Raw genomic sequence first — 60,862 nt, 5'->3', positions numbered from 1 at the left:
GGCGCCGCTTCGCCCCGCCGCGCCGCCTACCTGCGAGCAGCCGCTCCTTGAGGCGGTTGAGCACGCCGGCCGAGGTGGGCCCCTTGGGCTTGTACACGACGAACAGCCCGCTCAGCGAGAACAGCCTGGYGGCCGCTTCGCCCAGCACGCCGCCGCCGCCCCCTTCGCGCCCGGCCATGCTGCTACCGCCGCCGAAGCGCGGCCTGGCCCGGCCCGGCGCTTCCGGCCGCCGCCGCGCCGGGCGGCGCTGGGAAACGTAGTCTGGAGCAAGGGCCTTGCCCGGGGCCGGGCGCGGTTCGCCCGGGGCGGGCGGAAGGGGCGGGAGCGCCCCGTGCGGCTCGGCTCATGCGGGCCGCTGAACGCCGACGTGGCTTTCGCGGGGTGTCTTCTGCGCGGGAAGGCCTCGGGCCGCGGCTGGGTGTCCTTCCAAAACGTGCGGGGGCTCGCCCGGGTCAGGGCTGGCTGCAGGGACTGCTGAGAGATGGTCGTAAGCAGTGTGACAACACGCTGCGGGGCGGTCAGAAAGCAGAGCTTTCYGCCTCTATAATCTGTGCTTATAGCTAAGCGTATGCATTAGCACTTGTAGGATTATGGTCTAAATTTTAGATAAAAGGTATTAGACCTCTATCACAGCTGGAGGTAATCAATTAGAAAGTAGAAATAGGCTGTTCCAATGAATATGCTGAGACCCCTGCCGTGCTGTCTTTAGCACTGAAAAGAAAATCTTACAGAGTATCAAACAGGCCCAAGAGCTGTATTTGAGATATGAGTCGTCTTACAGAATGCTGGCAGCTTGGTTTCTTGAATATCGCATTTCTGGGTGATACTTAGAGCACACAAGTTACATTTCCTGGTTGTGTGCAGTTCATGCTGTCCTGCAGCCTCAGCAGAAAGATGCATGGCTTTCTAATAAATTGGTTTGGGAAGCTGCTGTCCCTCCCCCTCACCCATCACTACATTGGTCATTGCACCTTCACTGCAGAACTTAAAAGAATTATATTCTGCTGACTAGTTTCTCAGTGCATTAGTCTTCCTGCCTTGGCATGTATTGTGTAAGTATTCCTAAGGTGGACTTCTTCCAGATCACCCCATTCTCGAGGTCACACACACARATCACAACAGAAGTACAGCATGGGGGTTTTCTTCTTCAGGCCTGATACGCATACACTTACTTCTCTAACATCACTCCCAAGGCATCTGAGCAAGGTAATACTTGAGAAAGGTAGCAACAGCTGGGATGTTTTCTTCATTTCATTTACTCATTGGTAAGAGCTTGCGGATGAAACTATGAAAAGACAGTTACTTAAAAAAAATACGTGGTTCACTAAGGGCTCAGTATGTTCCCAGYCCTTCCCAGAACTTGAGAGAAGAAAATCTTCCTGCAGAAGTCAATAGCTGTCTCTGCTCAGAGCAGGATCAAGACCTGTGCATTTAAGTACTTTTTCAGCCTGTGGCAGAGTCAGCAACTTGTTTAGTGCACACTCACCCCTCCCACAGTGCTGCAAACTGCAAACCTGCTTCCAGCAGATGGGTACCTACTTGCTGATGATGATGATGCCGAACAATGTCCCCTAAACTCTTCTTGCTCTCATTATTAAAGAGCAGCACCAGCTCCTCTCTACAGGCCAAATGTATGCAGCCAGGTTCATTAAAACCGTTCACTAACTGTTCAATAACAGTGGACATTCCCCCTCACCCTAAACCTTTCCTTAGTGAAAGTAGGGTGACTTTCCTTAGTGAAAGTAGGGTGACTACATTGCTTAGAAAATACCATGCAGTGCCTTCCAGACAAGCTTAGGAAAAATAACGCTCTGGAATTGCTATGCAGGATTTTAATTATATATCTTCTTTGCTTAGTTCTCATTTACACAACCATAACCTGGCTGCAGAAATAATTGCCGCTACTTTAAGTTGGGAGGGTGAATTTCTCCGGTGATTGGTATATGTGGCCATCATTGCAGGACATGGAAGCGAGGTGTCAGCATCCTGCTCTAAGAAACAAAAGGGCAAAGCCAAACTTGGGTAAAACATCAGTGAGAAAGTCACTGCTGACTTCCGTGGAATTAAAATTTAAGTATGGAACACACATTGTAAACTGTCATGGAGTTTCTGTTGCAGGTCTGGTTTGGTTGGGCTAAGCTAACCATTTGAAAACTATTCTCACAAATTCTCTGCAAAAAAGGACTTAAACACAGCTGCCTTGTCAGAGAGCTCAGGCAAAACTGTTTAAACATTACTATTAAGAAATAGTCTACTAAGCTTCCTACAAAGGAGATTCCAGTCGAAGGACTGAAATGATGACCTGTCACACAGTCTTGCCCAGCACTATCTTTAGGTCATCAGACTGTTCTGAAAACATGACGAAGGCTCAGAAAGAGATTACACAAAAATGAGTGCACCACCATCAACATAAAGAAGTCACTAATGCAAAGAACACCTCAGCTTTTTCAGTCATACGGCAGGAGACAGACCCTATGAAAAACTTCCCTACATCGCCTTTTAAGGAGTGACCAAAGCAGAGATTTGTCTAAAATGATTTGTCTGCAGTAAYTAACCTGACACAGACATAGCATATGAGATGAAAGTCAGTGTGTGACTGCCACTATTGTTTCCACAAATTGCAAAAAGTTTATTTGTTTGGGTTTAAGCACAGTGTTTTCAACTGAGTAAAGAAACTACTCCCTGCTCTCATTTTTAGTAGCCAGCAGCAAATTCTTGCAGGTCTCCCAAGCTTCTGTATCAACACCTAAAAAGCAACACTTCATTATTGCAGCAGATGGACTCTATGAAGACTTAGAAAGAAAAAAGGTTGGTTTGACTTCAGTGGGCATTGGATAAAGGCCAAAAACAAGAGATGTGAAAAGCTATCAATGACCATCATTAGATAGAAATATGTATGTATATAAATCATACAGTCTCTCTTTATAGGGCAATGCTTTTCAGCATTCAAAATGATGGGAATGATATACCAAACGGTTCATCTCGAGGGCGTTATTTGAGATTTGTCTTGTGTTGCTAGTGATTAAAAGTCATTACCATCTGCTGAGTGGCCTATTTGAAATGAGATGTTTATCTCAAACGATTCTTAGCCAGCCAGGATCCACAAAAACCAAAAGAACGATTACACTTACTGATTTTATTTGCAACTTTGGTAAAGGGGCTTAGTACATGTTTGAGAGGGTGTTATTGCCTTATGCATGAAGCTTGGTAGGTCTAGTAAACACAGACCAAATCCTCCACTGAGATCCCTGGAATTGTATGAATTAGTGCTTCAAGGATCTGGTGCAATTAGAGCTTTATACAGAAGACTTAATGAGTGGTATCTTCTGTGTATGCAAGCAGCAAATGTGTACTGTTATACAAGAGGAGAAATTCATTACATGCTTATGTGGAATAGAGACGCAATATTTCCTTCTTCAGGAAGGTGGTAGGCTTTCAGACTGGCTTTTTCTGAAGTAACTCTTACAGACCACAAAGCAGAAGAAAATGGTGCTGTATTTCAACTTTTAAAGTACCTTCAATAACAGAAGGCCATTTCTGTGTTTCTGTTCAGCAAATCATTTTATAATTTCAGCTTTATTGGCTCTGTCCAAGTCACAGCGAATAATTGTAAGGAGGTCAGTCACAGCTCATATTCTTCCTGTAAGAAAAGAAGTACAGCTGTTTGAAAGTTTAAGTCCTAGTCATGTAAACTATTCCCTTGTCAGCTAATGGGACTGGCCCTTAATCAGGAGCTGTCAAAACCTGAAAAACAGAGAATTATTTTCCCTCCAACTATTCCATCTGGTTGGATAGTAAGAAGTAAATAACTCTTCAGCTTGTTAGTTCAGTTAGTCCAGTTCAGATGGGCACTAAGTGTGTGCTTGATTGTACCTGTCTTTTGAACACAAGTAGGTACTGCAGTATTTTGTAGAACTGCAGGAATTAAGAAAAATTTCAATTACCTGCAAGGGAAACTACCTGTGACATACACTAATAGCAGGCTTGACAATTTTTGTTAATCACTCTCCACATTAAAAAAAAATCTAAATTGCAATTATTTATTAAACAGATTTTTTTGATTTGTTGAGAAGAAAATGGATGGCTAAGGCTTACACCAATGTGGATTTAACATCTAGGTTTTTGTTTATTTTTAGAAATACCCCTGGCCGCCTCATTCTCATTCCTCTGATGCTAGAGGAATTATTTTTACTTGAGAATAGTTTAGGCAAGAACAAGTTTTGGTCATGATTTCAGCTGATTTAATTCAGATTTATGATAGTGTCAGTTAGAGTTGAACTGGACAAAGTATAATTGGATGCAAATGTTTTTAGTTACCTCTTCCTAATGTGAAATCCAGTTCAGGCAGTTAGCTAAAGAAGAGAATAGTCATGTATCCTCACCATTGCTAAATCACAAATGATGTACAGCTATGGACACACACGATACACACACAGTTTAAAATTTTTCTTGAAGAGCTTTTCTAAACATACTGTCAGTAAGTGAGGACAGATCTATTAACAATACTGACCAGGAAATTACTTTTAAGCTCTAATATGTGCCCACTTGTGTCTGTAATGATAGAAAACTAGGCAAGTACTCTGGAATCAGAAGATTCAGTGATGCTGAGGGGAAGAAAAGTAAAACACAGTTTGCAAATCTTTTATTTCACCTAGGGAAAAATAGCCCTAGGCACCACTACAAGCTGAGGGCTGATCTTCTGGAGAGCAGCTCTGCAGAGAAGGACCTGGGAGTGCTGGTGGATGACAAGTTGACCATGAGCCAGCAATGTGTGCTTGTGGCCATGGAGGCCARTGGTCTCCTGGGTGCATTAGGAAGAGTGTTGCCAGCAGGTCGAGGGAGGTGATCCTGCCCCTCTACTCAGCCCTGGGGAGGCCTCATCTCGAGTAGTGTGTCCAGTTCAGGGCTCCCCAGTAYGAGAGAGACATGGAGCTACTGGAGAGAGTCCAGCATGGGGCTACAAAGATGMTCAGAGGGCTGGAGCAYCTSCCCTAYGAGGAACGGCTGCGAGAGCTGGGCCTSTTCAGCCTRGGGAAGAGAAGMCTGAGGGGGGATCTSATCAMTGTGTAYAAGTACCTGAAGGGAGGGTGTCAAGGGGATGGGGCCAAACTCTTTTCAGTTGTCCCATGTGACAGGACAAGAGGCAATGGGCAGAAATTGAAGCACAGGAAGTTCTGCCTGAACATGAGGGGGAATTTCTTCCCTGTGAGAGTCACGGAGCCCTGGCACAGGTTGCCCAGAGAGGTTGTGGAGTCTCCTTCTGTGGAGATCTTCAAGGCCTGCCTGGATGCAACCCTGTCTAACAAGCTCTAGGTGACCTGCTGAGCAGGGAGGTTGGACTAGATGATCTCCAGAGGTCCCTTCCAACCTTACTGATTCTATGATTCTATTTTKTTCCTAATAAAAGTCTCAATGGAATTCTCTGTTCTATTTTTTAATTTGCATGGTTTCTTGTTACAATTGCTGTCAAAGAAGTAATTTTCCAAGAATCTACATCCTAATTAGGAACAATGAAGGACTCACCAGATGTGCACATGAAGGAATGCAATACATGGAAGATTGTTTATTTGGGCACTTCAAGTGCAGACTGCCCCTCTGTAAATTCAGAACACAAGGCTAAAAGAGCCTAGATGCTATTAAATCTGAGAAGCTGCTACATGCCACTGCTACATTAAATTCAGCMATATGAGTTGAACTAAAGTATGTTTTCTAGAAAAACATTCCATCTTGATTTGACAAGACAGGAAAAAAAATCTTTAGCTTCATCAGTCTCTTAAATGTATACCTGTTTTCTCATATGGCTTTGTATAATTGCAACGCTCAAAAAAAAACATATTAATAATGAGGCCTTTAGCAACTCATTCTCATCTTGTGAGCACACATACAGACTGTGATTGTTTGTGACTGATGTGTAGCAAAGAGAATACCCTGAGATCTGACACCTCCAAWCACTTCATTTCTTCACCCATCTATTTGAATGAAGGCACAGATGGTACCTGCAGAATAAAACCATCTTTAACATCTATCATTAAACTCAGGCCTAGCGTTAAACTCAAGTTAACGCTTGAAAGTGCAACTTTCTTGAGGCAAGAAAACTAAAGCCTAAGAAGCATCACCAGAGAGAAGAGTTCTCTTCCAAAGCACTCCTTCTGCTAGATGCAATGCTGGTTGGTTGCTAGTAGCAATGGTCTGTTGCGGTGGTGACACAGCCATCTTTTACACAAACAGCTGGATCGGTTCAGGTCTCCAGCTCAGTAATGAGAGTCCGTGGCAGATGCTTAGGGAAAGCACAAGAATGAGGACTGCAAGGAGTTTCCTTTGTCTTGGAGTTACAACCCAATATGTAATAATTTCTTAAAGGCTCTCTGATCTGCACTACCCTCCTAAAAAGAAAATGTCCCCTTACACTGAAGAAGAAAGGTTGTCTGGAAACCCTACAAAGGGAAATGCCAAGAAGAGTAGAAATATAAGTAATGACCTCCCCCAAGACATCACCTTAATCAACAAATCTCTCCTCTAACTAGAGACATCCTTACAACAGTCATCCCCTGGGCAGAAACTAGCCTTTCTCTAAACCTACCCCTAACCTATCAGCTTTCTCCAAGCCTTCATCTTTCTTTCATTCCCTAAGACGATTCAGTCCTTTGGCTCTAACCTTTTCAAGGATATCCCTTCCTGCGTTGATTTCTTCACCCCTTGCAACTGTTCCTGAACACCTTTTTGGCATGAGAGGTGTGTAAACCTCATCAGCCAGAGCAAATACCTATGGCAAGAAGGTCAAACTGTCACTTTGCTATTTGTCAGTCTAAGATGCAGGTGGTGCTGAGGTCCCTGCAGGATAGTACAGTGGACATTCTGGTAGGTTTTGCCTGGCATGAGAATAACCATAGTGCACCTCCTCCATCCTCTTTTGCTAGAAATGTACCCTAAAGAACTGCAGGTAACCATGGATTTACTTCCAGTTAATTCAGAAGTGCAAACAAGTAAAAAGTAGCCATTGCACACAGGCTAGGGCTCCCAATGGCATCACTGATGAGAACTGCAGAATCAATAATCAAGCAGCTGCAGGCAGTGAAATATATTTCTAATGCACATTATAATACTGTTGACAGAAAATGTTCCCTTTACCATAAATTATTCAACTTTTGATTGTTTAGGGTTTAGAGTCTGTAAAGATGCTAATTACCTACCACCTATAGGAACAAATTGATAGTGTCTGCTTTTTATTTGTACAAAGTCAGACTTAAAATGACAGAGAGAAGAAAGACTGATTTTACAGATACCCTGTTAAAAATAAAGTGATCATAAATATAGTGAGCATTCCACTTCTTTCTGCTGGGGTGTGATCATTAAAATGATGTTCCATACTTACTGTGTTCATGAACAAAGCAATAAATGTTTGGACTAACTCACATACCTGGATCTGTATTTCACTCTGTTGGATTATCCCACCTCATTCTTTTATTGACACTGATCCATGAGAAACCCTACAATGAAATTATGTTTTTTTTCTGTCATACCTGTAGTCCTTTGCTTTCTTCTTTGAAATGCAAAAGGATAAAATGGAGTTCCGTATTTACTTTTTTTTTTTGACATTTCATCCAGATTCTTATATATTTTTACATATTTTTTATTGGCTGTATCATCTTGCAGGATGTTTAAAAATATAATCTAGGCAGATAGAGAAATAGAAAGTTTGCCTTTTCTGGTAATCATTACGGGGAAAATAATTAGAAGTTTAATTAGAAGTATTTTTGCTTAGAAAAAAGCATTTTCCCCATTTGCTAGAATAATAAATCCGATATCACCTAAAAGTCAGTCTGTGTTTTTTTCACTTCAAATAGATTTCCTTTACTTTGAGCCTCTATTTAAGTTGTTTGGTGGAGGGAGGAATGTGCAATTCATGGTATGCAAATTCACATGCTCCATCAGCTTAAAGGGTGCTTCCGAACTTAAATGTAAGAAATAAGATATAATTAATAATAATAATGATAATAAAAGTTTTCCTCTGTTAGCTGTTGAAAACATGCTTCCTGAAAAGCTGAAAAAGACCAAAGGTTTTTTTTTCTTTTAGCTCAGAAGTTCACTTTGAAGGAGTATTCGCTTACACAGCTGAAGAGCTTGATCCCAGGAGAGCTGTCTGTTGAAGTCAATGAGAGGTAAAGGATGCTCAAAATCATGCCCTAATTGCTAACTGGGCTTGAAGGTGCATTCTGTGTCCTATTAAGAAGCCATCCCTACACAGTTTACAGCAATCATTCTATGCTGTAATTAGATCATGATAAGCTGYGGTGCCCAGGACTGCCAGGGTATAGTACTGTGGCGTCTATATGGGACACTGAACGGACTGTACTGTTGCACKGATATTTTGGCCAATGAGAACCCACAAGAGGTTACCAGATGCAAAAGGCGATCTGCTTGAGTTACTGAGTTCAGCCTATGACTTTTGAAATATTCTTTGGCCTTGTGTTCATAGCAGGGTCATTAAGTTACTTTGTTACTGAAGTACATTTATCACTTTGAAATCCAGTGCAGTCATTTAGTCTTTCTTGATGCTTCTTTGTAAAACATTAATGAGAAGCTCATGCACACAGTCATAGAATTTGTCTGATTACTACATTCATATTTAATAAGCTTGCTGATTACACTTCAGAGTAACAACAGAAATTAGATAATGCAATACTTCAGTGCTGAAGTGCCCCTAAATTTGACTCTGAATTATTCATTATACTGACTGAGGGCAAGAGAGTTGTCATAACCCTAAATTTATCTAAATCCTATGTTGCCTGAGTTATGCCTCTTTTTTGTTATTCCCCCTGAAAAAATAGCTAATTTTTATTGAAACTGAGAACATTCATTTTTAATCTGTTGCAGATTTATCATCATTCTCTGCAGAAGTACTGCAGTCAGCTAAAAACAAAGATAATTTAGCTGGACTTCAGCTGTATATACAGAATATGAGCCTTACAATCAAGTAATACTGAGATCTGTTTTGCTGAAGTAGTGATTGTCTTTCCTAGCTAAGACAATATTCTTTAAAACTGGCAGTTAAACAAGGATACATACATTAACCAGCTGTACTCCCACATTCTTAGATTTTTATGGTTTCATTCTATAAGCTAAATATCTCTTTTGCATGGATTTCGTACAGAAACATACTATCAATGGAGTATTTTTTTCGAATGTTTAAAGTAGATAATGCCTGAAAGGTCAAAAGTCTAATGCAAGCCTAGGCAGCCTCTCAAGGAGAATCTAAAATCATATGTTAAATGCTGGCAGGCTTGTAATCTATGTACCAAAACAGAAGAATGTGCCATACCTTTAGATTCCTCACTGGGAATGTCCCCTTCTGAAAGTCATATCTTAGAACAGAAAACAGGACCACGAAATAAAGCTTGATGCAGATGTAGACAAGTTTCATGAAAGCAGAAATTTCATTTAAGGAGATTCTGTCATCTGATCAGATCTTCCAGTAAAATTTCTTGTTCTCAAGTAAATGATTCATAAGCTGCCTCTGAGTTTAAACCTCTAACCCAGTACATATATATGCCTCACATCAAATACAAGCAGGTACCCAAAACACTGGCTCTGGGGCCACATTAAGTGTCTGGCACCTCTTTGTACTCATTGCCTTTCAGGTGACATGTGTGGTAATGCATTGTTATTGCTATTTGTTATTAAGAAATAAAGTAACACAACTGTGAGTCGGAGGCATGTTATCCTATCTGAAGTGCTGGCTCACTGGAACACTCACAGAGACAGATTGGATATTTTGACAGCAGTCCAATGGAGAAAAAAAAAACTTTGGGAAGGCAATACAGTCCAAATTTCTTACAGCTGAGCCAATGAACAGATGGCATGAACTAAACGGCCTTAAAAAAATCTTTCATGGCCATGGCTATCCTGGCATCAGCTGATTCTCTGCCAAACTGAGAGCCTCAATGAATGAACTACAAGATACTTATAGTCATTTCTGTCCAAAGGAGCTGTGGAAGAAGTTTAATGAGGAAAGCATAGGAGAAATGAACTACCCCGAACACTGACAACTCAGAAAGTTGATATGGGAACCTGCACATTCAATATAGACGATGAGAGAGAGAGGGACTCTGAAAGAAATCAGTGATTTGATAGTTAAATTTATGTTATTTTCCAGCAATAATGACATTGCTATTTTGACTGTTCCATGGCAGGCAGATTAAATTGCTTGAAATTTACTTGTGCAGAAAACACGGACAGGGCTTTTCGCTGCTTACATCCTCAAAATTAGATTTAAGCAAGACCTAGTGGAGCCAAATTTGTGGGTTAGCAGCCCCTGCCCTCTTCCTCCAACAGTGTTGTCTGTTCCCCACACAGTGGGGGGAGGTAGGAGCAGTGCTGCTCCCCCAACCCCCTGCACTCTGCACCATAGCACAGGTTTAAAGCTTCTCCTTTCAGACTAATCCTATTAAATAACACCTTAGCTTTCCCCTGAATTTGGAGAGCAGGAGATACCAAGTAGGCGAGAAATGAAAATGAAAATTAGAATATCAGCTTCTATTAAACAAGACTCATGAGATGTTTTTCTTCAGTGTTTTTCTTCAGCTTAATGGTTCAAACAACTAAAATACAACTTGCTTTCTGTGCATTTAATTCTTCAAGGTTTAGCTTCAAAGTACACCCGTTTCAACACTGAAAACTGCGGTTTTCAGAAGAATTGTCGTTCTGTGTGAATTCTTCACTAAAGTGACATTGAGAGCAGCACAGTAGATTAGCTTTTCTCTAGAAAGCTTTGCCTTGTTCAACCAGCATAAAACTATGGAGGCAGAATAATGCTCACAGGAAGACACTTGCATGTCATAGAACCATTATCATGTTTCCAAAATCAGCTGTGCTTTGTGCCTGGAGTCACCAGCTGAAGAAACCACCTTGTGCCATGCTGGCAGTCAAGGGTTCGGTTCACAGGCACAGGTCCTTAAAGGTTCTTGGGAGAGTCAAGTTCCTAAACATTTTTGAGAATCCTGTGATTCCATCTCAGAAGTTTTATGGGATAAGAAACAGATAGAAAGGGCTGCTTCCCTCAGGAGCTCTTCCTTCACTAGGTAGAGAGTTGGCAGGATCTCCCACGCCTAATTAGTATTTCCATCTGTCTTCCCACTGCAGGATGAGAGTGAAAATATGCTTGCAGAAAGGCTAGCCACAGAGCTATTGCTGTTTTTTCCGGCATCATTGCTGTCCAAAGTGAAGCAGACATTTCCTGATCAGTTACAGGCAGGCAGACAGGGCTGCAAACACTTATAAAATGTTGAGCTGATTAACCTGGCTTTGATCATCACTGTAGTTCTGCATGAAAGATGCTGTGGCAAATCACTGTATTGCATAAGTCAGTGCACTGGAGTCATTCCTGGGTGAATGCCTTTCTCCTCAAAGACTGCAAGGAGATTCTTTATTCCATGGTAAAAAATGAGAGATTGAAGCAAACTATTAAAGGAGTGAGCATGCTTCAGGGTCTTTTCATTTCTGCTGGTGTCTGCCTTATATAGCCAGTCTAGGCTCAGGGGGCAAGAGGACACTTAAAGCCGCTTTTCTACTTTCCTTTCTTGATTGCTATGTGCTTCTTGCCTGAGGATCTGGGCCTGGCTCTGTTCTATTTACCCTTCCCAGAAGTGCACTTAGCAATAAATGGAAGATTCTAATTCAGACATTGGCTCTCGGGAAAGAGCAGGTTACAATAAATAATGGTCACAGGTTAGGTCATCCAAGTATTGTGTGTGCTCTTAATGGATAGCGGAGAAAAATTATGCCATCATGCTTGCAAATAACATTTTTTCCCACAATGTCCGTTTTAAATTATATCTCACTGGAGATTACAACTACTTTCTTTTCTTTCAAACACAGCTTCCCGTTCTGTCTCTGACTGTGAAGTAGAGAGCTGAATTCGAGCTGCAGAGAAATCTGTTAGAAGATGCCTGGAGGTATATGCAGCACAAAGACATTGGAACTTTATCTTCTTTTCTGGCTGCTCTGAACTGATTGTGGGGATTAATGATTTATCTCTCTTTAAAGAACTCCTTGGAGCTACATCATCTCAAATCAGATAAAGTACATAACATTCCCTGACCAGGCACCTGACAATTTAGGTTTATCCTTTAATCTGGGCACATCTAGTTTTACAAAGATTTGATTCAAATAAAAGTTTCTTGAGAGATATCATCAGTGTTCATCACTTTTCCAAAACCTATGTGATATTTCTTCCGAGATCCCTCCTTGCTAGCCTGTGATTTTTTTTAGAAAGAGAGAGAGCACAGAAATTTACCTTTCTGCTGAGAACAATCAGATACCGCACCTCTATCCCAGAAAAAGCCCTTGAACAGCATGTAAGGCTTGAGCTGGCTTCTGAAACAAGGACAAAGTTTGCCTTGCAGAATATTACAGACGTGTATCAAGGTAGGTTACCAGCAGGCACAAAGAAAGCAGGTAGCTCCTTCATTGAAATGATATCTGTCAAAGTTTGTCGAGAACTTTCGTATCCATCCAAGGAGAAGGTAAGAGATGAATCAGAAACAGAAAGACACAAGACTAGTCTGTAGTCAAATCTTTAAGATGTCAATATAGATGTTTCTGGAAATGCGCCAAAGAAAATGTGGTTCGGTGACATTAAATCTGACTACTGACTCCCTAGCAACAAAGTCAGTGGGACTTATCTTGGTGAAAGCATGTTTGAACTAGATACTTGTCTGATTTATGTCCTTATTCATGTGAAACCAAAGTGGGATATGTTCTTTGGGGTAAAGAACACCAAACAATTCATTTACATATAGCATAAAAAGGAATTCATACATAGTTAGAAAATGTCTGCCAAATACAAGGCAGCTTCAGAGAAAAATGTCATTAAAAAACACTTCATAGTTTAAAAGAAAATAAGCTGGGAGTTCGACAAGGTAAGAACCATCTGCTTGGCTTCAGTGGGAATTTTCCCTGAGTAATCACTGCAGGGGTGGATAGATCATGAAATAGAGGGATTTTTTTCCTCTAGTAATTAAATTTACTGGGTTTATGCAGAACAGTTTCTGGCACAGAGTAGGATATATATATGTAATACCTTATCATTGTAAGGCTACATAATTATACTCATAAACAAGCCTATTTAGTTCAGCAGAGTTTGAAATTTTGTGGGATTGACAGCCATTCATTTGCTACAGATCATAAGTCCATTTTATGTAGTTATTTCAAATTTCCCATTCAGGTACTGGTACATGCACCAAAATGCCTTTTCCTTCCTTCAGCGTCCAAGATAAATATCCATTTGATGTAGTACCAGATTTCTATAAGAAACTAAAATTTGAAGGGAGAACCATATTTGCATCATACTTCTTCATGACATCCAGACTAAACTGTAGGCCTTTACAAGATCTTCTGAAAAGCTGGGAGCAGGGAACATGAATCAACAAGGTAGAGGTCTGTATGACCTTGTAATAAGTTGATATTGTCCTTTGACATTTGGTATTTTTGGGCCTGCATCATGAATTCTAGATCAGGATTTAAACTCAGATCCACTCCTAGTTTGTTTGCCTCTGCTGTGGTATCTGGAATTAATATTGCAGGTAATGACTCAGTTCTAATGCAGTTGTAGATAAGTATTACTGCCTATCTAAGAGCATTTAATTAAGCAATATTTACAGAGCAAGTGGATGTGTAGCGACCTGGAATTCTTCAAGGCTTCTTTTGGTTTTGTTTTTGGTTTTCTTCAAGACTTTCTTTTGTACTAGTAATTTAATACTGTGACACATCTTAACAACGGACCTTTGGAGGATGGGAACCAAGACAAATATGTTGATTCTGTGCTTATTTCCTTAAAGCTTCGAATAATGTATGTTCAATTTACTTTTTGATTTTCTGTGTGATGAAATCAACCTTCAGAGTTACATAATGCAATCCCTAAAGATACATTGAATCTTGGTTGAATTCACTAAGTTTGATTTTTCCAATTCCTATGCTAAGTAGAAAAGGCCAAAAGAAGAAACAATGCTTGTGCAGTATTGTCTGTACTAATAATTAAATATTCATAATTTATATTTGAAAACAAAGATGAATAATTCTTCTCCAAGCAAAGGGTCTGACAAATCCACATTGTGGATATCTTTTCTCCAAATACACCAAGTAAAGAATGTGACTCGCACAAAGAAGTTTAAAAGTATATTGCTTATATATCTTGAATATACCCAGGTGGGGGAGGGAGAGAGAAGGAGAAAGAGGGAGATGAAGGGGGAAGGGAGAGGGAGACAGAGAGGGAGGAAGGAGGAAAAACACCTTTTTGGATGGACTTTTACTCTATCTTTTGCACAGCTTGATTTACTTTATCACGTCCTCTTTGGCAGTATCATTCTATATAACCAGAATTAGAAGACAAAATTATCAATGAGCGAGGTAATCTAATAAACGTTTCCCTCCGTACAGTGGTTACACAAACCTGCTGAGACAGAACATTAGTGTTCAATATCAGATTCAGCTTGGAGACACTGGTCAATCAATGAAAGCAAGACCTTTAAGAGAAGGGCAGTAGCTTGTTTAGTCGATTGTGTCTGGACTAGAATTTTTGTCATCCTGCCTGCTGGACAGCTGGATGCTTCCTAATCTCTAAGGTCATGCACTAACTCTACTACCAAGTTTCTCCAAAAAGCTCCGCACTCAGCAGCAAATCTTCTGAATCATGATTCTAACAACATTTTCCCCTGTAGGAACACAGTGAGTTTTTTTTGTCTAATGGATATGGGACTGTGAGGCACAGAGAGTGCCTGAGTTCTCAAGGTCATGCAAAGAACCTGTAAACCCTCAGAGGAACCCAAAACTCTATTTTGACATTTCCAGACTTCTTTTATTTCGCTCCATTTTCTTTCCTCTAGGCAAACTGGTAGGTGCATATTTTGAAAATCTAAATGAAGTTAACTAGGACCATGAATAACCTTCTGCTTTACAGGGCAGTCCAACTGCATGAATCTGGCAGCAGAAAGGGTTCCTAAACTAGCATGTACCCTAGCATGCGCACTTCTTGAGTAGCATAAAAATACCTCCGTGTAAATAACATTTGGTCAATGTGACTTTCAGGGAATGCATAGCTGCGTGATAAAGCTCTTAATCTTCAGTAAATTTGCAAGTTCTTTATCAATCTATGAAGATGATATTTTGAAGAAAAAGGTTGCTTAAGAGGACTTAAATTTCAGGTCCCATTAAAATTAACCGGAACAAAGGGGTTCTCATCTTCTCAAAAAAACGTTGACAACTCAGGCTATCTGCCCTGCAGTGCAACGCTGTTGTGCAGTAGGTCTCCAGAACGTGCCAGGTGAAATATGTAAGGAGGTGGCTGGCCTAGGAGCTGGGATAGGTGAGAAGCTGATGCATCACCCCCTTTGGCTGCCACTGCTCTGGGTGGGGGACAGCAATCTCTTGAACCAGCACAGTAGAAACCCCCAGAGTACACCAGGAGCACACTCAATCTGACGTAGAGTGTTACAGCACTGCTGTATAAGTGCCGGCTGCAGTGAAGCCTCTTCTGTGGGGTAGTCTGTTAGAAGAGGGCCAAGCAGCTGCTCTACCAGATACCGTTACAAAACACTGCTGGCTAACGTGCACACGGATGCTAACACGGCTCACCGAAACCAGTTCAATTACGATAAAACAGAGGTGTACACAGGGCCTGATTTAAGAGCTGCAAAACTGCCTGGCAAGGAGGAGTTTTTTCAGGCTTTGACTGATGACGGACTGGCTGTGTGAGCTTTAATTAGCCAGTGACAAGGCAGAATTATAAAAACTGTTTTACTAGTGCAATGGAAATACTTGTTCTCTTCCTTCCCCTATAGGTATAGGGAGAGTAAATTATTATTTACTTGGATCTGTCCACATCTGACAGCCAAGGAGGCAGACACTGGGGAGTGAGTAAGAGGGTCTTACAACCTGGCCCCTCTGGATGAATAGCTGCAGCTAAGCCTTTCATACTGGCACATTTTTCTAAAATATTTATGCCTGATCRTCCACTGTTTTTTTCCTCATGGTCTCCCCTCCTTGATCAACCTATGCTGCCTTACCAGGCAGCTTCCATTATTCAGGAAATACAGAAAAAGTTAGGAGTCAGAAATGAGTGAAAAACGTTTTTGCTATGCATTGAAGTGTCTGCAAATGGAGGTGTGGAGAATTAATTGCACAGCAGAAAGGGCTGGAAGTGGAGACCAGCAGGTGCCCCCRCAGTGTCGTATAACATAGAAAAGGCAGGATTCCCCTCTCCTTGGCAGGTCTGGCCGCTGTCAGTTTGAGTGGGAAGTGCTTTTCAGGACCAGTTATTAACCTCTGAACGGTCTGGTAGGTAGTTTCACACAATCCATGCTGGATGCTTTTCACCTTGCTTGCAGAAAGGGCAGTCGCAGCTTCGTTAGCAACTGCAGCAGCAGAACAAAGGGAGAAGCCTCAGAGCAGGCGGCAGAAACTAAGTTAGAGCTGAAAGGTGCAAGTGGAAGCAGTGCTCTGTGTTACAGACTTTCTTATGGACTTCTCTATGTTCGCCATTTTAATTGATCATAACCATATAATTACTCCTTTGCATCATTTTCACAGTGAGAAGGGAATTCTCTCCCTTCATCCTCTCCACTCTAACCTACCTGGTTATTGTAGAAAAAGGGGACAAACCCAAAGAAAGTCAATATGGAAAAGACCTACTGGATCCTGAGATCCATTAAACTGCTAGCAGAAGGATATAACTTTTGTGGGGTCATAGATTTAGTTAAGAGAATTTCTCCTCTTAAACAATTTTGCAAGAACAGATGCTTTTGTTATGGGATATTTTGTTTTGTTTTAGTTACTTATTTTGATTTTTCACGATATCTAGATTCAGATTGCCCAAAGTTAACCAGAGTTTTACTACTGATTTTAAAGTAATAAGAATATGATCTTGAAATATTGTGAATACAAAGTCTGTATAAACTATATTTTGTACATGTCTGCTCTAAATCCAGACAGCTCAAATGTGAAGCTGCAACAGATACGCTAAAGAAAGAGTCTGAAATAGATCTTGATTTAAAGGAGAATCACCATCACTGATGGCTGTGTCAGATATGAAATGGAAAGAGAACTGTGATCAAACATGTTTTATTGACTCCCTTCCTTAACTAACAGACAAACTTCTGAATATGTGCCCAGTCAACATTTTATGAGATATGAAAGCAAGCACTAAATTACAATCCTCAAACCACCAATTCAAAGCCCTTAGAAATACTTTTTTTCTCTTCTTCCACTATAATTTCCAGCTGGAGCTCTAGCCATTAATAGCAGCTACATCATTACACTGCCGTGACACTTCAGCAGCACCCTCATCCATTTCAGTCATTGATCCACTAAYGTGTGCTGGATGAAAAAGGAAAAGGTCCAGCTCATTCATCCGCCCCCTCCCTTCTTCTCTCTCACCAGGTGGCAAACACTCACCCTTTGCTTTAAATCCCTATTGGGTTTCAGATGCTCAGTGCTAATTGCTTCAGCACAAGGACTGACCCCAGATAGTGAAACTAAAATTAAACTAACAGGGTCATAGAGTAGGTGAAATGCTACAGAACTGAACRGACCTGCAGCTCCTTCGCTTGGCCCACAGCCTTCTCGCAGAAGTGGAAACGAGAGGTCAGAGCTGGTGCTATAAAGCACATTTGATGGTGTTGGATTCTTCCTGGACTATGAAGCTGGACCAGGAAAAGAGTGGGAGAAAGGTTAAAGGAATTAGGTAGTATGAAGATCGAAGATACACAACATGCTACCGCAAGAATGGCCAGGAGCTGTGTATGGAGCAAAAATCATCTTTCCTGTGGAGGACTACAGTTAATCCATATTGCAGCCCTGTGTTTAAGTAATTTTCCAAGTTACAAAGATACTGAGCCAAAAGATGCATTGCTTATGTTTGCAACTTCTTAGGGGGCTTTAATCCATCAACTTGATTTTTTTCAAATCTATCCAGCTAACCTGTGGGCACATTCTTGCTCTCCCTTTTCACTCTTTACTTGATACATCTGCTCTTTTGTTCTGTTTTTCTTTATCTTTATGTTGCTCATTTGGGGGATCAAAGGATAAAGGCAATAAAAATCCTGTTACTTTTCAAAGGTCCGCACAGCAGTAGGTAATTGGTTTCCAATCAAGCTCAGACTGTCTTTGATGTCTAAAGTCTTTGCAAAGAACGTTTTGCTAGGACACAAGCATGTGTKTTCAGTAATACCACTACCAGGAGAYCTAATTTTGAAAGTCTACAATTACCTGTGCAGCAGCGCTTATAAAGATGAGAGGGGCTCATCTTTATAAAGATAATGTTTAAAAACAATGCTGTGTTCTTATACCAATTTCCATTAAGCTTGCATTAATGAGATAAAACTACATCTTTCTGAAAAAGATATTTTCAGCGATTTTATTCTCATTCTCGAGTACAGGCCATACACAACCTGAGGCTATGGGTTGCATAGCATGTTAACAGCAGAGTCAGAGATGGAAACGACTTAACCACAAGACCATCCCTCCTTTCCAGAGCTTGTTCTCTATTCCAGTTCTTCTCAGGGAGGCCAAACAGAAAGCCCCAGCCCATTCCTCTCCACTCTGGTGCCCATTGCAAAGAACTATAATGCTACAATGTGAAACTATACCCTTGTACCCTTGTTCATCTTTGCAAGCAGTTAATCTGTTCTTTTTTTAACCCTAATGCCTTCACTTCACTTTCTGTATCCACTCTGGGTCCTTCTTTCCCTATCATGCTTAAATCCCCCAAAACATATTAAAAGGCAAAGTTGCATACTGTAGAAAAACATGAGATACTCAGGATGAAATGACTTATTTTACAGGAATCTCTCTAATTTTTTTCTCTTTTTACTTATTCCTCATGCCAGTGCTGGCCATAAACAAAAGATATTTTTCATTTATTAAGGTAGGATTAGTTTGTGCAATCTAGAGAGGGAAAGCACAAGACACAGATATATCAATATACATGCATACCAAAATCTGCACCTGATTCTGTTTCTTTAAATAAACTATTACATTTGTTTAGCTTAATAAAGGACTCCTGTCAAGCTTCTACCCTAGAGCAACTACCAACTGCACTGTCAAAATTGCTCTCTGTGGTTCTGAACAGGCTTCTTAATGAAAGAGCAACATTAGCTCTTTAGAACACTTTGTCCCTGAAGGATGCAGCAGCTACAGCCACTAAATGATTTCTGGCTCAGACATGCTTATTGTGGGTAAAAACCATAATGTTTTAAAGCATGAGCATCAGTTCCCCTGAAATGCTTTGAAACAGTGATTCAGGAAACCAAGAGAAAAATGAATGGTTAAGAATGATACCCACTGATGAATGCTTTGTTTCCTGCATGCACACTACCCCCTTAAGAATAATTATTGTGTGGATAGGTTGTCACTGAAACAATAAAATTATTGGGGAATGTAATTATTTGGGACTCAATCCAGAGAAAAATACATTCTGCTAAAATGAAATTTTAATGTCCACTGGTTGCTGGACTAAGTAATGCTAAGCATCAGAATGAAATTGTGTGTGTCTATTTTTGGAATCTGTTCATACCCAATGTCATAGTGGTCATTTTTTATTCTGGTTAAGCCTGGAGGCAGTTGCAGAGTAGAATTTGACTTGAGTAGCAATGTCTGGAATCAAACTAAAAAGTAAGTGCTTTTCCTATAAAATGCATGATTGGAGGCAGGACTCAGATGTTCTCTTGTTTCTTTAATGGGGATGGTGTGGCTGAACTAGGTTGAAGTCTCCAAGTAGGGGCTTCAGCATCATTTAAATGTTGCATAATGATATTCGCCAATAGCCTTACATATATTTCTGGTCTCAGTTCAGACTGATTTCAGATCAAATGCCACTTCTCTTACTTTGAGAAAAACAAAACAAAACAACAACAACAAAAAACCCTTAAAGCAGCTTTTCAACAGTCTGGAGGGTATCAGGATGAAGAACAACAATTAAATAGATAACACAGTATCTATCCTTGCTTTGTCAGAGTCTTCTTCCTGGCAGCAGGAGGATGAACTTCTCCTGCAGTGCTTGACCCAAGTACTTCCTTTTTTTCCTAGTTCTAAAATACATGTTATTCTTATGCCCAAAATTTTGTTGGGGCAAAGAAACACATCCTGTATATAAAGCCCAAAATATATTTCTAGCATAACTGAAACTTTTAAGTCTAATCCAAGAACCATTATCAGTCCAGATCAAATTATTACAGAAAAAAGAATGCATATACACAAAAAGTTTCAGTGGTAATAATGGACCAGTTTAAACTGTTGTACACAAACTTCTTAGTTTATATCTCATTTCTTGATATTATGCACAACTTTCCCCTACTCCTCTGCACCTGTGCTTGGTGGTCTCGTTCTAGAGTTCAGGGGGCAAGGAGTTACAGCAAGTCATCAACATCTGGAGTCCCTCACCAGGAGGTATACGATAGTCATCTTTATAGTTTCTTCTGCTTGAGGTCATTTTTATATGTTTGCTAACATGCTTTTACCCATCTTTGCTCTTTCTTCACTGGTCTGCAGCTCCACATTACATCTGAATTTATTATATAAGGTGCATTCACAAATGCTAGATACTATTTGCCAGATACTATGTTCTCTCTCTTACCCCTAGACCCAGTTTTGCCCCGTTTCAGGTCTGCATTTCTTTAACTATGGGTGAGTTGTTTATAACYGTGAGGGCCAAGCGTGTGCCCCTTCTCTTACCATCCTAAGCCCATACTCCTCTACATTACATTTTGTATCCCCACTTCTCAAGGCCTCTGCTATCATACCAGCCCTACATTTCCCTATACTTCGTTATGTTAGAGTATAAAATTATGGTAGTACCTTTGTGATGATAAACAAAGTAAAATAAATCAGCTATAGCCACCTGATCAAAAGAATTGCTGTTACAGCTAAATCAAATTAAGACAAAGCTGCAGGAAAGTCAATAAAAATTCAGACAGAATGAAGCCTCAGTCCTGACACCTTGCAAACGCAGCCCAGAGCCTGTGGCCTGGTACTAGCACTGACAGTACTGTATTACAGGCCTATATAACCRTATAGGTTACTATGCTATTTTTCTAGTTTGCATTTGCTTCCTATCCAACTCTGACATTGCTAAAATCCATCTTCACAGCCCAAGGAAGGTAGCTGTAGGCCCCGGGTTCAAACCAACATCAGAACAGTTTCCTGTTCAGCTGGATTAATGAAAAAGACTTCATTAAAATYTTGCATTTGAGATTGCTGACCTCTCAGTTATGTTTATGAATTTTTAGGGAGCCTTTGAAATAAATGTGCTGATTAAAGATGAAGCTAAAATTAGGTTAATCAAGTGGAGTCTTTAGCTGCTGTAACAGTTGAGTTAAAAAAATAGCCCGGCCTTGGGACATCACGGTGCATGAGTTTTCCATATCAAATTTCAGTTTCAACCTAGAGAATATTTTTACCAGGCATCTGCATCAGCTTGCTTTTTAGGTCCAGACCTTTCCACTGAAATAACAAAGCCTGGGGCCAGTGTTGCAGCACTTTCTGAGGGGTTCCTCATAATTGTTCATGTAGATGATAAACATAAAAAGCTTCAATAGAAAGCTGAAGCAGATACAGGAGGACCTAAAAGATGAGTTGCACCTATACAACCTGTATCTAAAAAAGTTAAATGAAGTCATAATGCACATGCCTGAAATGTGTAATTCCTCGGGGACAGCTTGTCATTTTACAACCATAAATGTGAGAAGTCACCACAAAATGTCACTAAGTCACTTGTTCCAGACATTACTAAGTCATCCAGGTCTCATAGGAAGAAGCAAACAGCTCTGTCACTGAAAGCAGCAAAGCAAACGAAACGTCTCAGACATTCAACATCCCCGAAGCCTGTGGATAGTAAAGTGATTAAGAAGAAATGCAGGATTAGCAGAACAAGGCACACTGATGTAGGTCCAAAAAATACTATGCACAGTAAGAAAGTTTCCTTTCAATGCCACCTACTGCATACGCTGACTATAACTAGCCTTGCATTATTTATAGTTTCTACACCCTTTGTTCATTTCTGAAATAAATAAGCAAATAGTGGTTTACTGAATAAATCAGCACTGTACTGTAGGTGTTTGGAGGCTGGTGAATCAACGTCAGCTATACCATAATCCAGAACTATCCATTGTAATTTACTTTCACTTTCCACCGCGGGAATAAATGATACAGACTTTCTTGTTACAGTTTTCCCTTCTTAGACACAACCAGCCAGAACTCTCTGTGTCAGAATTTCACTTGAGAAACTTGGTAACTTTCAAAGAATAGTTTTGAAGCTGTGTACTGTCTCACGGGTTGAACAGATCAGTTTTAATTATACAAAGGCATGTTTTCTTTAAAATATTTAGAATATATTATTCTGTATGGTTGATATTTACAAACAAAGAGGCAACTCTTCTCAGAAATTTGCCAGTTAGAAGCATATTATTAGATAAAAATTGGTGTTTGGAATTAATTCTAAAAAGGAAAGAAAATGAGTTTGTGCTATCTTGATCTTTCAGAATGTAAAAATAAGATCTGATAAATCCTATTTTCCTGCTCATTTCCCATCTTAGAATCAAGTCTTATTGTGATTTATTGGTTGATATTAAACCAACTCCTTATTTAATGATCTCAGCTGAGATCAAGATTCCAGTAAAGCAGATATTTTATGCATAGCAAGAAACTGCATGTTAAAGATCATACAATCTTATATGATCTGTGTGTCTTACCCGTTATTACTCTTCCTCCTCCTAAATTTAATTGAAAAGCCAGAATACTGGACCTGCAGGATTCTTAGCCCTTCACGTAAGGTCTTATTTACCAGCTACACAGACAGTTGTTTGTATTCTGGCATATGTCCATGGGAGCGTGATACTTAATTATCATCAATGGCTATCCTACACAATATCGATAATTTTTTTGCCTATGTAAAGAAGGCCAAGCAATTTGCGTGAATGAATTTTGATCCCAAATTCTTCAGGCTTCTATTCCTTATGAATTTGTGTTAGATAAGCATTAATTAATCAAAAAAGCTCAAAACAAAATTTTGAGTAATCAGAATAAAATGTGCTTCTCTTCTACCTTGTTTATGTTGCAGTGCTGGAGCAATGCTGATGTCAAACTATGTCTGCCATCCAGCTACGTAATGTTCCAAGAATATTCCAAGTTAGCCAAGACCTTGATTCTTGATGAAAAAAACAAGCAGATGGAAATAGTAGTACCTCCCTCTGTACTGGACATTCACCAGTCTGTAAGTATTAGATCCCAATTTCCCTTGGTCCAAGCTGACAGTTGTCCCACATCTGCCTGGAACATTTTTGGGGTACAGGTTCCTCATCTGTACACTGATATATTAACAATTAAAGCTGTTAACAATTTCAGAACAGTTTCCAGTTCACGATTTGTACAGGCATGTTTTTCAAATCAACGGAAGAAACGGGCTTAAATATCCCTCTTCAAAATACCCACCAAACTATTCAGTTTTCTTCTGCCACCAKAAGAAACTCACGAACACATTTTTTGTTTCCAATAATTTTCATTCTTATTTTCCAAAGAAATGAGTTTGCTAAGCAGAGAGTGAAGACCTTGCATCATTTCTATTTAAGGTGAAATTCCTATCAATTCCAATGTGTTCAGTACTTCATTCTGATCAACCCAGCCACATTGGCTATGTAGATACAATTTTCCTTACAGATTCTGCAGGTAACTGCGTGGACAGAAGTAGCTCTGCTTTCGTCTATATTGTCCTTTACGTTCTCTGCCTACTGAGATGAATAAACTGTTGACTGCAGAATTCTCAAGGTGAAGGACAAGAATAAGAATATTCCAGGGGATTTGAAAGGATGGAATTAGTAAGGCAGGATAAACTATAGGGAGATTTCTTTCCTTTACAGGAAACTTAAGGAAATTTGGAATTCTGGAAATAAACACAGTATTGAGGAACATGCTGCTAAAGTAAAAAATTGGAGTCTCTGAAAACGTCAGGAAATTAAAATTCATGACTGAGAAAAAAAAACAAATTAACAAAAACAAACTTAACAGGTGCTTCCTGTGGATAYGGAGATGAGGGAAGTAGAAGTGGGTTTTTCAAGTAGAGGATAATGAAGTTTCAGGGAATTGGTAATTTGTTTCTTGTCTCCAAGGTAGCTCAGTATGGAGGGGGGATTGTGGGCCTAGCTAATCAAGCTGTACCACCTGCTACTTGTGTTGGGTGCAGCTTTTGCCAAGCGGTTATTATTTAAGTAAGTCTCATTTTGGAAAGCTGCAAATTACCTTCCTCAGATTGCTGCAACTTTCTTCATTTACAGGAGACTTTAGAGTGGATCAGTCCATTTCCCTACTTTCTAGCAAAACAAATACAAGTTATTCAGGATCCCCTATTTAGCTAGGAATCTCAACAGGTTAAAGAYGTTTAGTTCATCTCCCCATGGATACAAGCTAGTTTCCAACAAAACATTCAGTGCTTTGTCCAGTCTTGTTTTAAAATGTGTCCAGTAACAGTTTAGCAGCAGTTTAGCAGCATTCACTGTCAGGAAGTTTTCACCGACATCGAATATCAGTTTTCCCCCAAGTCAGCACTTCATTCTTGGTTGCAGTCCGATTAATTTAGATTCAGTAATTGCTTCAGTCTTGATGCTTAAGCCTTTCAAATATTTTTACTGTAAAGTAATGTTCTTCTTACCTTAAGCCATAATTGGACTATGATAAACATTGTTATCGCTGTTGTCCTTCTCTCTCAAATCAGCTGGTCCACTCATACTTCTCTTTCCTTTCATGTGTTTCAATATTTTTCAATATGTAAAACTTTCAACCAGAGTAGGGGAACCATACAAACCCCTATGGAATTACGATACAGTAGTGCAAAAAGGCAGAAGCCTTATCATTCAGATTTATCTATGTTATCAAAGTTACAAGTCACTTTGTGTCATAGTTTTCAGCTCCACRGTGCTATTCTAGCACAAGGGCAATTTATATACCCCTGCCACTTGGTGAGATGCYGAATTCCATGATGCATCTTTTTATCATTACAGATCTGACTCCAAAAGCAATACTGGCAACCTGTCCAAACTTGCAAAATTTAACTTTTCACACTTTCCTTTTTTTCTTATGCTCCCAAGAAGCTTATGACAACTGAAAACTTTAATCCACCATATGCTTCAGATGATCCCTAAACTATTCTTCAATTCTCTTGCTCATCCTTCAAATAGAACCTCAGCCAATAAAGGATGCATCAGAACATACAGATTTAGGCCAAAAGGACTCATACAAATTGTGACAGATTCACTTCTCTGAACATTAATCCACTTTAATCCAATTGGATCACATTTCAAAGTAATACTAAAATCCTTGAGCTTTTGACAGCACCAATACTGTTAATATTTAAAGGTTAACAAATTCAGCAGAACCTGTACTACTTATATCTACATTTAGAGCTGAGATTCTCTAAAATTAGTTAATGAATATGAAGTAGAGATCACACACTGATAGGACTCTGTTTTTCTTTCAATTAGATATACAGCTCTGAAGTCTTCCAACRGAATGCAAGTGCTGTAAGATTATCATGCTTCAATAATCCAGTGATTTCAAGGATATCAGCATAAGAGCAAAATACAAGAAAATTCAAAATGTGCAATTCTGATAAAACTTCCACACTTTTTGAACAAAATTATCCATAAATCTCTAAATGCCTCACACAGGCACCTCAAATAAAGATTTGAGGCGGGAGATGACAATCTCCAAGACCGAAGAGAACAGGGTAAAGATGCTGAGAGCAATAAAGAAACTATCAAGTGTATTATCTTGCTGTTGCTCTCTTTTAAAGATACAAGAGCACTTGCAGCTGTTAAATACTGAAAAGGAGAAAAGGCTTAACATCCAAGTGTAGCCCTCAAACAGGATCTCACAGAGCAATGAGATTTTTAAAAAGCTAATGAAAAATTGAAGGACACCAAAACCAGATTAGATTTTAAGAAAAGATACCCAACAAATACAATTTCATAATACATTAAAAAAAAAAAAAGTCTTCTTCAAAGGCCTGAAAAAAAGAGCTGGTGCTAATTCATATACATGACACTTGTCTCCATTAATGCTGTGACTGAGGCACCCAGCACTCAAATGCAATAGAAATCCAAGGTCTTGACCCTGCTGCTGTCTTGAAAGATAAGAAGGCTCTCAAGAAGAGCAGATATTAATCTGTGTTTCTAATGACTGTATCCTGTCTATTTCCCTCAGCTTTTAATTTTTTGTGCTAGAGTATGCTAATTTACTCTGAGCCATGCACAGTGTAATACTGTACAGGAAACTGGTTTATTCCAGAAGATGCTGCAGTGACAGAAATAAAAATAAAAAAACAAAGATTTGAAGATTAAAGACATGATGTAAAATGTGAGACTGCGAACATTTAAAATTTTCTGCTCTATCTCATCCATACAAAACCTAATTGGGATTCTATAATAATATAAGCAGCCGCTTCATTTATATTAATTTATTTTCAAAATATCCCTTTTAATCCTGCATCTATTTTTTAGCACAAAAATTGGACTTTATCACAACCTCCTTTGTAAAACTTAATTTTGTATGTTTGGTAATGTGGCTGTTTCAACAATTCCTCATCGGAAATCCCACAACTATGAAACCTTGGCCAACACTGTCAGTCAGTGACCTACACAAAGTTCAATAGAAAAAATTTACTGAATATCCTCTGTTTAATGTAAACAAGGCAGGAGGCAAAACAAGGAGTACATATTTTTATATAGTTACACGATTTTACAGGGCACGGAAAGTACTGGGGATCATGGAATGAAAACGCTGTATGATATGCAACACCAGATACAATTTTTCATATAACCCAAAGTGTATTACATAATCCATAGATTATACCTAGCACTTTGGTTTTAGCAAGACGAATAGTGATAATAAAATGGTATCTGTGAATTCACACTGCAAGTTATGGCAAGAAATTACCATGCATTTACAAAGCCAATCCATGACTACTTGTGCCCTGTAAAATCAAGTGCAACAAACTTTACACTACTCATAGTGTAAGCAAGCCTGGATTCTGGTCCTTGTACATATATACACAGGTGATGTACAACCAGACTCAAGCTGTGTATCAAATCACAGCTTTTATATTGCACAGACAAGTACATAATAAGAACATTACATAGACAGGATCTGAATACTAAGAATATGACAGTCGTAAGAGAAACTAATTATGGACAAACTTGTTCTACCAGAGCTAGCACATTGCTTATTACAAAATGTTCTCTATTAGACTCTAAATCAAATACATAMAATTAATGGAAAAAAAGTAAAAATGTGTCTATTTACACACACGTGCATCAGGGTTAAAATGCCATTTGGATCTGCTTTTTGAAACCCAAAATTATTCTAGTACTTCCTCTCAAGTATTTCAACCTAATACTAGTGGCCATACTTTCCAAAATGGTAAGCACTTGCATTTCCCACTCACATCTGGAGGATCTGCGCGTGCTGTGAACTTCAGGCCATATATTTCTCAGGTGTCCACCTGTGAGTAATAAATAACCACATACAAACACAAACACACAGAAACAATGTGGGCACCTCAATGACATGCATAGATTGGAAAGGTGAAAACATGGACCTGAACTAGCTTTTTACCTTTTTTCAAAAAAAGTGCACGAAAAAAAATCACAAGACAAAACTGAATGAGTTCCATCTCTTAAGGAACATTAAATCACCTTTACAAAAAACTCAAAGGTCCTTGTCATCATGTATAGTAATTAAGGGTTTGTAGGCAGCACTCACACTACATGTTTAGGCAAAAGAAAATTTAAGCATTGTTTCACCTGCTATCAGGATGGATTCATATCTTACGAATTTATCAACTGAGTAACATCCGGTTTGCAAGAAATCACCAATGTTTCTGAAAACTGAGCAATTATATTCTGAATTTAAGAGTACTTATGATTATATCTACTTATCTTTTCATGGGCAARCTTTAAGGGATTGTGCTTGCACCTTGGTAGACTGTTCTGCATTAAAATGCCACAGACATTGCAGCTGTCCTTCTAGAAACCAACTGGTATCATTCATTACAGTGTAATGAACTCAGCTATCAATGACAATGTCAGCATCAACAAAAAAAAAACCCCAGCTGACATTAATAAATTCATTTGAGATTGGTCACCTCTTGAATGGCTTTATCAATCGTTTTATTACTTGGAATGCTCTCATGTGAGTTTTGCTTAAGATTTCTCTCACTTTCATTTATAGCAGTATTATCATCTCAAGTTTCCACTAAAATTGGGACATTAGAAATATTCTAGAACATAGACATTTAAAAATAAATAAATAATGAAAATAAGAATTCTGAGGAAGAAGTAACTATGCTCAAGCAAAAACAAAGATGCAAATTCAGTAAAGCATCAGCATTTGTGCTCCATATCTTAGCCTCATCTAAGTGACTATGACTTTGGAAGCTTCTTGAAATTAAGCTTATGTTTAACTGCTTTGCTGAATTTGGACTTAAGTTATCACAAATATWTGTACTATACATAACTCTGCATAGACATTTACATGTTCTGAACTATGTGTCAGATACGTTATTAATGAAGCTTCTAATATGGACTGACTGCAGTACAAATGAGTTTAAAAATTATTTGTTACTTTCAAGGTATATTTCTAAAGAACAAAAATGAAAAGAGTGTCATTCTTTAAACTTTATCCTACTGTGTTACTTTGACTAGAAAACATTGTAGAGCTAAATTTAGGAAAAAATGGGGTGGGAAAATAAACAATGCTTCTGTTTGCCAGCTAAATCAGTGTAAATAGGAGTCTCTTAGTACAGGAAGCCAYTCAATACAGGTTTTACCTGCAAAACTATTTCCTCAATTCCAGAACTGCTCTCAGCTAGCCTTCCTTCCCAGCTTAAYCTGTACTGGAAGTTTTTACAGCAGGACTCTCTTAACTGTTGTGACAGGAATAAATTTAGCCCATTAACAGAGCCACTGTTCTATTTAATCTGCTAACTTAAGAGGCCTTGCAACATCCAGATTCTATAAAGGTAAGAAAAAGGTCTTAAAGTCATGGATTCAGATTCTAGGTACAATCATGTACATCCAGAGGAATTCTAGTGACTGAGTAAATTAGCCCATATATGTATATGAGTAATCACGTCTGAAATGGACACTAGTTGTGCAAATAGGACATTAGAAAAGACAAAAAAATACAATGTAAACACAAARAACTAAACTCTACTTTGCATGCCTATGTTATAATGTACATAAGGGAATAAAGAGGTACTGTGCAGATAGCAGGGCAGGTCTCTCATCAAAATCACTAAGTGTGATTTGAAGGTTAAAGCACAGCCTCCTGAACCTGCTAGTGCATATGTGGCAGTGAGCAGCAAGTACTATCTGAAGTGCAGGTTGCCATCATTCTAGAGAAGTAGAAGCAAAGCATCCTCAAGTCTGAATGGTACTCAGCTTGCAATGCCTCACCTGGCTGATAGTATCCATGTTGAAAAAGATTCACCGAGATACACTTCTGCATCACAGCACTATGTAAAAAGGTGTAAATTTTGGTCCTACACATGGTATCGATGCTTTAACGGAACTGGCATCAGTCAGTCTTTTGTTGGGCACTACTGCTAGGGTTACATAAACAATAAAAACATTTCTAAAAATGACAGAACATTTATGCTGAAAATTTTCAAGGCACAAAAGAATCTTAAGTCAATTTAGCTATTTAAAAGGAGTTAAAAATACTATTTCAGTAACAACTACTGATGACCTATAATTAACTTCCCTGTAAAGATGCTGTGAGTCAAGCAACTAGAATTCACATGCAAAAACCTAAACTGAATCTTGTTACACAGATGACCTGAAGGGAGATCATTTGAAAAGACAGAGATAAACATGCTAGATACAGGTATACTTCAGATATATTTTTTTATGGATGCAATGCTGAATCAGAGTTAATTCCATTATTATTGATTTTATACTATTTTATCTCCTGAAGTAATCCACTGAGGAATCAAACYCAGAAATGTCTTTACAATTCACCAAAATAAAGATGATCCCTCATGAATCTATCCCATGGTATATGGAATGGTGGATCTTCTCAACCTCTCTTCATTTTTAGTAATATTCGTTGCATCTGTGGTTGTGATTTCCTTTTATATTTCCAATTGAAAAGCAAAAGAGTTAAGACATTAAAATGTTACAAAATTAACTTGCCTTTTTATATGTAATAAGATCACAAAAAGCAAATTGCTGCAAGTGAACCCAAGAACATATGAACAACCTAACTCCTTAAACATTGTTATTACAACAAAATGATAACCAAGGTCTGATGTCTGTGGTTCTTCATATAGTTTTTGCAACTTTTCAAATAATGGCTAGAAATGCTATGTATTGTTTTCTCCTGAAATCCCTTCAGTTGTATTCTACATCCATTTGAATCTCTCTCTCTTGCAAGGTGGCAAACACCAACAACTGGCAGAAGTAACCTGTCTTCCAATTCTGCCAAATGTCAGTTGACACTTCACCAGGAGGTGCCACATCTTTTTATCTGGGTTTTGTCAATAGTCTTTCTGACTGAAACATGCTTGGTGATTTTACAGCTCTGCCACTCAAGGCTGCTTATGGTGTAGATGAGGCATGGTACTTCACAAATGCAATCGCCGCCAACTCTTTGCAGAATTCTTCCAGCACAATCACGCCCTCTAGCAACGTCATGTGGTCAATACTGAGAACAGGAAAATTCAGTAGAGAAATCAGAACCATCACACAAACAACAGTAGTATGTCTTGGAGAATATACAATGTATTTACTCACATGGGCCCTTCAGGCTCTAAGCCTAGCAGGCGTTTTCTGACCAGCAGAAGTTTGGGAGTGAAATCTGGGATGCGTTGGATTCTAACCATGAGGTCTCCAACAACCTGTAAAGCACAGTGCCATCAACACCTAAAGTAACATCTTTGCAGAGTAGCTAGCAGCATAGATTAAATGAGAGCCTTCAGTGCCTGAGCTACAGCCTCATTTCAGAATTCTCACAGACTTACAAAACAATATGCAGACTAGCCATTATGTGTCAAAGCAGAGTAAGAGGCCATAAACACTAAAAATATTAACAGGTGTCAAAAATGTGGATGTAGAAAGCAAAGATACAAAGGGACACGAACTCTTAAGCYTTACTTGCTGTTGCCATAAATAGGTATTACTCACTTCCTTTAATGATGCCAATGATTAATTTGTCTTAGTAAAGGTTAGCGAAGGCATATTGACCAGGAAACCCGTGGGCTTAGGAAAGTACAAAGAGAGAAAGTAAAGATTATAGTCCAAAATGGAGGAGGCTGCTGAGAAAAAGGGAGCTAGGCCCTCTGTCAGTATTGGGTAAGTTAGCACCAGTAATAGGCTCCTGACCAACTTAGTAGCAGCTGGTGCGTGGGGTAGGCAAGGGACCTCTGACTGAGAAGACTGCAGTGTGACAGGCAGCCAGCCAGCATTTGTAGSATAAAGGTCTGACAGGAAGAGATGATCAGAGAGTGAGAAGAAGGGGACTTCTGGTAAGTCCAGGATTTTATTACTGAGTAGAATCTRCAGGAGGCCATTTGAGAACAGCCTTCGTTAGAAAGAAAAGAGGCTGGGCAGAGGTATTTCATCCAAGCACAGTGTATTTAGAAGCATCATTTGCTTTTTTGGCAATCAAAATCCAACTCTTTCCCTCTCAGGTACAAACCTATACTTCACCTGTACTTATGGCATTATGTGACATTGCCTGCAAATGACAACAATGTGACCAAGTCAGACTCAAAGTAACATCATTGCCAGCAGGGATATTTTATATCTACACAATGAAACTAAGAAAACATGGTAAGGGAAATAATTCTGAAGACAGGCACAACGAAAACAAATGTTGGGAAAAATATTTTCCAAAATTTATGTTAGGAAAGTCATAGTTCTGATTTTCAAATCAAGAACATGAGTACCTCTTTTCGGCAACAAGTCTTTCGCCAACTTCATTACATTATAATATTCATTACAAAGTTACTGAATTTATCACTACTGTATAGCCATATGTAAATATTAACTGTGTGTTTACTCACCCTGACAATAACAGAGAAGAGAGACCTACAGCCGGAGGCTAGGTTTATATAAGGATCCAAAAGGTATTCATGTATATGAGGATGAGGAAACAAGGAGAGTTTGGACAACACTGATGTAACTTGTAAATTCACATCATAGGGCTGAAAAAAAAAGTAACACAGTCCAGCTATTTTCATGCTAGCCTCTTTTTATCTAGTATGTGTTTGATTACTAGAACCTTATATACTAGGTTATGATTAGATAAAGTTAAAAAATTAGATTAGAAGACAGGCCCAAAACCTGTGTTTTCCACAACAAGAATGAAGAGAATGACATGGCAGCTAGGTATTACATAACATTATCTGTATAATTGCTACGATCACATGAAGTCCCACAAGTTTCCAAGCAGGGCTATTGCATGAATGCATTTTAAGCAAAACCTTTGCAAACCTCTGGTTTGTTGAAGGATAARTCTTTTTGCTATAAAACGGTTATTCAGCTCAGTAGCTAAACAAATAGCATAGGATTAACCTAGATTAAACATCTGTTTGCCTCTCCTGGATAACTGCAAACTATATGAGCTCAGGAAATTGAGAGACACAAATCCGTGTTTGCAGCTAATATGGTATATGTCTTATTTTCAGTTTGCTTGGAAAGAATCATTGCAGAAGGCCTGGTCATCTTGTGGCAGCATACAGTAACTGCTATGGGAGATGAGACAATCTTGGGCTGTGAATGCAGCATGAAATATTCTGAGCTTCTTCTCTACCTCCTTTCTATAGGCCAACTAAATGAAAAAGGAAACACTGTCAGATGCTGAAAGAAGCTACATCAATAATAAGGGCTGTTGAGGAATGAACAGAAACAATACCTTGCTTAGCAGATTGCCCCTGCCCAGGGAGAAAATAATTTCCATAAAAGCAAAGTATTTTCATTATAGCTTCTTTGTTTTTCAAGYCCTTTTATTCAGCTGTGATCCTCTCATCAGGATCACCTCGGAAACAAACTGACATTTTGGTTCAGCTCAAAATCTCCAGGCTAGTAAAATTTCTTTCCACGTATTCAGTAGTGGAACAGACAGGGTTGACAAGACATGGACAGGCATTCCCTTGTTGTATGGCTATGCCAGTCACTTAGGTGATGTATTGGACTTGAACAGCCTTGAAACAAGTCACTTCATCTCTGTGCCTCATCTACCTTCTCTCAGAAATGAATTTTATGATACTGAATTCTCCTGTATTTTGATATTGACTGTTAAGAATGTCTAAATAATAACTGGCTATAGTATTATAACAAAGCAAAAAGGACATTGAATACAATCTGTAAATAGTACTGTTTCCTCAGCGAATGCTGTTCTACATTTTCCACTTTACATTAGCACACATTATGTCAAATTTGTTCTATGACAAGGAATGTATCAAAATTGGCATTGTGCTATAATGCCAGATGTGGTTTCTATTACAACCTAAGTATCTGGTATTTCTTGGGAGGCCATAATTTTCTTTATTTATGCATCATTGCTCAGACAAGGCTTTCATATGCATGAGGCTCATCTTTCCTAAAAKTTGATGATGCTCAGATTTCCTCATGACTCCAATCTATAACCATTTCAACTAGTGAAGTATGCAATATATATCTACTGTAACCAAAAGCCTCAGAATACATTAGACAGCAATGAAGGCATTTGACTTCTCTGACTTCTGAATTATATAAATTGGTATTCTCAAACATCCTTTTCCCCTAAGCACTCACAAAGCAGCCCTGGAGGCTACTGCTGGCTTCCTGCCATGCTTCCTGAGCGTTCATATGCTCTTTCTGTCCTCTTGTTGAGCTTATCACCAGGAAATCTGACACCATCACAGTTAAATGTTTACTCTGTAGATAGCGCCACATGTAAAACTGAATGAAATTGTACAAACTTCTCCAAAACTGCTGCTACTGCATCTACAGCAACTCCAGCTGGCATTACAGGGAGGGTAATCTAGACCTTCAAGCCATGTTTTTACTAGCAGAAAAAGCTTTCTTGACCTGAAGCAGCAATGCCGATTTCACAAACTTAAGGCCAAGTTTAGTGAAGGCAAAAAAATATGAAGTTTTCAACACAAGGTGATCTCCTTTTCACCTCYCTAAGCCTTCATTGCTCTTCTCCCCAGAAAGAAGAGGTCATGCAGAAAGCCTGAATACAGAAAGAGACACAGAACAGGAAAATTTACTTTCTTTAAATTCTTCTCTGCTAATCTGGATCTGATATGTCACATCTCCTTTGCAGAAAGGGGAACTAGTCAGATCATATCTCATTTTTTTGCCCTTCGCAGCTTTGTTTTCGTAATTAGAATATAATGAAACAGGAGGAAAAAAATCCCTTTGTTACGCTGCAGATGGAAAAGGATACCTTCTAGAAACTTTCCATGAATCACTCACACAATGGTAACAGTTTTTTCTAATGATGAAAAAATTGAGGGAAACGTTACAGTGACATAGTAAGTTGTTTTCAGCTTACAAAGTGATATAAAGTGCTTCCTGAACAAGATTTCACATGGAAGTTTACTTAACATAGTAGAAAGAAGCTGTAAAGTATTTTATATACTGAAAAATCTGCATGCTCTCTAAGTGTAAATGCTGGAAAATGAAAACAGAACCAGTGAAGCTAACACCCAAGGATTCCTAAAATACTATTTTAGCCTCATCTTTTACCCTAAGGATATTCCTATTGTTCACTTTTAGTAAGATAAGCATATTGATCACTATAACTTCCTGCAATCTACAAAGACATAAACCAAGGACATGGGATGTTACTCAATCATTCCCTGCTACAAGTTCCAAGAAACCTGATTGGTAGGCTTTATGGGACCTTAAGGAGACTAGCCATTTAGCAATACTTGAACCATCAGAAATGGAATTCATAATGTGCATTTTTTTTTTACCTGATCAAGAATCCTGCCCATTCTTTCAAACAGGACTTTCAAGAAGTGTCCTTCAAAAAACGATGCTTCTAAATTGCACTTTTCCAAAGATCTGGGAGATCCAGGCCACTCCCATCGTAAGCAGATGGCACAATAATCCCGGAACTAGAAAAAAGTAGGTAGGAAAACAGATTTAAACAATATATTGGGGGCAGAAAAAAAATATACCAACCTCCATGGAAATCACTTAATTTCCTTTTAATAGCCTCCAGTCCCTAAGACTATAAACTGTAGCTATCTGAGTACTCTGAGCTCAAAAAGAACAATCATTCTAAAATAAACATCATCAGTCTCTATGCAGGCACTTCATTTTCTCCTCAACATTCATGCTATTAAGGGGGTTTCAGACACACAGTAAGCGGACAACAGAGCTCTCCAAAAGCAAATGGGACCCAGGTGGTGGTGTTGTAAATAAGTTATCATATTTTTTTCACAGAATATGCAGCTTATCTATTCAACCCAATTTCTCCTGAATTCCCAGGACAGGGAAGGCAGGTGATACAAGTGTACTTCAAGGCTTCCTCTTCTCCCTCCATAAAACACTCAGTCTTTCTCAATAGGCTGTCAGCTTCTGCCTCTGATTTCCTGTGGGCTGCCTGATGTTTCACTTTCAAGCAACTATATCTTGAAAGTAGCACAGGTTATATGGGTGAAAATATGGAATGCAGAAATAAACTGTAGCAAAAGACAGGTGACACAGGCTCAGAAATTCTTTACTGCATGCAGCTTAACTACCTGTGCAGGCTTCCAGGATTAGGAAGATGTAAGCAGAATAGCTATTTGGATGTAGTAACAGCAATAGGCAGGTCTGTTCTTAAGTGGGAAATATTTTAAGAGTAGYCATATTGTCAGAAAGTGACAGAAACCAATTCTGTTCTCTAATAACTCACAGAATACTCTTTTCACTAAGGCATGAAATAAATACCAAGATGATATGTTTTTTCTGGCATCCAAGAATAGAACATAGGGGAATTTTACATGAACCTCTGTTTCCCGACTCTCTATTTTCTATTCTCTTTCTTTTTTGGGACAGACTACAGGTAAACAATATAACAAATGCAGAAATCCAAGCTTCCTATTTCAAACTACTCATATCATAATTCAGAGATTATGGAATTTTTCAAGTGCCCATTAAATATAGTGCTCTCTGTTATCCTACTAGTTCGCATGTTTTTTTCTATTATAGAAGATTCACAGGCCCTCTTTAGGAAAGCTACAAATAAACAGCGATTGTCTTCTGACCAAGCAGATTTTAGATTACATTTGTAAAAGCAAAACCTGCATTTATTTCAAAATAGTAAACCATAAAGCATTCCCACCAGAATTCTCAATTTCAAACCTGAATGCCTTAGGCTGCATATTCCCTGTGATGAGCCTTTATTTTTAAAGTCCCAGATTGCATAACTCCTATGCAGCATTTTAATTTCCCTTTAGTCCTTTCAAACAGCTTGGCAGGCAATTCTCCAAGAGAATGCAGATAAATGAAAAAGCAAATTAAAAACCTATTTGCAGTTCAGATTTTCTCTCAGTGTATTTGTTATGTGAATGTTAATGCATTTAATGTTATCTCTCATTCCTGCTAGAATAATAAAAGGTGGATTCATCCTCAAAATCATCCAAAGGTAAGTTTTTATAAGAAACTAAAAATCAAAWTTTCACATCTTCCACTACCAAAAGTTACATGTAGTAGAACTATTTATAGAACCATTTGTAAATTCTCGTAAACATTTCAAGTTGTCAAGGACTGATTAAAGAAGGTTTCAGTGACTTACTTGTCTGTGGGCATCTCTGAGGTAAGTATCATAACCTGTACCCTCCACGTGATATGATGACTTAGCCTCATCAGGTACAAGACAGAGAAAACTAAAAAGAGATAGAAGTACATTAATGTTTAACTATAAAACATGGAACAGCAGGTCAATACTTTTTCATCATCTGTAATAGTGGATACAGTACTGAATGAGATGCCCAATTAATCCAGGCATTTTAYTGTAACTTCATGTGAAGAACAGAGAATAAAAAAAATCTACTTACGTCAGTCTGTTCTAACTACTGTTTGTAATAACAACATATATACTTCAGAAATTGTATATCTGGCACTAGAGGTAAAAACGTCAGAGGAAGGCTAGCAGTTTCTGAAAATGAGCAGACAAATGGAGATGAAAAGAAATAGTCATGACCAGTACAGATATTTACTGAAGGTCAGACTCCATCTTATCAGACCAGATGGAAAGTTCACTGGGAAATAAATGAATCAAAAGAGAAGGAGAATTATAGTTAAAATTACTCCTAACCTATTGCACAGGCACTTTTATTTGCTGTGATAATAAATACACAGGGGCATACAGGAGTATTTGTCCTAGTCACAAATACCTTTATCAGGTATGTAGTGCAAATACTGTATGTCCTTATTACTTCACTGATATCTGGCCTAAGTAACACCTGGAAATTCTAAATTTTGTTAGAGATTAACTGTGTGTAAAAAATAAATTTAGAAAATCAAAATTTCTAGACAGGAAAAAACATTCAGCTTTTAGATCCTCTTTCCAAAATTCAGCTTTCTCCATACACCAGGAACTGCTGAGGCTCCTGAAAGATTTTACATAGAGGGTCAGAAAAATGCAGTAGTTGAGTTTTTTTTATGGAGTCCATATTATCTGAAAAAGTAAATTTGCAAAACACTGCAAATCCTGAAAACATTTCTATTCCCTGATGGAGATATGCGGTGAATTTTGGAGACTGTTCTTTTTGTCTTTGCTCCAAATCAAGTCCACCATAAGCAATACACAGCAGTACTGGAGGAAGAGGGCAAGAAATGACTCTTCAGTTCTATGCTGACAGTTCTCAGGCTGTTTGCTTCCTTTGGCGAACTCTGATTATTTCTGTTTAAATACGGTCATCAAAGAAATACCAGTGCTACTTTGCTAACACGTATTAACACAGAGAGTATCTGTCCTCAYATTAGTAGCTAAGAGAATTACCATCACAAAATTGCTCAGAGCAGAGACTGTCCTCTTTCTGGTATCCAATTTGCAGTAAGCTTAASATGCACAAATATATGTTGCAGGCGATGGAGATGCCCCTTGTGTTTCAGGGAACAGAAGRTTCTCTCTAGCTTGGCAGTTATTTCTTTTTAAATACATGTTTAAGGAACCCTTGGAAGCTAGTGTTTTTTTCCTCCATGAAACCATTAAGGCAATGCTTCCCAGACTTCTCCAGGAAGGTCAAACCCCACATAAGACAAGTTAAAACTTAGCAAATGTTTTGAGAAAAGAACGTTTTATACTCAATTAGGTTTTCATCCAGAAGTCTGAGTAATAGACTGGAATATAAGCCGTAAAGTTTTTCTATTTTTTTGGTTTATGATGAATTCTAGCTTTCTGGAAAAACGTCACAATTTTCTTCCATGGAGTTATTTTGCCAGCTGGCAGAGAACACACCTACACCCGTTACAGAGTTCATTTAGTTCACGCTATGTGTGCAGACACCCACACATTCAGAGATTTCTTTAAGTATTTGTTTCAACTCACCTATTTACAATTTTATGAACTTCAGTCTTTCCATCATTTTTTTGATGTTCTGGACTGACAGGTGGAGAAGCACTGAGCCACTCTTGAGCTGACAATGTGTTATCTGGAGACAGATCAGTAAATAATGGATCTTCCTCTAGGTCTCTGTGAGATTATAGTAGACACAAACATAAAAAAATCACAGAATGTCATGGAAGGCAGGAAACACTCTGGATAAAAAGACATGCTTGCTTGCTTTCTTTCTTTTTCTTTTTTGAAAAATTAGCATGCTTTTCAGAACACTCCAATATGTACATCTTTTTACCTAATTAATATGCAGAAATACAAATGCTTACAAACACCTGGCAAGCTTTGTTTTATTTTGGAAGAAAATTCATAGCCTGCTGATCTGAACAACACAGCCAGATACTTCTGATAGGTACGAAACCACTGTGTTAAATCACTTCTTTAGCCAAGTTTTCCATGTGAGAGATACTTCTACTCAGGGTGATCATTAGACTATTTTAGATTACTCAGAAATACCTAAATTCAGATTTTCTCTGCTGTATGCCTAAAATAGCTGATGTAACTAGTCCTTATACCTCCATTCAGTAAAAAAACCCCAACAGTTTGGTAGTAGGTAGGGTATTTCAAAGAATTGTATGTAAAGTGTCCCAGAAAGTTCTTTCATCCAAAAATATGATTCAAAAACATTAATGTAAGCAAAATACCAAAGTGATAGACTTCAAGAACAATCTCACTGAAATCAATATAAATATGCACAGACTCAAGCCAGACAGATGTGTAAGTAAATTACTAAATCAAAACCTTAGAGTGCCTATTGTTCAGATAAGAGCTTTTTGTTAATTTTAGCTCTTGTTACTGTTCCAACAATTTCCATAAGTTGCTGATGCAATAATTTGTGCATCACTTTATAGACGCTCATTCTGTTTAAGATTAACAAATAAAACACTGAATGATGTACTGTGCTCACTTTTCTTTCAATTAATGAAAGAAAAGATTGTTTTGTTCTAAAAATAAGAATCCAAGTTAGCGGTTATAAAATTTTTTCTTAAAAAAGAAACTTACACTGCTCCTGCGATCTGTCCATTCTCTACCACATCTTTATCTTCTTGACAGAGTGGCTTGTATTCCATATAGTTTCTTTCTTCTAAATTTCTCAGAACCAAATTATAAAGAATGTGTTCATTGGGTTTTTGCAAAAGGTGCTCAAACATTCGTAAGGTCATTATACTGATCTGCAACATAAAAAGTAAAAACTCAGCAAACTCGCACACAGTTGCCTTATGCTATTTGTCTTCTGTCTGTGTTTGTACAACCTAGAACATTGCTATAATTTACTTATATTATAGTAGCAATCAAAATTCCCAGGCAGAATTAGAAAATTATTATGCTGAGTGTGGTATATAAACATCACTCCAAATGCACTCRAGAAACAGTACAGGCACATACATCATACAGTACAACTCTGTAATAGAAAAACTTCTAAAGCCTGCCAAAATATCAAAGAACATCCAAAGAATTTACAACTCAGTCTTCCATATTACAATCAGATCGATGCTGGAAGATGGTTATCACTGTGAAAGCCAGACATACAGCAGGACTTAAAGGTTGTAATAAATATCCAAAATAATAATTAAAAAAAAATACTGGGATGTCATGGTTAGAACTAGAGGCTAATCTTTTTACATGGAGATACTATGCAGGCTTTTAAAAAGGGCCTGACCTTAAGCAATATAGAGGTCGTTTTTAGAGACAGCTTTAAAGTGCTCAGCTTTACAAAGATCAACTAATTTATACAGTTTTCTGATTCTGCAAGCCTAAGCAGGTAAGTAGACTAAAAGAAAGGGTATGTCAAGGCATATATCCGTATTTCAGGCAGGCTTGGGGATTCTTTGAGAAAGTAGASGGTAGAGGCTCTTCATGGAAAGAGTTGGTTGTTACACAATCATCTCCCTCAAAGGGATTTCACTGAAGTCAATTATTTTAACAAGGTTTATGGTGTATAAGTGCTTAAAATTACTACATTATCTTTTAACTGGAACTGTGTATATTCTATAGCTAAACCTACTTTGTGTAATAAGAAAAACAAAATTTTTAATTACCCTTAGGTGATAACACGACAAAACTGACACAAGGAAAAGTAACRCAACATATAGCACACTGCCAATTAAAATGCAATTACATAAACTGATTTTGCCATTAGGAAGTCCAAACAGATATGCATAGGGAGAGAGCAAATTCATCAAAGAATCTTTATTACTAGAAATATGTACTATAATTGGATAAAACAGTTCGGTTTTCACTTTCTTAGAGGAATTTGCAGGATTGGTGGCTAGAACTCTTTTCCCTGGTTGAAAGAAAAAATTAGCTAACATAAAAGTTAGATGACCTCACATCGGTGTTTTTATAGTCTTTACACAAGATGAAACTGCCCAGTAGACATTCTACCATTATCATTTCTCACCTCATCAGAAATATGATCACAGTGCTCAATTAACCTGTGTCGCAATGGATGTCTGTTGATGTCTGTCAAAGTTTCTGGTTCTCTGTGTTCTCCAAGTATAAAATAAACCATTTCCTGCAGCAGGACATCTGAAGTCACTTGACGAACAATGCGATGCAATAGTGCAGTTGATGTGAGGATTCCAATCTCTGACCTGAATAATAAATTTAACATTAGATATGTACTGGATTTTAGCTGAAAAATTCCAGTTGATTCAGATTCCGTTCTGCTGCTGTTTCTTGTAAAAAGATGCTACTCACGTTTGCATCAGCTGGGGTTCCATAACATCAACAAAAAATCGATCCCGCACAGCTTTTGCCATAGCAACAGCAGCAGTCTGAAACAAAAATACGAAGTGGTACATCTCACACTAAAAAGCTAAGAAACAACTTGAACTATTTATTTTCTGAATATGTTTATCATCTTTTTTATCATCTATAAACATTTCAAACCTTTTGTGCTTCTTTGATGAGTTGATCACAGTAGTCAAACCATGAAAGAAATGAAATCAGGGCTCTTTTCCCTGGAAARGCAGATGCATCTTCTTTGTGACTATAGGAATCCAAACTGAAGAACATARGGAAAAATATTATTTAGTCTGTTTAGGAATATTTGAAGAACATTGGATGCTCTTCTTATTAAACTTAATAGCATAATTAATGATCTACTCACAACGCAGTGAACATTAGAATAGTTTTTCTGCACACAATAGGTTTTCAATAGCATGTTAAAAGATACATAGCATGTCCAGCAAAATTCTGTGTGGAGATACTTACTTTAAACATTTCCTAACTCAGAAGGGAGTACTGATCATCTAGTCTGTTCCCTCAGGAAACACAGACCACAGAAACTGAGTCAATAAATCCTGTAGTCAGAGAACCATAAAATGAAGGGAATTGTTCTTCTCTACTCTGTCAGTGACCACAATCAAGACCACTGAAACCACACAGCATATACCTGAACTAGATTGTACCTTTCAGAAAAAAAATGCATCTTAATTTGAAAGCTCTAAGGAATGACAAACTCACCATGTTCTTTGCTAAACTAGACCAATAATTATTTATCACATTATTTATCACACTATTAAAGGTTGTATCTTTTTGTTTCTAACTTCCAATTTAAGCCAACAGAAATTAAAATACTCTTTCTGCAAATACCTGTTTTTTGTCTAAGTACTAATAAATCATGATCAATTCAATAAAATGAAAGAAGATGTGGAATAGTATTTAAATATATTTAGAATCTAAAATACGAGTAGTTACGAAGACAGGCACATCATGCTTTGCTTTGCCTTGATGAGCTATGCAATAATTCTTCCCTTCTTCACTGCAAAAATGTTGCAGCAACAGTCTGCTATCAAATACATCCTTCCTGCCCTTTTTGGTAGCTTAGAGTTCTGTGCTCATTGTGCACAGTGAAATGTTTATACACATATTTCCCATATTCTTGACATCCAAATAGAAGAACAATCTGTATCTGATACTACAGCTATATCAGCACAAATTGCTAACATAATTCAATGGAAAACGTTCTTCCTGAGGAATCTCTGCAGCAGACTGGCAGTCAAACCTGACTTGATGTCAAAAGTAATGAATACACTGGATGTCTAAAGTCTTACCATTCTGTTGCARTTAGTATCTAAACTCTGCTCTTGAAACTTTAGTATAGGAATGTAAATATATTCTACATCTTATCTAATTACAAAAAAATGAGTTTCAAGGAGAGGTGTAAAATTATCTCAGGTATTAAACAGAAAAGTAAAATTCTTACCCCCAGTTAATTGCCTCCACTGTTTCAATGTCTAAAGGATCCAGTGACTGAGGCAGGGCTTTGTAGAGGGTGGCCAGCCTGTCTGTCAGTAACTCACATAAACAAGTGCTTTGAGTCAGGCACTTGGCAGCTGCTGGCTCTGGCAAACTCACCAAGAGCATGAGGCCTTCACAAGCCTTCACTGCTATCCGGCCATCCTGGCAGAAGGGCATGGAAAAATTAATTAGAGGGTGAGCGAAGCTTACTTAAAATCAAGAAGCAAATATCTCCCAAATGAAAACTCTCTCCTCCCCTGCCCTCAAAGTGAATAAATATATTTTCTTTTGTTTCTTTTTCAATCATTAAAAGTAATTTCTCYTGAAACTGGATGGTACGAAATAAAGAACCTCATTTGAATCTATGTCAAATACTAAGAAAGTGATTGCAACCTTAAGGCTCACAGCCCTAGTGCTGTAGGTCAGGTTAAAACCAAGATATTAGACAACGTAAACTATCACTTCACACCTGCAAGGTACATAGATATATAAAGCTTTTATGCTCTCAACACTGCTGTCATAAGTACAGGCTTATACAACTCTCCTTTAAGTTTTTGGAAAGAACGTCTCTGAGTATGAATTTCAGGATGGAGTTGGGTAAGACATATAACAGTTGTTCTGAAAAGAAATCAAATTCCTAGATGTATTCCAGTACTTCTAAAAAGAAAAAGTGGGCTTGGTTAAGTCAATACTATAGCAAGTAGCTTTTAAAAACTATTTTGTGGTATATTTAACTTAAAGATTATCCTACGCAACTTGTTTGCGAAGCAGGCAGAACCCCACAGAAATTGCTTCAAAAGAATTTCACATTACTAACAATAAAATATTCATTTTCTAAAAAAGTACTTTTTGAATTTGAATTTGCAAAGTAAATTACCAATTTATAAGAGACACCTGCAAAACAGATCTTCATCTTAATTTTCAGTTAAAATACAATGTGTACATATATATATATTCACTGCCTCTACTTGCTTCACACAATATCTACTATATCAGATGAAAGAGAATAACATTAATAAAAAAAAAACTCACTGGACTTTTAGTGAGATTTAGCAGAGAATTCACTAAATTATAGTCTTGATTCGGAGAAATGGTTGAGGAATCAAATGATGATGCGACATTTAGTTCATCCAAACTGAAAGACAGATCATCTGCCTGTTCAGGGAGGTCGTCATCTTTGTCCATTCGCTCTGCTCCAGCAGCAGTAGGTATTTCTTCAGTTTTAATGGGCTGTCCTGTATCTGTTGTCAAAGAATCTTGGCCTTTTAGCATGTCTTCGGTGATTACACTTGCAGATCCTTTGGAAGCCATTGCTTTTAACTTATTCTGAAAAGCATTTTGTTGGAATCATGTGGTTGAAATTAATTCCTTCTAAAGCAGAAATTTACTAAAAGGAATTTTGTACATTGATGTTTGAAGCAGTTCTCTACAAGGCTGGATGCAGTAACAACGTAGAATCTAATGGGCTGCAAAAAGCATGCGAGTTCTTATGCTTACTGCATTTCTTAATCTGTTTAAATTTTTTTAAGCCCTATATCATTTTGACTTAAAGCTGAATCTGCCATTCACAAAGACATGGCATCCTTTTATCTCCACCAACAGAGGTACCTATGCACATGATTTGTCTAGTATCTGATATGAATTTTCTTTTCCTTCTGAGGGCATCTTTTGACCCTAGTGCACACCACCGGAAACACCACTTTCCCTAGAAAGGCCTCATTTTTTTTTTAATCTCTGAAATGCTATTTCTAGTCAGAGTCATACAATGAAACTCATTCTTAACTTCTGAAGATTTTACCTTCAMAGGGAAGGGGGGAAATGGAGCCTTTATGACAGTAGTCTAAGTCTTAAATTGTACTTGTTACAAAGAAAAAAAAGTAGCAGATTTAATGGACAGAAGACTATTCTAAGCACTAGATACTGTAACAGATCACAGAGAATCTTCTCACAAGCTGCAAAGCATCTCTATTTAACCTCAAAGAAAGCAACCCATTTGTCTTTCTATAACATAAATTTGACTCCAGTGCATAAACAGACATTCAGATTCRTGCTCTGCAAAAGCAAGAAGAAACTCACAACAAGACATCAATTTTATGTTCTGCTCGTGTAAGCACAGGTGAATATTACTGTTTTAGAATCATAAATTAGACTTCAGCACAAGACTCATTTTTTCAAGTAAGTATAGAGTTTAAAAATCCAAAGGGTTTCCTTCCTCTACGATAACACCACAATTGTTACAAACATATATCTCAAGTATTAACAACTTAGAAGAGTAACCATTTGGGGTTAACAGTGTTTAGTACATACAGAGCAGCAGGGACTAACTGCATGATGGTCTCAGGCAGCAAACTACAGAACTGCTGTGAGTGCTTGCTCAGTTGATGTGTGTTCTTTGTGGAGAATCTGCACTGAATGCTGCGATATATTCACATAACAACGTCCCTTGAGAGGCAACCCAGTGGTAAAAGCAGCGTACTGCATGCTATAAAATAAGTATAATTTTTGACTACAGTAAAACAATCACTTCTTCAACATATACCTTTTCCTCCTATATATCTTATCAACATATGGGAATAGCTGGATCTGAACTACAGCATTCACGGAAGAAGCAGAACTCCCATTATAGCTGTGGTGCATCTAAAAGTTATGCTGCCTCCCTGTATTTTAACATATTTTTCATTTATAACAAAGTGAAATCAAAAAGGCAAAAAATGACTCAAATACTTGTTTTTTCTTAGTTGCTATGCATTTTTAACCATGGATTAGACACTGTTGCTGGCACCACTCATGTTCCAGGTAGGGTTGCCAAAGATGAAAGCAACTTTTTGCAAAAATTGCATGCGATTTTGCAAAACGTTAATTTTACATTGTATCAGCTTATGACTTCATATGTGATATCCTAGCCATAGTTTATACTTTAGCTAAGGCCCTGATGAGACCTAATCGTATAAATCCCCCTTTAAATTTGACCATAGCTCATTACTCTAACATTGGCAGGTGACACAAAGCAATTTGCACACTGAACACCACATATGCAGATTTTCACGTATTCCTATTGACCAATCATGCAATTCTGCAGCTTAGCTGCTCACCTGCCTCCTGTACAGATGCAAGACAGGATCCTGAATGACCTGACAGAAAAGGTTACATAAAATACATATTCAGCGTTTTCTAGGCAAAGCACTCCTTTAAGTGAACTCATCAGTAGCGAAGAGTATAAAATATAAAAATATATTTTTGTATTTTCATAATATGCTATTTGAGTACCAAATTCTGTCTATAAACTTAAATAAATTTAAAAAGAATTCTGTGAAAAATCAAGTGGTATCACAGATTATGGAAATATCAACTCAATTCACAGTGAAAAACAAAGTTGCTGCTTTGCAGTAATGTAAGCAGAAGTGAATAGTGAAACTATTGTTCATTTGACAAAAGGGGAGCTCTCATTTTATACTCTCTTTTTAAATGGATGCTGTGTTCAAGTTTGTTTAAAGAACAGAAATTGAATCATAGAAAAGGAAGTGTTCCTTTGCATGGAAGGATCAGTTGCAAGGAATATCTCTTACAAGATGAGTTGAGATGTGGCTAGCTAAAGAGGAAACAAATAAGGAAAAAAACATGAGTTAACATGTTTAACGTAAAATAATGACTACGATAGAGGTGATAATTGAAACATTCCTATGTATGTTTTTTCTCTATACATCAGAACAAGGAAAATTCAGTTTAAAAAAAGGAATTAAAATCCAAATAAAATTAGCAAGTGGAATTCAGTGCACAAGATTCTTTTTTTTCAGATCTGACTCAGATGTTGGCTTCCAAAGTATGTGGTTAAGCAATACAGGTGAAAGATTTAAAAAAATATATGAACAGCTTTGTAATAACAAAGAATAGACTACTTAATATGGGATCATAGGAGACATCTTTAGGGGTGTGTACCTGCTCAGTTTTCTAAGTTCATGACTTACTGTAGAAGCTTATCAAGAAAAGTCAAAGGAGGAAGCAAAACTTACAGAAATACAAATGGACTGTTTTGGACAATGTACCTGCATTTCTATTTRTAAATATTAGAGATTTGAGAGACAAATGCCACACAGAGTTTTGTAACTTTACCCTTCATAGGCATTTGAAGGTCAGAATTAGATATCAAGTCACAACAATGATGCCTCTGAGAGGCTTGGATGCAAAYCACCGGACTATTGTATCCTAATAAAGGACAGTTCTGCATTCCAAACATGTTATATGGATATTACTTTTAGAAGTTGTGAAGACACGTCTTAGACTACAACATTTAGAACAATTTTTTGATGAAAACAGGAGCTACAAGAACCTTCTTTGGCTTCTCTGAACTCTACAGTCAGCATTTTGTGAAACCAGAGCTCCTGCTGAAATTTGGAGCTGTCCAGTTTTCCCTATCTGATTTTTAATATTAGAATTTTGCTATTTCGAGGCAGAACATTAATGTTTGAAAAAATACTTACACCTCTAACAACTGGTGTTCTCAGATTTGGTTCCAGGGGCATTACTTGAGTATAAGTCTCATTTACTCTCTTTAAGCCATACAACTTACATAAATTACAKTAAAAGTTACCCAGGTTTGGACCTCTATCATCTTCTGTCTGTAATATAGCTGGTAGCTTGTTACCAGCTGAGTAACACTGCCTCTAATACTTAAACACTAACTGTTCAATCCTTTTACCAATCTTCATGCTTGTACAGCTAGAGTAGATACAATGGCAATCCGGGCAATATTTAATTAGGTAAGAATAAACTGAACATGGATTTACTAACAAAAGTTTAAGAGATGTTCAGAAACTTACAAGAAAAGATATCTTTGCTCTATAGGAAAACAAATTCCTTTTTTGGAAAAGCTTGTAAAATATTCTTGAAGTATGCTATATCTACATTATCTTTTCACCTACATACCATGTATATAACAGTTTGCACCATAAGAAACATCAAAGCAGGACCAAAAAGAATTTCTAAATGGATTTTTTATAAACTTACCTTGTATATGTTCCTCCTAAATGGGAACTGAAATTCAGCGTGGAAGTTCTTTCTCCTCCCACTCTCATTTCATCAACGCCACTTGTTAAGTTCCAAGAAGGGAGTAGAGGTACTTAGCTTTCTTACAGACAGAAAATACTCCCATACTGTAGTTCGTGAGCTGGCCCTTTAGCTAGATCATATGTATCACTACAAAATAAGGGCCCAATCTGCCAGAACACTTAGCATTTTGCAAAGTTTCACTGCCCCTTGCTATCTATGCCTTAGTATTCATGGGGCTGAAGACAAAACAACTTAAGTCCAGGGTCTCTCACAATGTTTTAAGTTACAATCTATATCACTATTACTTTCCTTGGCTAAAAATTCTTGTTTCCTGATTTGGAGAGTGCCCTCTAAAAGCTACACAATTAAGGACCTCCAGCAGGTAAACCGGTGAGTCTTGTATGAAATTCTAGTAAAAAGAATTAGATGTATCAAGTCTCTAGAAGCAAAAGAAAAGACTTGCAATACCACAGGAAAAAAAGAATCACTAAGTGAATTAAAAGTCACCTGTGAAGCAGTAGCCTGCAACTTCAAGTTCTCTATTAGATTGTGCCTGGGACACAGCCGTTTAGAAATAAATCCAAAAAATGCAGATTTGATTTACTAACCTCAAGGAAGAAGTTGACCAGGTATGGATCCTGTTTCAGCTTTGCACATACTATACAGAGAAACTGAATTTCTTCATTTTCTGTTGGTGTTGCCAGAACTTCACCACATAGCCTGATTAACTTCTGTCACAAAAAAGAAAGCAAACAGTTAAGAYTGGAAACAAGTAATAGCTTTTTCTAGGAATGATGGACTGAATTCTACAATTACTGACTTGAATAGTTGCTCTAGATTTAGACTGCTGTGAACAAGATTTATTTATTACTTACAATTTGCATTGCAGTGGCAGTTCAAGGCTTTAATCAGCAGTATGCTAAAACTGATATTTCACTGCAGCAAGAAAAAGAACTGGAAACAATGGAGTTTTTCTTTAGCTCACACAAAAATGGAAAATTTTAAGAAAAGACCATTAGTCACAACATACTAAGAGAAACTTGTCATAGAAAGTAATATTTACTTAAAATTTGAACAGTACCTGCACTGGCCTATGCACATTTATATGGGGAAGCAGAGGTTGTTGTATTCTTCCTAGAAGTTTTGTATAAAAAGCCAAAACTTGCTGTTTCATTCCTGGAGGACACTGAAACAAAAACAGATGAACAATAACAAAAAATATAACAAATACGAAGGGAAATGAATATGCAAAATTGTCTTTCAAACCAAGATTAGACAACAATAATTTAACCAAAACTATTTTAAAACATTGTCTGTTAACACATTACTTTTATCAATATTAACTGCGTTCTACAAAATATGTTGCATCTCATTAATCATTTTCTTCTTAAAAATTTTCCATACTTTCAACTGATTACTCTAGTACACACTTTTAAGTCTTTCCAGGAAATATGTCCTACCAAAAYAGGTAGAGGGTAGGTGAAATTAACTCTGAATTATAGCTACATTGCTATAGGCAAACTGTCTTTTATAGTATTGTACCATTTCAAACAAATAACTTTTGGCCAGAGTTCTCACAAAATCTAGCAATTCAGTGTGCAAGTACACACAATTACATGCTGATAAACTCATTATTATAAACACCTCAATATCTACTATGGGTTTTTTTAAAAAAATTGATGAGCCGTTAACCTCAGATAAAGTGTTTATAAGTGCACAGATGTTCCATGACACAAAAAAGCTGTCATTTATCCCGAGATTCAGCAGAATATAAATCACAGATGTCTATGGAACATACAGGTCCATATTCTACTCCCTCTTCTGAACTATGCCACATGAAAGTACTTTCTTACCTCCACAAGATCTGATGGCACATGACCCTCTATCTATTGTTTCTGCCTAAATCCTCCCCCAACCATAACAGTTCTAACATGCTAATAAATGCTGTTATTCCAGAGGATAATTTTAACTCATATTAATTCCCTGATCTGGTTTACTGCATACGCTTACCAMTAGTTCTACCAACACACACAGGTGAATGGAGCACAGGTGGCAACGGTCAGGAATGAGAACTGCCTAACCTGGTTCTCCCGCTCAGTTAACTATCCCTAGAGCTGTAACAGTAATCTGTTAAAACGAAAGACAAAAACTGTACCATCAGGGTGCATCTACAAGAAAAATAAGTCTAAACCATTGCTGGGAAAGGCTATTACTTGTTTTTCAACAGATCTTTGCAACACCTTGCAAGCACTGAACACTGTGTTTATTTGAGATGTATCAACTCACAAGTGGCAAAGCATAAAGACAAGCTGTACCAAAATTGCTTATACAGGCATATTTGAGTGCAAAATGACTTCTCTCAACTCTTAGAAACATACTGCTAATTACTCACTTTGYGTATGTCTCCAGCTCAATTTCTGGACAGAGTTGGCAGATTAGTGCCCTGCTATATTTCTGAAAAAAGTAAGTATTTTCAATACATTTTTATCAGGCACCTTAGCCTGATGGTAGGACAGCTGGTATAGCAGTAGGAATATTAGAGAACTTGTCCTTCCAGAGCAAGAAACATCCCAGGCTTAGACAGCCATTATCCTATCATGTCTATATATATAAAAACAAGTAGATTAAAAACTCATGACTACATTTAGAGGCTGTTTGAGAATGAAACCATGGAGAGCTCTGTTTATCCTTAGAACAAGACACAGCATGCTTTCCTTACTGCACCTGCATCATAATACAAAAAGTTCTAGCTCAAGAGCTGACAAGTTAATTCACCCCCTGATCCAACCAATCCCTTACCTTTCAGCTGATATGTCTGCCAAGAAATACATCAATATGAACAAATAAGAGGGCCTTGAAGATGCTGTCAGCAGGAATGCACCAAGACCATGAAGCTAATTTCACATGCCCCACAAAGCAGACATGAGAACTAAACAAGGTTGCCCTGGGCTGGATTCATACAAAAGACCATATGAGAAAGCTATCTGAGGATCAGCTTAAATCAATGCTTTTTGACATGATAATTGTACAGCATTCAGAAAAATTTTAAAGTATTTGTATTTAATATGACTGTTTACGAAGATTCTCCAAACACTTTACAAAGCAAGGAGTAACACTAGTATCTTGTACAGGACAGCAAACTCTTAGACAGAATTGTTTTCCTACTTCTATCCTCACAGTCACCATCAGGGAATCAAATCTCAAGTTTCTGCTCTAACTAGCATACTTGCTAGTTGTCTCACTTTGATCACACTAGTACAAGATTTATTTGTAACACGTTGCTAATATAAGCAAACAGCTAGTTATCTGCCAGAGTTCAGTGTCCCACCCTATTGCTTACACTACCGTATAGTTTCAATCCCTACTACAATTATGAGTTCACACCAAAGATCATTTGTTCTAATAAGAAGTACATACATCAGCTTTCCCTAGTGTGTAGAGTGTCTCCAAAATCTTGTGATGTAGTAAATATTCCATACATGGCCCTGTTTCACCTGATTCCCTCTCATTTTCTTCTTGAACTAGAATATCCAACATCTGTTCCAGGTGAGAAGGAATGTTGGTGTCAGTCACAGGAGCTTTGTCATCTAAATAGAACAGATGTACAATTGAGAATGATAAAAATATTTTACTCATTTTTCTTAAGTTCAGTTACAAATTTAAGATTTAAAAATATGACCACTCATTCGAAGAATCTTATAAATATTAGTCACAAAATAGCAACTAGGATGCTAACAGGCAAGTTATATGTATGTACGTATTTACATCTATATACATCTCTTTCAAGTCTGTATGAACATAYACTGGTCCAAATTTTCAAAATACACTGGTGGTTTTGGATGCTCAGTTTAAGATATCTTATCTAATTAGCCAAAATTGTGCAGTACTGGAAAATTATGTTTTTTAAGGTGTCTTAATTTTTTTTTTTTCAGAATCATTTCTGAAAATGTAAACTGAAATATAGATTAGGCAGATACTTAACCTCACAATGATAAAAATGTGAAACTCTGTATTACAAAACCTATATTAATCATGCAGTCCAAAAGGAAAACATTTGTAGCCAGAAAGCAAACTTAGGGAGAGAAAGTTCATGTCCCAGTCTTCAGTTTAGTATCTACCCTACTTCGGCAATTTCTTCGCCTTTTCACATAGTACTGTAGGCCAAAATCTACGAACAGCCTCTAAGATCAGATTAATTTGCAATTGATCAGTTCCTTTACAAACTAGATAAATAAATAAATAGCTTTTCTAACAATAACAACAAAGTAAACCCAAACTCTACGCTGTTTATTCTTCAGAAGATTTTAAATCCAGGATTTATATTTTCTGCATCGAGATATTGTGCTGTCAGACTTTATGAAGGAAAGAGTAAGACTGTAATCTCATTATAYTGAAGTCATGAGACTGCTCTGAATTTACACCACTAGCAGTAGGAGCTGGCATTAACTCAAATGTTGCAGAGCACCTGTGCAAGCATAGAAATTTTCCTTTTTATTTTCTTCGGCTAAATTCTAATTGAACAAGTATCCCATTACAGAAATAGTTACTTCTTCTTACATAATAATGTAAAGGTAACTGTCCCTTGCATGAAAATGGAAACAGCTCACAAAAGAAAACAGCTGTTTCAGTGTTTTTAGTCTCTACTACAACCTCCAAGTAGCCTATGGTGTATGGTTGGTGTTTCCTGGGCATTCCGCTTCTGATAGGTTTATTTTGGGGATGTCATTGGCTATAAGGAAGAGGCAACAGAGGAATTGGAAAACCGTGTTTCGTAAGACTTATGAAAGTCTGGGAGAGAGGTCAGCTTTTATTTTGCATCATGTAATCACAAGTATCAGTTTTCCTCCACCACTCTGCCATTTCTACCTTAGGAATCATCACATAGCATTCCAAAAGCTGGCTATTTAGAACCAGGGGTCAAATTTCGGCCTGCAAGAGTAAATATTGACATAAATCAAAAGCCCCAGACATAAACACAGATTCAACAGCTGCTCTAATAGAAATGCAGAGCTAGAAGCTTGAGGAAAGCACGGTAACATTCACTTTTAAAACTATTAAACTGGAATCAAAAATTAGAAAGGTAATTGTATAACTAATTGTAAGAAATCCCAGGAAAAGTTAAAACAAGCCACTATACCCACAATGCATCAGAATATCCACTTTTTAAAGAAGAACAGAATAAAGTCTGGACAAGTTTTAATAAAATGTGCTTTAAATATGCTCACAGTTTCACTTTTTGGAGCTATGGTTTCAGAATAATTTTCAGGAAGCCAATATGCTGAAGAAAAAGCATGCAGAGTTCAGACATGTCTGGTCAAATGTATGGTCACAAAATGACTTTGTGTATGCTTTTGTTAAAAGCTTGGAAATAGAAAGAAAATCCTTGATGCAAAACARTAAAAAATTAACAGCAAGACTACATTTCTATAGACGTATTCTACAGAATAGATGAAGATAGAAGTCCGGTTCAACACGAAAAGAGACAGTTCTCCACATGGTACTCAGGAAACAAGACCTTCCTTCCATCATTGTTCAGGTCCAGTTTTTAAGGTCATATTTTTAAGGTATATAATATTTTTTTAATCAATAACTATGATTGTTGGCATTTTGATAGAAAAAATAACTCAAGTATCTCTTTTTAACAACACCGAAATTGGGAATTCCAGTTTTCACAATGATGAGACAAAACAAAATTATCTTTTTTTTTTTTCACCTGAAGTCTCTATGTAGTAGTGGGTGATTGCTTTCCAGTGGTAAACAAAATCTTCTTGTAATGGGAGGGAAGGCGCAAGCTGTGGAAAAAAGAAAAAAAGAAAAATAGTTAGTGATGACATAAACGTATTTCCTCAGAGGGTAAAGTGAATTTCATCTTACACTTCAAATAAAACTGCCAGCAGTCTAGTGCTACAACCTTTATTCGATGTTCCTTTAACAGGCACTCTCTACATTATTTATGGAATGAGCCTCATGTCATACTGCCTGGCTTGCGAACATCAGGAATGATCTCTGTGATGTTTCTCTGACCAGACAATCAACTTGAAGCAATAAAAGCAATTGATCATATAGGAAAGTAGCACTATAAATGAAGTTTTGATTTGTTTGGATTTCAGAGATTTGTCCTTCAGGAAAAAAAACATTCTTTTTGCATCTGCTCTTGATGCCATCTCCCCTTTGATATTCACTGTTCTCTCTCCTTCTGCTCCCTCACACATACTGTTTAGCACCTTGCACAGTTCCTGCCAAGATAATTCTTCCTATTAGCTGCAACTTTTAAAAGGAGATTTTTGTTTCCTTCTTTCTGCACTGCAGCACCATCMCCAAAGTTTGACAAGCTATTCCCCTTCCTTGTAACAAATAAATTTCTTATGTCTTCTCTGAAATGAGAAGGCTAGGAACTTGAGATGGTTGGTTGTGTGTGGCTAGCATCCAGCAATAACAAACTGCAAGAATGAAACAYAGACTCCCACTCAGGCAACCAAAAGTACTTGCTCCTTCCTCACCGAGCTTAACTTGGTGCTCTATGGCCCATTACACCATGTGCACACAGGACTGTTACACCACAGACAAAAGGTGAAAACAGAGCAGGCCACGACCACTCTGCTCCCCAGAGCTCCTTAAAAAAGGAGAAATTTGTGAGAACAATATGAAATGTTCATATCTGCTAAAATGAGGAATCCTACAGCGAAGATCCCCATATCTCAACAGTTAATAGTATGTTTGAGGGTTTTTTTTTTTGAAGAAGAAGAAGAAGAATGGAGTCCGCAAGCCATTCTTTTAAACTCAATCCTAAAATAAAAGACTATCACTTGAGGCGATGACAGTAGCAATGAGATCATGGGGGGCGTGGGGGGGGGAAGGGGAAGCACAAAAAAAAAACCAAAAAGAGCAAAAGTCCCATGCCCAAGTAGCCATACCCATGTCAGAAGAATAAACAATTGAACTATTCCCTAAAGCGACAGACTACAGTCCTGCATAAGCTACAGCTCTCCCATTTGAAATTAATAATTCTGAATTCCTCTACTATCTCCTTAGGGCCTAAACAGCGCTGAACTGCTGAAGTTCTTGGATAAAGACACGCAGAGGGCTCAAACTTTTGTTTGCCCTGTATCATGTAGCGCTGGTCTCTCTGAAAAAGCCTTTGAAGTTTTTAATGTTTTTTCCCCCGTGAATTTAATGACATTTGAATTTATCCTGGTAAAGATGTACAGCCCGTAAGTGAACGGCATGCCACGTCTTAGTGTGGAATTCTAKTTGTTACTGACCTTTCCCACACAGGACTTTGAAACGCAAGGCTAAAAAAGTAGTGGTGCTTGCTAGCTATCTCTGCCTGTATCTTGTGGTGAAATATGCTCTCGCAAATGCCAGTTAGGCAATCACATTTATATTGTTTATCCAATCCCTGATACTCTGTGGACTGATTAAGTCTTCCACATTTCCATGGCTAGGCACTGAGAATAACACCTCAGCACACCAAGTACTGCAGAATATCAGGACACCTGTCACAGAGGACAAAACTAATTTATTTTACTATTAAATTTATTAAGTTACTGAAATTCAGAAGAGTAACTGAAGAAATAGAAGCCTGAAAACAGATATTTTGTATCATGTCACACTTGCTGTAGCTGTGTATTTCAAGCAATGTCACGATCCTTTTGCATCTTTCTATAATGTAATTATACTGAAAACTCAATTTTGGTTCAGGAATGGCTCAGAGACCACTCCTGAGGAATACTAGGCTTTTCAGACCACATTATTTCCAAAGTAACACAGAATAGATAASAATAAAAACTTATCCTTAACTGATGTGATTTTGCTCTTCACTTCTGTTCTAGTGCCATCTGTTTTGAGATGTATTTAGTGCCTCTCAGCAGTGCCAGGAAAAGGACTTCACTTTTCAACAGTGTCAATAATTCATCCACAGGGATAGAGCAGTGAACATGGACATTCTCCCACCCTCATAGAGCACCTTGAAGGACCGCTTTCAGACAGGAAAAGGTAGTTCAGGGACAAGTCCTGCTCTTTTTAATCAAAATACTCACTGCCAGCCTCAGAGCTCCTGAGTTCCTTTACTCATTGTCTTTAGAGCTGTTGTTTTCAGACACTTTCCCATCCTGCTTTACTTAAAGTGCTTTCTTCGGGTTCACAAATGGTTTAGCRTTTACAAAACAAAAAGTCACAGAAAAAGGATGAAAAGAACATGCTGAGGAGTATGTGATAAAGCAAGGCAGCATCCTACAGGCAAAACTTTCTTTTTACCTTCTCTTTTACTCTCTTTTTAGAAGGCACAGTTTTTGCACGGACAACAGGTGCCAGACTGATGTCCCAGGCTCTAAACATTAATATATGTTAGGTTCTGTGATTAAAGGCTAATCTCCCTAAACACAAAGGGGCAGAGGACCAATGTCAGGTAGAAGAATCCTGGTAACCTCATCAATGCCCTGGCGCACCTGACCCAGCTCTTCCCAGCTGGCCTGGAAATGCACAGTGCCTATCCCTGCAGTATGTCTGTTTTCTTAAACTAGATTTCTACTTATTTTCCTAGGTGAAGGCACTCCATATTCTTTGCACATGTATGAGTATGGTGACATATACAGGCATGGACCCATATGTACAGGGTCATAAGAGATCRTGGCCCCAGAGGGGCCAGCAACTTGAGAGCCTGGAGCCTGTGCATACTACGTGCAGGTCTGTGTGCTGGTGTGTGTAATCGCCAGCAAATGTTAGGTTAGATGCAAGCTCCCAAACACTTGGTTGACATGCTTTAACCCTACTAGGAGAGGTCACTCTGGGATGCAACTGTAATTGCTAACTTATGACGAATCATTAACCACCAGTAGAGAATAAACATGTACTACACTTGCCAATCTGAATAATCATTCTTTTCTAAAAGCACTTGTATGCATGATTCTGAAGCAAAACAGAATTCATTATGATTTCTATTAATTACTGTTATTTGACTAATTTGAAGAAATTATCTTAAAAGCACAGATACTTTCTCTCAGTTATATTCATCCATTTTGATGTAATTACTTCTGTTCTTACTAATTTTGAGCTACTGATTCCTAATTTCAAAGTGAAGTTCTCTTTTGAGAAAAAAAAATCTCAAAGACTGCAGTGTGGGTGTAGGTATATCAAATAGCAAAATTCACTGAACACTACTAAAAACAGCCCATTAGAGTAGGCATTGATTAGCTTATTCTATCTGGTCCCCAAATGCAGCAGTCAAGCTTCCTAGAAGTGAGTGAATGAGTGTTGTCATTTGCYAGCTAAACTTTTAACACGCATTGCCAATATCATTCTGTATAACAATAATCATGATTGAACCTCATCTCTTTCAGGAAGACTGTTGTTCTCAAGAGTACTATAGATCTTTGATCAAAACTATAGCCTGTTAGTTATAAAATCTGTCTAAAATGCATTTCCATGTAGTTTTCAAAAACATATAACATGTAGTTTCCAAAGGCATATATAGCATTTCTATTTACTTAGAAAAAATCAAGATCAAAGAAACTTACAAACATTCAGTATTTTAACAAAAGCTTCTTCATGCTTTTAAAAAACTATCACATTTTTCATATATGCTTTTCAGAAGTGCAACTCATAATTAACAAGAATGGAGACAAAAATTTAAGTTGGTGATATCGCTCAGTATCATTTGGACAAGTTCACAAAGTAAAGAAAACAGCATATGAAAGAATAATATGGGTTGGTCAGATGCCAGAGTAAAAAGAAAGAGGAAGCTGAATCGAAGAGGAAGTAAATGGAAGTGCATGCTCACTTCCCCTTACTGCTAACTGAAGCGAGGAAAATCTACAACAGTCACACAGTATTTTACTGCTTTCCCTGTGTGAACACTTGCCCCAGGAGAAGGTCTGAAAAAGGACTAATGCTTGATGGTTTATTTCTTCAGTTGATGAATGCACAGTTTATAACAGCCATTGATTTCGAGTGTAAAATTAAGACTGCATGTGTTTGCAAGCCATACATTWCATTTTATCCTTATAATTTTTAATAATAACACAATGGTAAAACAATCAGTCATGTGAGGTGATTGCATCAACTAAAGTGGGTTCAAGAAGAATAAATCTTGTTCTGAGTAGTTATTCAATTCAGGATTTTGGAGCAATAATCCGTAACAATTGACTTGGTTTCTTTCAAAGTCCAGTTTTGCCTCAAAAACACAAACAGAAGAGAAGCTGGTTCAAAACAAGTAAGATACCAGYATATGTCTTACTAGTGGAATGACAGGCTTGTAAAGAGAGGTCCCACAAATGTAAACTCCTACATCTAACGCCACTCCCAGTTATCACTAGATGGATGCAAATATTCCTGTTTGACATCAAAATTCAAAGTGATCCAAATCACAATTTTCATGCTCAAGGTACACAGCTCAAAAAGTCTTTTTGAATTCACTGTGGAAAAGAAACAGTCCTATGCAAGCTCAAATCACACACAAACAAAAGTCCTTTAAACACCAAATGACCATTTCAGAGATGAGCGATCTACTCTAGGGAAACATGAGTGAAGAAGACAAAATAGAAAAAGTAAGTCTACTTTATTGATTTGTTATTGCACATTACAGTTTTTATCTTCCGGAGATTGCAGCACCCCTGTGATACTTTGGGGGTAAAAGTATATGAGAAATACATACCTAAGCAAAACATCTCAGGGATAAGCCAAACGGAAACTGTTGCAGATTCATTAACTCCATAAAGTAACATTTTTATTTTGTCCTAAAGTAACATAAAAGAACAAAGACTGCAGTCCCAATCCACTCAATACAACCGAAGGACACATTTGWCCTTAGCTAGTTCTACTGTAATTCCATACTATGCTACAGATGATCACTCTGTCAGACCAATATATCCCWCAATGGTGCTTACTCATCCAGAGGCTACACTTTTCTGTACAGAGATCTGGAAAAGATAAAAATACCTGAGATACTGGCAGGATTCACACACGATAAGCAGTTATAAAAATTAGGGATCAGTTATAATAAAAAACAAGAAATACAGAGATATCCCTCACTTGGATAATGGAGGCAGAAAAGACTAAATTATTCATAATAAGAGAAAGCCTTAAAGGAAAGCAACTGGCCCCTCATTACAGTCCTCTGATGGAGGTAGTTAAAGAGYAGTACCTTCAAAACAAAAGAAAGGCAAGTATTCTGACATGTATTACACTGCCAACCTTTGGAACTCCTTGCCACAATTTGGAGAGCTGGAGGTAAGACAACAAAGGCAAACAACTATTATCCAATAACATATAAATTCTTATTTTTTAAATACATGTCTCTGAAGTCCTTTGCCTGTAGGCCCTGAGGCAGGGCAGGAGCATTAGATAAGTGATGCACAGGGGAAATGACGGGGCAGAAGGGCTATCTGAACAATTCTAATTTAAAGTAGTCCTATCAARGGAAGTTAAGCCTAGACATGTCTCCAAGTATACTTAAGCACCCAACTCTGCTGAAAACTGTTCAGCTGCAACTGAATTCCTGTGGGAGTTTGGCACTCAAAACCTTTGGGAATTTAGATCTTAGTTACCTGTTTCGTTGAAGATACTGAGAGCTGAAACAAAGCCCATCKGAGGCTGCCAGAGCTATAGTTGCTCTGCAGCAATAACAGCAATTTAAAATGATACTCTGAATTCTCTAGGTTCTAAAAGCAGTATTGAGATGAACTTAAGAAATATTAAGGATTTATACCAGTTTTCATTTTGTAGCTAGGCTAAGTATCCCACATRTTATATTTAAACAGAGAATGAAGCAATAATCAAAAGTCACGATCAGCCACATGTTTGAATTACTACGCTATAAGTTTCCTGTAGATAAAGCAAAACTCATTCTTAATATCCTACTGCTTTTCTGATTCCTTGTTCCATTCTTCATGTGTGCTGCTCAATATTTCCCTCAAACCCGTAAATACCATTTAGCATAGCATTTATTATCAGGAAGTCCACCGTGGTAGTTGTTAGCAGGGTGGGGCAATTCTAAAAGGGACACCAAAATTGAGCAAGAACATGTAGAATGCTGGCCCACAGCAGTCACTTGCAAAATGATGTGTTTATCTTTWCCTTTAAATTAAAAAAGATTGCCTAGTCCTTATTAGTTATTTTTACTTATTTTCTTGTCCATCCAACTGATTGATTTTCCTAGTTCTTTTTACAGGTCTGAAATAAATGCATTTCCTTTTGTTTAGTTTTGGTGTACCACCAGTGACGTGAGCATATTCTACAAATAACTTCAGATATCCTGAATTGGTAGCCCTGGAAGAACTTTCCTTCAATACCTTCTATGTTCATTTCCAACATAATTTCATTGCCAGCTTTTAACAYCTAACCAAAGTTGTACCTCTTCAAACTTGTAGATGTCTTGGTTCACTGCAAACGCTGATACTGAAAGCTAGATACATTTCTATCAGGCCCCCATCTCATTGAAAAACAAACAACCATAAATCACGTAGACAGCAAATGAGTCCTGAGAAGCAGGCAGCTAAATGTGGCCTACAGAAATCATAGCTTCAGAAACAGGCCCTACTGCTTTCTTTCCCCCAGAGCAGCAATGGGTGCAGATGTTTCACCCCCCTCCCATGACACCTAATTAAACATATACAGCTTCAAACCTCCTCAGCGCTTCTTCACATTACCCAGAGGTAATGCCCAATTAAAGCARAAACCTCTGTGATGAAAAGCATCACTTCGGAAATTCGTGCCTCACGGACAAACACCGCAGGCGGCCGCSGCCGGGCCCCAGGACCCGAGTGACGGCCTCAGGCGCCCCACCCGCCCGCGGCGAGACCAGCGCCCGCGGCCGCCCCCGTTTCCCCCGCGTTTCCCCCTCCCGCCGGCTCCCTCCTCTCCCCCGGCGCCTTTTCGCGGGGGCGGCAGGGGGCCCCGCCGGGGCCTGGCCCGGCCCGGGGGGAGGCGGCCCGGCCCG

General features: G+C 38.0%; 2 protein-coding genes across 3 annotated transcripts in view; both read right to left on the bottom strand.

The window, feature by feature from the left end:
- Positions 1-267, bottom strand: part of TRUB1 (TruB pseudouridine synthase family member 1) — a 28,590-nt gene extending 28,323 nt beyond the window's left edge. The window contains exon 1 of one of the 2 annotated variants that reach the window (XM_085319072.1): positions 31-267. In XM_085319072.1, the coding sequence (XP_085175198.1) occupies positions 31-178 (148 nt within the window). In that variant the 5' untranslated portion in view covers positions 179-267. The remainder of the gene's footprint in view (positions 1-30) is intronic. The other variant, XM_085319071.1, reaches the window with a different exon arrangement.
- A 26,411-nt stretch (positions 268-26,678) lies between these two features.
- Positions 26,679-54,623, bottom strand: FHIP2A (FHF complex subunit HOOK interacting protein 2A). The gene is made up of 17 exons (XM_085319093.1): positions 54,609-54,623; positions 53,642-53,720; positions 51,346-51,515; positions 49,010-49,114; positions 48,537-48,659; positions 43,915-44,208; positions 42,848-43,044; positions 41,530-41,644; positions 41,338-41,414; positions 41,039-41,231; positions 39,640-39,809; positions 38,572-38,715; positions 36,814-36,904; positions 35,003-35,146; positions 32,099-32,239; positions 30,828-30,931; positions 26,679-30,738 (listed from the first exon to the last, which is right to left on the bottom strand). Exons 1-17 carry the CDS (start codon positions 54,621-54,623, stop codon positions 30,633-30,635), a joined length of 2,268 nt encoding a protein of 755 aa, XP_085175219.1. The 3' UTR covers positions 26,679-30,632.
- Between the last annotated feature and the right edge of the window lie 6,239 nt (positions 54,624-60,862).

The sequence above is a fragment of the Rhea americana genome, unplaced genomic scaffold, assembly GCF_003343005.1.
Source record: "Rhea americana isolate MKP2758 unplaced genomic scaffold, rheAme1 scaffold_57, whole genome shotgun sequence".
NCBI classification, from domain to species: domain Eukaryota; kingdom Metazoa; phylum Chordata; class Aves; order Rheiformes; family Rheidae; genus Rhea; species Rhea americana.
The sequence above is the reverse complement of the archived record's forward strand: the minus strand, read 5'-3'. Positions and strand labels throughout refer to the sequence as shown.